The sequence below is a fragment of the Conger conger genome, chromosome 8 (genome assembly GCF_963514075.1).
Source record: "Conger conger chromosome 8, fConCon1.1, whole genome shotgun sequence".
NCBI classification, from domain to species: domain Eukaryota; kingdom Metazoa; phylum Chordata; class Actinopteri; order Anguilliformes; family Congridae; genus Conger; species Conger conger.
The window spans coordinates 19,960,444-20,032,532 of NC_083767.1; positions in this window are offsets into that span (position 1 = coordinate 19,960,444).

Sequence of the window (72,089 nt, forward strand, 5' to 3'; positions counted from 1 at the left end):
TAATGGATAAAATCTTGATGATCTCCAGCCCCACGTCAGTGGTGAGTCAGATTTTACCATTTGTAACAGGATGATGCCAAACTCCTTATAATCTCTTTATAATACAGGTGGGAATATGTAGAAACAGATTAGATAAGCATCCCAGGCTATAGTAGTGCATGGTAAAAAAGGCAAGGGGGCGTATCTTGCAAAGTCGGAGCCTATTGTCAAAGAGACAAGAAGGCGTCCATTTGTATTTTTCTTTCTCAATCATTATTTGAATGACCAGTAGCAGTGGGGAAAGCATTTGGTTGCTGCCACATGATAGGTTGATAATAGATTTGCATTTACCATTTGTCAGGTTTGGTGGACAGAGGAACCAAGTGCAGAAATAGCCAAAATAAAGCAACCCCCTAAAACTGGGTGAAGTCATAGGAAACGAGGCGGAGAGTATAATCTCTCGGCAGTGCCAAAATAAAGCAACCCACTAAAACTGGGCAAACTCATAGTAAACGAGGAGAAGAAAAGGCAAAGACCAAGCTAAAGACCTCCTTTCCCACCAACTAAGTGGAAACAGAGGGAGCTGAACTAAGGAACGCTTCCAGTACACACACTAAGGAGCTCAAAGGAAGCAAAAAATAACAAACGTAAAGGGGTTTGACAATAACCGCAAGGATATTGTCAGGAACACAATAGCGAGAAAGAATGCTGTAGCACCGACTTCAGGAAGTGGCAAAAAGACACTGAAGCGCTGAGCTACAGCCAGAGAGCGTATAAATAGCCCTCCCATTGCTGCTGCGAATGATGGTAACGAGTGGGAGGGATGTCAGGTACACGCCCACTAAGTAACTAAAAGGAAAATCGGAAAAAAGGACAATATCGTCCCCACGGCAGTAATAAAAACCTGACACAGGGTCTCAGGGGGGCACAGGGTGTCGGGGGAGCTCAGGGTCTCAGGGGAGCATGGGGTCTCAGGGGAGCATGGGGTCTCAGGGGAGCATGGGGTCTCAGGGGGGCACAGGGTCTCAGGGGAGCACAGGGTCTCAGGGGAGCATGGGGTCTCAGGGGAGCATGGGGTCTCAGGGGAGCATGGGGTCTCAGGGGAGCACAGGGTCTCAGGGGAGCTCAGGGTCTCAGGGGAGCTCAGGGTCTCAGGGGAGCATGGGGTCTCAGGGGAGCACAGGGTCTCAGGGGAGCTCAGGGTCTCAAGGGAGCTCAGGGTCTCAGGGGAGCACGGGGTCTCAGGGGAGCATGGGGTCTCAGGGGAGCACAGGGTCTCAGGGGAGCACAGGGTCTCAGGGGAGCTCAGGGTCTCAGGGGAGTTCAGGGTCTCAAGGGAGCTCAGGGTCTCAAGGGAGTACAGGGTCTCAGGGGAGCATGGGGTCTCAGGGGGGCAAGAAGGTCCTTTTTTTTGGACCTGGGCCTGGGGTCCAGGACAGTGTAAGGGCCAGGGCCAGAGCCTGAGAATGGGCCGGAGCCTTGAGTGTAGGCATAACATGGCCTGACTTGGTGCAGGGGCCAGACACAGGACCTGGAGCAGTGGTGGGACTGGAGACGGGTCCTCCAGGACCTGATGGTATATATGAATATAAGTCACTTTGGCTGTCCTTGAACTCTCAATCCTTCAAGGCAGCTTGGAAATCCCAACCCTCCTAATCACATTTGTATAGAGGCATCTCACTCACTGCCACAACAGAATGGTTTTTTTTTTTTATCTCTGTGATCAATTCTATCATATCATAAAGATAGAAAGTAGACTGCTGTCCTGCGCACCATGTTCACAGGAAAAACAATAGACAGACACATTTACAATGGGGATATTGGCTCAGACGATAAGAGCAGTCGTCTGGCAGTCAGAGGGTTGCCAGTTTGATCCAACCCTGGGTGTGTCGAAGTGTCCCTGAGCAAACACCTAACCCCCAAATTCTCCTGACGAGCTGGTTGGTGCCTTGCATGGCAGCCAACCACCGTTGGTGTATGAGTGTGTGTATGAATGGGTGAATAAGAAGCATCAATTGTACATTGCTTTGGATAAAGGCGCAATATAAATGCCAAAGATTTGCCATTTCTTTTTTATTGTATTTTATGGAAAGACGACAAATTTTAGAACAGAATTGGCATAGCTTTTATTTCCCAAAAATAAAAATAAAATATTTTTTCTGCAGCAGCAATGGGCTACTTTTTCTTACAGAACAAATAAGAGGTTATTGCCAAACATAAATTTGAAGTGACATATGAAGCTGTTGTATGTAGGATGCAGATGTCATATGCTGTAGTTGCTAGTGAGTGCTAGTATTCGTTGGAGTATGTAATATGAGTAAAGGAAAGTGTCAAGAAATGTATGAGCGAACATTCGGTTTTGTAGCCGTGTAAAAGTAAAAGTGGTTGAATAAATGAGGTGCATGATATTTCAATGAATTTGGGGATCCACACTCTACAAAAGAATGCAATGGTTTCCATGGCGACCAATCGGAGTAGGTACCATCGGAGATGATCACCACGTCCTCATAACAGTGTGAAGGGAACAATATCAATGATGACTATAGCGGTCTGCTCAATAATTATCCCAAAGTATGGAACAAAGGTTGTCAACAAAGGAGGGATGGTATTTAAACTAAATAGGAAATCATGTCTGCAGGACAAACAGTACAAAAGTTATGACTTTTCAAATTTGGACATATTCAAACGTGCTCTATAGCGCCACCACTAGGCAATTTGGTGCTATATTCTAATTGGTCACACATTCCTAACATGTCTACCAAGTCTCAAGAGTTTTCAACAGACCGTTTGGGAGATATAAACATTTAAACTGGAGAAAATAAAGCAAGGCAGTGCAACGCTACAGAAGGCCAATGAAGGCCAAACCAATGAAAGAGCTATAGGACACCCCCTAGTGCCCCATTGGTGCAGCCACGGGGCTGAAATTCTCACTTGAAATTCTCTCAATCAGCATTGCATGCAAATTTTCATACAAATATATGATTGGCTATCATTTCGCCATCTTTCAACTTGGAAACTTTTCCTTCATAATTTTGAAAGGCAGTTGGACAAAGTATTCTTGCATTCAAGACGATTTATGATTAGTGAGAAGATTTTTAAGTGTTATGTTATTTTCTCCAGGCTAACAATGTTAAATAAAATAAAAAAATCATTTTATATTATTCAACTTGTGTCTTGTTCAGAACATTTTTGCCTTTGGTGTAGAACATAATTCAAGGCTGAATGGGCCTTTCTCAAGGGCCGAACAGCTTTGCAGATCTTATTGTGGCTACACCGGGGATCGAACCCCCTACCATGCTTGTCCCAGTCATGTACCTTAACCACTACACGACAGGCCTACAGGCTAAATAATTGGCACATTTAATAATAGCAATCATCATCATAACACAAACTTTATATGCTTAGCCTAACTGCCTAGACTCTGAAAATTGCAAAAAAGCAACTATTTAATTGACACAATAAATGGTAAAACCATCTCAACCACATACAATACAAAAGCTATTTGTGAAATGGCAAAGTATCGTAGGGGAAAACCGGCACAGTTTTTCAGTTCTTACTCATGATGGAACAATAAATTTGATAAATAATTATTGTGCTTGCATTGAGATAAAGGCTCACTTCTCAATCTAATTTAAGTGGGTGGATAGAGGTTCAAGAGACCAGTGCTATTTAACTTTTATAAACCCACAGTTCTATCATAGATATTTAATTATTTCTGGAATGAACACACATAAATTGTTTTTGGTGAGTTTCCCTTGTTCACAAAGAGACAGTCATGACTCAGCCTTCCACCTCTGTGTTCCCAGATGGAATTTTTAAATTGTGTGTGAAACTATGCCAGACTGAGATAACCTGACATGGGAGTAATTAAATCCAATTACAGGGACAAATGAAATGCACTCATTTGTATTGAATTCATTTTATATCCAGTTTATATCCTTTCTTTTTTGCCAAATTTTGTGTCCTCTTTGTTTACTTTATGCTGCTTTAAAATGGTCCCTACGAGCTGTACCATGTCAGACATATCATATGGCTATTTTTAAAACCAACAAAGTAACACAAAGCAGTGCATCTTTGAAAGTTTCAAGGTATTGAACTTCACTTTTGAGAAAACAACCTGCAAGACTAAGACAGGTATTTTTATCTTGACGTTCACTAGTTTGAGCAAATGACAGCCATCAAACTGTCTTCTACAGTTTACTTTACTTTCAACTCTCTTTTGTAATCACTCCTATTTTCTCCTCTTGCTCGATGCCGTTTCTGATGCAGACACTTGCAAGGAAAGACACTGCATATGCTCTAATGCATAGCTAATCTTAGCTAATCTGAGTCTTGCTGTTTTTAGTGATTTACTGTTGTAGTGCATCCCCACTAGCTACCTCTTTCAACTGCCACTATTTTCTCATGCAACCAATTTCTACCAACGGAAACTCACCCACCCACCTCCTCATGGAGACGCAGGCACACAATATTGACCATACAGTAGGTAAAAAAAAATTAAAATGTGTGGGACCCTTAGTCATTGTCTTTACTGCATAAGGCCCCATGTAACACACAATAACGTAAGATCTGTACATGTGAGCACTCTGTTCCATACAGTAATATTTATTGTTTCAGCTGCACTCAATGCACTTGCTTAATAACCAGATCTTGACTACAGGAACTGAATACAGGAGTGATTTTTACACACTCCCAGTTACACAGGACTTATGAATATCTGAGATATGAGCCACGCAATTGTGGAAATGCGTGCAGAGATGCACTGAAAATAAGTAAATTAGTTTGTCCCAACCCACGCCCACAGGAAAATGTGACAATGTTTCCTCTATAAAAACCCATTATTCAGTGCTGCAAGGCATGGGTGACTTTAATTATTGGTGACTTTAAACATACATATTCAGCGATATGTATGTTTGAAGGGATTTTGTTTCTGTATTTCAGTCCCCAAATTAAAATGTGGTTTGTAAAAACAATGGCCCCAGGCACACACTTAAATATAGGTTTTACAAGCTCCATTTTCATTTGGGCATTTAAGACACAGAGACAAAAGTAAAATATGCAGCCTTCACTTGAGTTTGCTGCTTTGGTTTGTGTGGCTAAGCATGCAATTTACATGCAATGTCACATAGTGTTATCTTTTTAATGATTACATTGATTATGTTCAGCTTTGTTTATATGATTTCAAGAAAGAAAATGGTGATACATAAGACAAAAATATCACGTTTACTAATCCAGCAAATGTTTGGAGAAATTTCAGTCACCGTTACATTCATTGATATGACAGGTACTTTTAAAACTTTAGGTTTAACAACCCCAACTAAAATTATATATACAGTGGGCTCCAGAATTATTGGCATGCTTAATAAAAATGGAGAGAAAAGGCTGCATATGATAAACAACATTAATATTAATATTTAACACTTTACAGTGCACTACTCTAAGATTGTTCAAGATTCAAACCTCTCAATAAATTCACAATTTTCCCAGTAGTGAGCACATGTTGTTTGACATAGAGTAAGCATTATACATGGCTGTAACAGTTGTCAGAGATCTGTGCTGATACCTTGATGGAGAGCAGGCTGATGTTAACGTTAGGGCTGATCAATTTCACTTCCTGTGTTTTGAGGCTTTCAGCAAATGCAAACATTTCACTTACAACATAGTTCTTTGCGATTAATTTGCTTTGTTTAAAAACCAGGAGTTAATCGCTTTGGCCCAATTGTCAAATGACAATTAACATTCTCAAAACAATATGTGAAAACCTCCAAGCCATAACATCACTTGTTCCCAGTAGAACACCATTTCTCATTGCTGTCTACAAATTGTAAATGTGAAGCACGTTTATGCAACTGATGAAGTACAGTTGTCTACAATTGGCCCAATTAGCAATCGCATAAATCTTGCTGATCAGAATAGATCATGTTGTTTTCTGTTGAATAGTTTTACTCTCAAACACATCTGTGCAGCTAATCTTTGTGCATGTTATCATATGCAAAATGGTCCATCCAACCATCAAAATATGTCAAATACACTCCCTAAATTTTAGTGACATGGTATTGATGTAATGTCAGCTAAATTGATAACTTGCTTGCCAGGTGAATATTTTGGATTTTACTTACAAAGGGAAGTTTCACCCAGTCACAAATTACTGTCAAATTACCGTAGGGCAGAGGTGCAGTACAATTACAGTACTACACTTTCCGATCATGGAGGAACCTGCTCATGAACAGGGGCAAGGGCCTGCTCATCCAAGAGAAAGAGGAAGAGGAGGCAGGATGTGTCGAGGTATGGTTAGGAGAAGACCACAAAACAGAGGAAAAGGCAGAAGCGGACAAATGCACATTGTTGTCAATGATACAATGCCTGGTTGAAGAGTGCAACCTATTGTGGGCCAGTCCACGGTGTCAAATCATATAAACATTCCGAAGGGAAAACAGGTGCGTAATTGTACAATATTATAATTGGGGGCACAGTGTCTTTTTTTACCTTTTCTTATTATTATTCATCATCATCTGGCTAGGGTGTCTATGGCAGCCCTAGAAACCGCATGGTAAAACGTTTGAAATTAGGCACACTGATTAGGGACAGTCCCATGACTCCACCTCGAGCCCTCTAGCTCCACCAATGGGTCAGAGTATGCCCGATTTCAGAAATTAGGTACCGTTGGAAGTACAACTCGACACAATTATTTGCAGATGTGACCTGGCATAACACCACTCGATTACGCCACCTTGGGAATTACGCCAAAGGAAATAGTTTGTAAGAATCGAGGATTGTTGATCAATCCCCACATAGGTGTGTTCAACTAAATGAACAAGCAGAGACGTGGATTCAATAATAAAACAGAGTTTATTCATTACAATCCTAAAAACAACCCACACAAAAACCCACAGGATCCCCAAAATCATAAAATGAGCCAGTAGGTCTTCCCCGCCGATAGGGGCGCCACTGGGTGTGTGCGGGTACGGGTCCGTGGAGGGTGGAGGACTTACCAGAAGTGGAACCGAAGGGTCACTCACTCGTGAAGGTGCCAGCAGACATACGCACACACGCACTGTAAATCGGTGAGATACGGACACGGTGAATCATAAATATTCTACTTCTACACACACACACACACACACAAACTACAACATGCAGTGAAAAGAATGGCACCACTACCGATGGCGCCGTAGCGACCTCCACGCCAAACCAGATTCCAAACCACACACTGCAACGTAAACAGTATTTAGAAATATAACGCAATATTGTTGCGCATTTGAACAGCAACATTACCTCGGAAGCTAAATGCTTTCCTACTTATACCGTTAACAAGATAGATTAAAATAAATACCTCAATAGGCTATGCACGTGTAGAGTCTCAAGCTCCACCACCTCGTCTCTGGCAACCTACAATAAAAATTCTCATCAGGCCTACATGGAACATTACGTGGCTGCAAGTAACAAAGCAAACTGCAACATACCTTGAAGTCAAACAGGAACTTGCATACCGGAACAGGGAGGAACAGGAACCACCAACAGGTAAGGCATTTCCTTGTACCTTGTTACTACAGCCTATTTATAGGCCCCCAGAAATGATTGATATGCGCGTCAGTAAACCAGACACTGTAATGCACATTCACCTAGCCTATTCGTTAGTTAGGGTGTTTGAGTAATCAGTACTTGCAACCTGTTACACAGACATCAAAGTTAGCACGAACACTGTAGCATCCCAGGCGCACTTTCTAAGTAGAATGAAAACTCGAAGGTCCAGCAGCACGGCAATACAATTTATAGGTAAAGGCTTGAGGCCCGGGACTCAAAGTCAAAAGCAGAAGGGCGAACCCCTGGGGTTGTCTACCTAAAATACCTGGCTGAGTTTACCTTGCTCGGGAGTACACACCTTCATATCATTGCCACCGTTTGCCCTCAGGGGCGGGTCACACCCGGAAAGTATTTAGGAAAATACTCAACGAACTTCATCAGCTTAGGTAAATATCTATGTTTTTGAGATAGCTTGATATGCTTTGTCTCTTGATGTTCGTTATGATTTTTACGAGCTAACCATATGAATCATGACCACTTTAGTCTCAGGTTAATGTGAGCTGATTAAATAATTAGCATTGTGGGCTAACAAACACAGGAATGTGGTACTACAAGATAATCACAGGCACTGGACTCTCCGTTTTTCCTATCCACTTAGTATAAGAAACCGTCTTGTTAGTTATTTTCTGAATATGACTCAAACATACACATATTGGGAACACACACTAGTCAGTGGGTGCATTCAAGGGCTATAAAACAGCAAGGGGCTGTGTCTGTGGTTATGCTGCAGCTACAGTGGTGTGAAAAAGTGTTCCTGATTTCTTATTTTTTGCATATTTGTCACACTTAAATGTTTCAGATCATCAAACAAATTTAAATATTAGTCAAAGACAACACAAGTAAACACAAAATGCAGTTTTTAAATGAAGGTTTTTCATTATTATGGGAGAAAAAAAATCCAAACCTACATGGCCCTGTGTGAAAAAGTGATTGCCCCCCCTGTTAAAACATAACTTAACTGTGGTTTATCAAACCTGATTTCAATTTCTCTAGCCACACCCAGGCCTGATTACTGCCACACCTGTTCTCAATCAAGAAATCACTTAAATAGGACCTGCCTAACAACGTGAAGTAGACCAAATGATCCTCAGAAGCTAGACATCATGCTGAGATCTAAAGAAATTCAGGAACAAATGAGAAAGTAATTGAGATCCATCAGTCTGGAAAAGGTTATGAAGCCATTTCTAAAGCTTTGGGACTCCAGCGAACCACAGTGAGAGCCATTACCCACAAATGGCGAAAACATGGAACAGTGGTGAACCTTCCCAGGAGTGGCCGGCCGACCAAAATTACCCCAAGAGCACAGCGACGACTCATCCAAGAGGTCACAAAAGACCCCACAACAACATCCAAAGAACTGCAGGCCTCACTTGCCTCAGTTAAGGTCAGTGTTCATGACTCCACCATAAGAAAGAGACTGGGCAAAAATGGCCTGCATGGCAGAGTTCCAAGACGAAAACCACTGCTGAGCAAAAAGAACATTAAGGCTCATCTCAATTTTGCCAGAAAACATCTTGATGATCCCCATGACTTTTGGGAAAATACTCTGTGGTCTGACGAGACAAAAGTTGAACTTTTTGGAAGGTTAGTAACACCGCATTTCAGAAAAAGAACATCATACCAACAGTAAAATATGGTGGTGGTAGTGTGATGGTCTGGGGCTGTTTTGCTGCTTGAGGACCTGGAAGACTTGCTGTGATAAATGGAACCATGAATTCTGCTGTCTACCAAAAAATCCTGAAGGAGAATGTCCAGCCATCTGTTCGTGACCTCAAGCTGAAACGAACTTGGGTTCTGCAGCAGGACAATGATCCAAAACACATCAGCAAGTCCACCTCTGAATGACTAAAGAAAAACAAAATGAAGACTTTGGAGTGACCTAGTCAAAGTCCTGACCTGAATCCTATTGAGATGCTGTGGCATGACTTTAAAAAGGCGGTTCATGCTCGAAAACCTTCCAATGTGGCTGAATTACAACAATTCTGCAAAGATGAGTGGGCCAAAATTCCTCCACAGTGCTGTAAGAAACTCATTGCAAGTTCTCAAACGCTTGATTGCAGTTGTTGCTGCTAAGGGTGGCCCAACCAGTTATTAGGTTTAGGGGGCAATCACATTTTCACACAGGGCCATGTAGGTTTGGATTTATTTTCTCCCTTAATAATAAAAACTGCATCTTGTGTTGTCTGGCTAATATTTAAATTTGTTTGATCTGAAACATTTAAGTGTGACAAACATGCAAAAAAATAAGAAATCAGGGAGGGGCAAACACTTTTTCACACCACTGTATATAGAAGATGTTGCTAATACCCTGAGTGTCCTTTACAGCTTTCATCTTAGGGTTGGGGGTTAAAGGGTGAGGGGGCTGGAGATCCAGTTGGAGAAGTGGGAGTGCAGGGCTGTTAAAGAGATAACAGCGGTTTACTCAGAAATAAGACACTATGCAGGACAAGATGCAGGACAGGATGGGTGCTGCAATAAGCAAACAATACGTTTTGCCTCCATCACTTCCTAGAGTATGAAGTAACAAGCATGCTTTTGTCAACAATCAGCATGGGAAAAGCTAAATCACTGTCAATTCAGAAGGCACAGATGGTAATTGACCATCACAAGTTGGGTAAGAGGCACAAAATTTTAAACATACCAATTAGCACAGTAAGTGCAATAACCAAAAGGTGTAAAACATGTGGAATGGTTGCAAGCTTGCCAGGAAGAGGATGCAACAGTATATCATCCCCACGGAAGATGGCGAGGGAGGCGATAAGGAACCCGAGGATCGCAGTTTAAGAATTGCAGAGATTGGTTGTGTCTTGGGGTCACCAATTCTAAAATAAAAAACATACAATGGCACCTCCATCCAGCAAACTCTTTTGAAGGGTGGCAGGAAGACAGTCATTACTGAGCGCAATAAACAAAACTAAGCATCTGTAGTTTGCCAAACCTCATTGGAATTATGACTGGAATAGAGTGCTATGGTCACACTAACGACATGTTTGGTCGCAAAATGGAATGCATACAAGGAACACCTCATACCTGCTGTAAATGGTAAATGGTTGGCATTTATATAGCGCCTTTATCGAAAGCACGGTACAATTGATGCTTCTCATTCACCCAGTCATACACACACTCACACACCGACGACGATTGGCTGCCATGCAAGGCACCGACCAGCTCGTCAGGAGCATTTGGGGGTTAGGTGTCTTGCTCAGGGACACTTCGACACAGCCCGGGCGGGGGATCGAACTGACAACCCTCCGACTGCCAGACAACTGCCCTTACTGCCTGAGCCATGCCACCCACAGCCACTGTCAAATATAGCGGTGGGTCATTGCTGTTGTAAGAAAAACAGGAAAGTCTCGCAAACTTATGTTTATTTACAGGAACGGAAGTTATTAGAAATACAGAGTCAGACTTGAACCCAGAACCTTTGCAGTGTTGATGTTTTATCCCATTCCATGCCCTGATCAGGAATGTTCAGTACTCATAATAGGAAGCATGCAGTGAATCTGCGACACATATCAAGTAGGCTGAAGTGTATTCAATCGTGTGGTGATTGAATCAGCATGTCTGTTGACTTTAGTAGCTCCTGGTATCTCACTCTCTGCTGCTATTCTACGATTCTACCAACTGCTTATAATACTGATAAGATCCAGGGAATGTGTGGCCAGCAGACATATTGGCATCAGAGACAGATTTCTTACAATGTTCTGGAGATGTCTTGCTGCCAGTGGTCCAGGGGCACCATTTTAGATAAAAGGCACAATGAATTCAGCAAAGTACCAGGACATCTTGGCAGATCTGGTTGTCTCCACTGGGAAGCTGAGTCTTGGTTGTAGATAGATTGTCCAGCAGGACAATGATTCCAAGCATACACCAAAATCCACAGAAATGTTCAAGTAAAAATAACAACTTAATTCTGAAGTGGTCTGAACTTAAGAGAGGGATATCCAAATAATATCAATGATTCAGAAAAGTTCTGCATGGAGGAATGGTCAAAAATCCATCCAAATGTGTGCTCTTACCTGCCATCATTTCCAGGGGTGTATTAAACCAGGGGTGCCAATAATTGTGGAACCTAAACCTGGTAACTATAGTTGTAAATTACTTTAGCACACATTTTCCCCATAAGTTCCGAAAAATTAAATCAGACTCAAAGGTGTTGCCCTTTATGGCATTAAATACAAAATATGTACAAGCTTGTATCTAACTCCTATTTTCAGATTACATATCACAACCTTCCATCAGTGTATTCTACTCTGCCAAGATGGAGGCAAACAAACTGATTTAATTTCTGCGATTGCTTTATCATAATCATCACATATGTGGCTTCTGATGAGCTGAGATATACAAGGTATCTTTCTTTTTTCTAAGGTGCAATTAAGAGGAAATGTGTAAAATAATTGCCTGGCTGCCATGGGAAATATTTTTATTTATTTATTTACTTACTTTTACTTACTTACTTACTTACTTAACTTACTTAACTTACTTTACTTACTTACTTACTTACTTACTTACTTACTTACTGCAAGAATGCATAGCCTTGGAATTGCTACTGTCTGCTTGCACACACCACACCATGCAAACTCAAAACAATGAGGCTTTTTGTTCACAGTCATTTCAATAAATCACCATCTGAAATGCCTCTCTTGAAAACAAGATAATGAATAAGAATAATACAATAAGAGGTAAGGTTGCAATTCTCTCGCAGACAACGATCAATCTGTATAATTCAATTACCTTCGAACAAGGCTTTCTGGAACATTGGCACAGTCCTCTTGGCAGAGGTAAACAGACCAGAAACAACTCTGCTGTCAAAGCTGCAGGTCTGTATGCTTTATGTTAGTTGCAGAAAATGCGCTATCAAACCGGCATTGCAGATTAGCCAATATTTATCTTATCGGGATTCTTTCTGCTGTATCGAGTAACACAGAAACATTTTATTTTGCTTGTTGTAGGAAGAAACAGGCACCAAAAAGGCTGGGGTATTAAATAATGCAGAGGATTTACCGGTACTGAAGGAAAATAAAAATATTTATTGGCAGAGAGATTTCATTCTCCCTCTCTCACATCCTAATGCCATTACAACAGGAAAACCACAGCAAGAAACAAGAAACATGTATAAACACATACCAAAGTTACCTCAAACAAAATCACTGTGAAGGCCCATAACTTTGAAAGTCATGAAAATGTATTGGTGCAAAATTATCCACACTTGCTTTGAAGGCTATACATGACAGAATAACTTTTCACGGATTTGCTTTTTGATTATGAGATGTTTTCAAAGGAAGGGAAGACTGATTTACAGGTAATTGTTTTTAACACCACTCTCCCAAATAAATAAACAAATAAATAAATACATAGTGATTTTTAAATATAGAGCATGGCCCTCCGATATACTGGAAGCTGATTTTTCATTATGTGGCCAGATCGTTATCTCGAAGGGCTGTTCTGGTGGCTTTATTAATGTTGTGTCTACCTCTGAAAACTAGCCTAGCGCAATCAATACTGCAGGGTAACGCAATACTGTAGGCACCATCTCTACATGATATTGGAGACCACATCAATTTTTACAAGAAATAATATCTCTCTGAGGCTGGAGTGCCACGGCTCGGAGCCACAGAGCTTTTTGAAATATATACTTATTTTACATTTTTAAAAGAGTAATCATTTCTGTGAAGGTCTGAGGATCTCGGTGGCTTTTGGGAATTGGTGCATTTGGGCGATCGATGGAGTCGACCCCTGGCGTTATTAAATGAAATTATATTGACGTGTTGCGTGCCTTCGACAGGAAGGCAGCACCGTTCAAGCTCTCTCCAGCGTCTCTCTTTTCGGTCTGAATGGCAGCCACGTCTAATTTGTCCATTTGTCTCACTGATGCAACGGACATTTGTCACTGTTATCCAGATATCCAGTTATCCCCTTCAAAAATACTCAATTTTCAGGATAAATTTTGGGTTAATTCATTAGATTGGTTCATAGGAGCCTACTACGACTAGTAGTCTCAGAATGCCATTATCATCTATTCACATGGTTGATCAATGGTTCGAATACAATAAGACTCAAAGCAGATGTCTCAATCTAATATCAATGTAATGCTGTACTAATATTATAATTCCATTTCACCCATCCCGATCGAATGTTATCACTCAATTGAATGGGCGTTATACTGCATCTGGAGTCTACTTGTATTCGAACTGTTTATCAACCATGTGAATAGATGAGTATGTAGTAGGTATAGTAGACCCCTACAAACCAATATATAGGCAAGGGTGTCATTTTTGTTCAACGTTGGGGGGGACGCAGGGGAGAATGGAGCACCCTGACATGATTTTGTTTTTTTATTTGGGCGGGGATGTCAGCGAAGTCAATGTGCATACTGCGTAGCCGATGCAAGATGATGGATGGTGCATTTGACATGCAACAGTACTGTTGTGACTTATTCAAGATAACTTAATCCTTTGGGAAAAACAACTTACTAGGCCTATACAATGTGTAGCATAAGCTATAAATGACAGATTTCCCATTATATAGAATGAATAAAAAAATAGAATGAATAGGAAAATTCACCTGTCCCCATCTTGAATTTTGCTATTCTCAAAACAGTCAAAAGCAACAAGGGCCAATGGGCAGTCAATGTCCCTCAATCTAAGATACAATATCAACATACCAACCAATGAATAATCTCCATTGCTAACGTCATAACTTAGGCTAATGTTTGATGTCGATGTGCTGCTAGCTACATACAAATGTAACAGCAGGCTACAACCTATTTTAAATCCGTAGTTAGCAAATTTCAAGATAAAGAAAGGTTTTAATGCACACGCCCTACTTAGATTTGGAACTTCAAATGGAAACACATTTGTTGATAGCCTACAACACAGCGGCAGGTAACTCAAAATTCTAATGTTATCTCAATCTACTCACATTTGAAGGGCACCTGCTCTAAAACAGGTCCAGACTGGCAGCAGTTGAGCATAGAATTGTAGATATATCTGTCAAAAGACATCGCTGACAGCAGTAGCTGCCTGCTGTAGTGGTCACAGACATTTAGCAAATGGTCACAGACATTTTGCAATAGTTGTGATCGCTTTTAAAAAGCTATCCGTCTTTGACAACTTGGCTACCTTTTCTACCAGTTCGTTTTCTATGGAGACCGATCTTTGTGTTTCTAAGGCATGCTGCGCCAAATCTAGTTATCTTAACAGTTGGCTTCATCATTCTGCACATCACAAAAAATAGACAACATACAAAGGGAAGTGTCCCAGAAATCAGCATATTATCAGAAAAGAAGGCAAGCCTATTGCTTTCAGAGAAAGTAGGTTCCCAAAGATAGCTTCATTAGTGTTTGCAATGTCTAGCCAACATTCTCTGCACATGCTTGAAATGTTCAGAAGCTATTGTAAACACATTTTATCTTTCAAAAGTGAACAATCATTCAACATAGCTCATCTCTACAGGACATAGCTTGGATATTGAATTATTAGTTCTCTCACACATTGTTGACATTTTGTTGTGAAAGTCAAGAAGTAAAAGTTGTGCATTATGCTTTTTTTTATAGATTTGGGGAGAATATGCAGACGCTGCATATCTTGCCCAGTTTCAATGTAAGGGCCTAACATTGCGGTGACAGATAAGGTTCTCAGATATTAGGGGGGACCCCCGCGTAAATGACGTCTACGTATATGGGGCCGATAACCAAGGATAATGCCCATTCAATTGAGTGATAACATTCAAAATGGGTGGTTGCTAACCCCTGCTGGGATGGGAATAGGAGGGGAACCAAAATGAAATTAGAGAAACTAATGGATAGGCTACCCAGGGCAAATTGTGTGTTGAAAGCAAGCTGTGGATGGCCATAAATGTATAAAATAAACTCCACCAGTGAGAGGACATTAAAGGGGCTGCATGTGCAAAAGCCACTATTAATGTAGCAACAACTGTAACTGCTTCTAGCGCTATTAATTCATAAATGCATCCGTCAATTTGTCTAGAAATGCATTGAAATGTGTTTATTTTCATTATGCCACACCTTCAGAAATACATGATTTATGATTGACCCACATTTATTTATTTATGCATTTGATTGATTAGGTATTTATTCATTATTTAGTTCTGCACAGTATAATTTCCCCTCATCCTTTGCAACATTTCTACAGCACCAGGAGTGAGGCATCCCTTTCTTCTTGACATCTTGCAAAATGCTGTGAAGTCCCAAGATGCTTGGTGCCCTATGTTTGCATTAGCTCATGTCAAATCCATGGCATCTTTGGTGACAGTACCCTTGGGTTTTCCCTATTGTTGAAAGGCGTATAAAGACCTTGTCTAATTTTCCCCGCTCTCCCTTAATTGGCCTTTACAATGTGACTTTTTCTGAAATGCGACTATTCTGCTCTCACTAATTTACTGAGGAAATCTTGACTTCAGGATTCCATAAGTGGTAGTGATATATTAGTCACTAAAGAAAAAAAACTCCTTAATTGGTCCTTAATAGACCAGGCAATTACAGTATGGTGCCGATGGCACTGCTGCTTTATAAAGCAATTTTCAAATATATAAATTAACATTAAATTAATTTATTTATGTATTTCTGATTATTTGTTGTTCATGCACTCTCAGAAAAAAAAAAGGATTGCAAAAGGAACAATTTTATTCTATCTAGTTCAAGGGTTGTTTGTCAGACAAAATCACACATCTATGATGGGGGGTTTTGTCCAGGACCCGGCCCTAGGCCCCCCTGATGAGAGATTGACGTGGGATGGGTTAAGAAGGAATGCATTGATAACCCCTCGCACACGCCATCGAGGTGGTAGTAAGAACGGCCGTAAGAAGAAAAATATGTGGTACAAGATAAATGTACAACCGTATATGGATACTGAGGAGTCTGAAGTCAGAGGACTTAGATTCAGGGTTTTAGAGAGCAAGGCTAAAGGCCTGACTGAGGCCATGTGTAGAATGTGTTCTAGCATGACCATGGAAGATGCTGAACACGCAGAACGGGAAATTGGTGACCCAGGGAGTTTTGCATTCAAGGAGACGATAGATGTGATAACATACTTGACACGTGTGGGCTTGCTCCTACAGGGGAGGAGCACAAGGCCTGGTTAAAGCAACAGGATTAGAAAAACAATGAAGATAATTGGGAGATCAAAGAATATGAGGAGATGGAAAAATGTAGGAGAGATAAGGAAAATGGAAGGGATGTCAATACCGAAAGAATATTAAGAAGCTTCAAGGGCCTTCCTGATTATAGCACAAATAATTTATCGGATAGATTCAAAGGACTGACTGTAGAAGAAGTTGGGGGATGATTTACACTCAGCTATTGGCTGGATGTCCTTTGTAGATCCCTTAAGGCGCCACAAAAAGGGGCACCTGAAGAGTGTATTGAGATGGTGGCAGGCATTAACTTCTGGCTTGCATGAAATCAAAGTTTGGAGGAAGTCAAGGAGAGACTATGAAATTGAAACAGACACCAGTGATGAATAGGTTCCTTAAAAAAATACAAAAAAGCTAGTGTTTTTCCACTCGTATATTAAGATGGTGGAAATTCCCAAACCGGAGGGGCACATGAAATAAAATATTGGGGAAATTTCTTTTGAGGTATGAGAAAATGACAGTTGGAAAAACAGAAATAATGAATATGATCATTAAAAAACAAGTTACATAAGAGATAAATGTCTTCCCGCTTGAAATATTGGGGACATTTCTTATCAAAAAGGTACACTTTTGTATGCAAAAAAGATATATAAGGAATAAGCTTTTAGACCTTAGAGTAGGATCTTAGAATTTTGTCTCACAAGATATCTACGAGCTGTTGAAGAGAGAGCAACACAAGACAGCTGTAGTCAAGCTGGAGTGGCGCACTCCCTCTGCACGCCACTCCAGGATATGGATATGGAGAGAGGAGTGACGTACGCGGTGCGGACTCAGCTGAAGAAAGAGCCACGCAGAACAACTATAACCAAGCTGGAGTGGTAATTATAATCTATATTACTTGTAGAAGTAGGAAAAGTAATACATAGAAGTAATACATTATGAGTTTCCTTTTATTTTAATGTCTTTTATTTCTCATTAAGGTACTATATAAGGTAGAAAAATGTAGAGAAGTTATCATAGTTAGATAAATATAATATTCTAGGAATAGTTTCTTTTAAACATCCAGAAGGGGGAGCTATAGGATAAGGCCAAAGAGGATGGGTATTTGAGGGGTGTACCTTGACTTTTAAACATAGGTGGAAGGTAAATTAGAAAGAGCTAAAGGGGTATATGTAACTTGCATGTGATCAGCAAACTGCAAAAGATGATATGTACACTGTAATCTGTATAACTCTATTCTTTTGATTGATTATAATAAAGTATATCTTACTATAATCATATGTGATAAAGATTCTTTAGAGGAATACATTGAATACAGGACATCGAATACCAGATTTGCATCACACCCTTCACTTCGAGACTGGGCTGGAAGTTCAGTAGAACTTACCAGGGCTCCAGGACGTTCGGAGTACTTGAGTTCGTCCCCAAGACACCTCATGGTGAGGTACTGCTCTTGGAACGTGAGGTCTGAGCTCCGCAAGGGGTCCGTGGCTCACGACAGTTTCATAAAGAACTGAAAAGGGTTCCTCTATAGAGACAAGCCAAAGAACCCTTTTGTCTGAGAATGTCCAGTATGTCAGAGCAGATTCTTCTGACAATTCATGTATAATCCTATTATTTTTTTGGATTTTTATTTCAGTTGAAAATGCTTGGAGAAAAACTGGATTATTTAATCCCATACACTAGTGTCCATGGTATACAATAGTTAGTATTTAGTATAAAATGGAAGATACATAAAACAATATGTTCATGTCTGTCACCCTACATATGGATGTCTGAAGACGAGATTCCTGTTATTGATATTGTGCAAATTCTCAAATTTCCATTTTTTCCAATTTACAATGTTGAAAGTTTTCAACTGGCTTCAAGTACTGTCAGAGTTTCAAAACTTGGTTGAGCAAACCAAGTGATAAACCTGATGAAAATGGTAAGTGGAAAATATAAGCATTTTTATTGTTGTTGTTTGTTAGATTTGTTTGCTGTTCCTTTTTTTACAGACGATTCTGTGATTCCCAACTGGACGAATGATTTGAGATTATTTCAGCTCCACAAGAACACGATTAACCATATGGGAACATGATTTCACCTGTAAAACAGCAATGGCGTCTTCATTGACTTTTTCAAGATCTTTTTCAAATATGGTGTTCCCTCTTGGCACTATCAATTGAAAGGCAGTACATTAAAATCATGGTAAGAGCTTTGCATGCTTTATTTATTTGCATGTACTTTATACCATTAAGCGAGTGTATGCATTACTGAGTTAAATCCCTACAGAGTTAAACCAGGGTTTTCCCTCAGATATAAAATGAATTTATTATTGGAAGTGGAATAAACAATTCTATTAGGCTAAGGCATTTTAAGATATTAAGCTCTTGTAGGGCTTAAAAAATACCCAGTGCTTATTTTTTCCATTTCTCAATGACTCCCTAGGTAGAACCATCTGAGAGAGAAGGAAAATAACAAAACTAATAACGGGAAAAAAACAAAAAACAACAGAGAACTTGATTGAATTTCATTGATGCACCCTTCCAAATTGAATAATGTCTTCTGCCTGTCCCAGTGCCTTTCCAGATGCTGCGTTGCCAAGTTACTTGTAGTTCACTTTATTCTCGATAGATAGTCTATATCTATTTACACTGGAAGTTTGGAAGCGGTGTGGAGCAGTAGTTAGGAAACTGAGTAGCAAACAGATGATGGGTTCAGGTTTGTTCTGTATGCATAGTTACCCATGTGATGTTAATGCACAAAACCTGTCATCCTGTAAGACAGATGGGACCTCACAGCTAAGATGGACATGTGCATCAATGCCTCCATGGGTATTTAAGCCTGGCCATACGACCAGTGTGTTGAAGGTTGCTGTACTGCAAACGTGTTTTGTTTCAGTGATCTTCCTGCTGGACCGGTGTGAATAAGCCTGTACTTTTCTCTAGTGTTTGTTTATGTGAGTTCATGCATTGACTTGACTGATTCCACTGAAAGAAGCTCGGTCCTAACATAGATTTTGCAATATTGCATCCATGGTGGGGAACTACCATTTTGCCCTTCAAACAGGGACTGAGCACTAGCTGTGCAGTGAATTTTCAGTGAATTTTCAGTGATGCAAATGAACAGTAGGTGCCCTGTGCCCACCAAGGTGATCATTTGTGACTACTGACGGGCAGTTCACGAACAAAAAATATTTTCGAATTAGTCTTTCAAATTAACAGTCTTCTCCATCAAAGATTTGTTCGCTTGGCTGTCTCCCCAAGCACAAGAGAGCTACCCGCTCATCCTTTGTCTCCTTAGCCCCCTTAGCCCAAGAGAGTGATTTTAGTGAATTACACAGTGTCCAATAGCTACTTATCAGACCAGCATTTGTGTGAAGGCCAATAGGCTTTTCGAAATGCCAAACAACCGCAAATGAACAAAAAGTGACAAAAGAGCCATCAAAGTGGAGGGCTCATGCAATTTGTAACTTTGTTGTAACTACGTCTTTGTTTTGAATTCTTCAAAACCTTGTAGGCCAGTCCAGAAAATAACCTTAAATTGTATTGCCAGTCCATTTTAGGGAGATTCTAAAATAACTAAAAAAGGGAAAAAGCTTCCCTTACGCAAAGTTTGGATGTTTAAGCTCTTCAACTAGGAAGCCTCCATTAATCCATTGTAAAGCAAATTTGATTATGCATGCAAGCCATTACCATGCAGTATAATCCAAGCCATTACTGTATGTTTCCTTGTGTAATTCTTTAAGAATCCTTTTTAGGAACTCGGGATCTGCTAATAGCCTGTTCATATTTCTCTTACAAATTAGTTAAGTCTAGCTAACTATTGCCGCAGTACAACAGTCAATCATAAGCCTGCTAAATGAGCAAGAGACTACTTGAAAATACAACCTATACAGAAAATGTTTTGACAACAAAATCTTATTGTAACTAACTAACAGATCTACCAAGAAAATATTTTAAATCACCTTTATTCACAAAAATGACGGACCTCACTTTTCTTTCCTGTTTGGGAACTACAGGGTTTGTGATGTAATTGGGAGGAAGGAACAGGGAACTATGCTTCTATCTATTGGTCGGGAGTTGCAGTTTCAACCACACAACACTAAATCATCTAACCACGATTCTTCCTACAGAAATTGTGACCATAGTTGCACAACTATGCTTTTTGGAAACACACCCCTGACTATTTGTGACCCCATCCATGAATCCATCCATCCATTATCTAACTGTTACTCAGGGTCTTGGGGGGGGTGCAGAAGCCAATCCCAGCATTCTTTGGGTGTGAGACAGTTTGTCAAACAATCGCAGGGCACATACACAATTCACTCATGCACTCATACCTAGGGGTGATTTGGACATTCCAATTCATCTAACCTGCATGTCTTTGGAAGGAAGCGGGAGTGCCCAGAGGAAACCCAGGGGGCATGGGAAGAATATGCAAGCTAAAGGCAGAAAAGCCCAGTCCAGGATTTGAACCAATAAATTATTGTTGTGAGGCAATGGTGCTACTGCACCACTGCCATATAAATGACATTAAAATAATGTAGTGTCAGTCCTAGGCCCGCTTCATTTTTCTCTTTACACTCGTTCCCTTGGCCCTGTGATCACTGCACATGGGCTATCCTGCCACTGCTATGCGGACGATACCCAACTCTTCATCTCATTCCCACCATCTGATACACAGGTTGCTGCCCGTATCTCTGCTTGCCTGAGTGACATCCAGAGCTGGATGGACAACCACCATCTAAAGCTCAACCCAGGTAAGACTGAAATGATATTCATACCTCTCCCCATCTGGATCTCTCCATTTCCCTCGGGATACCACACTCACGCCATCACCCAGTGCAAGGAACCTCGGCGTGGTGATGGACAGCAGACTGTCCCTTTCCGGTGACCCGGTCATGCAGGTTCTTCCTATACAACATACGGAGAATCCGCCCCTTTCTCACCCCCTACTCGACCCAGCTCCTGGTCCAAGCGATGGTTCTGTCCCGCCTGGACTACTGCAATTCCCTCTTGGCTGGCCTCCCAGCGTCCGCCATCAGACCCCTCCAACTTATCCAGAATGCAGCAGCTCGTCTGGTCTTTAACCTTCCCAAATACTCACACGTCACCCCCCTGCTTACTTCCCTCCACTGGCTGCCTGTCATGGCTCGCATCAAATTCAAAACATTGGTGCTAGCCTTCCAAGCAGTTAAGGGGTCTTCCCCAGCTTACCTACAAAAAATCATCAGACCCTACACCCCTGCCAGACCTCTTCGTTCAGCCTCCACAGGCCGCTTAGCACCTCCCCCTCTCCGAACCGAACTCCCCGTTGAGGTCAGAACTGTAGAATCTCTCCCCACCTTCAAGCGCAAACTGAAGACGCACCTCTTCAAGCAGCACCTCTCCCCACCCCCCCTACCTCCCTGTGAACCTTAATTGTTGTCTTTGTGATTTACATTGTGTTTCGGTATTTTTAGTTGGCTAGGTAAGCAGTATTTGGATAGTTAAGTTTGGTCACTTTTGCTTTGTTGTTTGTTTGTTTATTTGTAGGAAGTTTGTAGGAAGGCCCTGGTCCTTTGTTGTACGGGTAGCAATTGAAATTGTACTTCCCTCTAGGGTCTTTCAGCGCACTTATCCCTGGTTATGGGTATGCACTTTGTTGTACATCGCTCTGGATAAGAGCGTCTGCCAAATGCCAATAATGTAATGTAACGTAATGTGTTTAAGATGCAGTTACACTAAATAAAAATATGTCAAAAATAAGGCAAAGAGCTCAGAATTAAGGCATTTGATGAAATTAGATACTTCTGCACTTAGTGTGCCCTTTGCAGTAGATCAGGCCCTTAAATCTGACACTGCTTATAAGCTAGGAATGGATAGCACAATTTACCGAGGCATTCATAAGAGGCATCGACAGGGTATTCAAGTTCACGATCGATTCAGGACTGAATGCTCCCTAGTTTTTTTGTTAAATGATATCTAATTATATACTTGTGAAGCTAAATAAATCAATAAATAAATAAATATTCCAATTTGTCAAAATTAAAGGATTAATTAAATGTCTTGACTGAAACCAATAGATACTTTTCATTCCATGACTGACATGCTAACATAAAAAAAGTTCCCTTTAGTCTTTAGTTCTTTCAACATTAATAGAAGAGATAAGTTTGTATTCTGGTTTGTGAACATGGTCGTCTGTCAGCCAGCAAGTCAAACTCTCATAAACCGGTAAAAAAAAGCTACATCTGTTTCTGCATTTCCTACCAACTACTCCTCATAATTATATGTTGACAAGTCCCTGAATGACTCCAGAAGACTGTCCTTCATCTTTATATGAAACATTTCTCTATGGTGTTACCTGTGAGTGACCTATGGTTGGTTTATACAGCTCATTGAGCCTGAGTAATTATTGGGAACACTTGCCTTCATACACTTGCCTTCGTTTAGAGGATGTTGATTTGATACTAGCTCACTAGACATCATGAGGGCATCATGTTCTTAGGAGAGCTATAGGTAGTGCACAGGCTGACACGTGCCGTGCCCCCACATTCTTGTTATTTCCCTGTTTTATTTTCCCTGAGTCCCACGTTCTGTGTCATATTTTCCTGTCATGTCCCGTGCCTCTTATCTCGTATCTTAATTCATTTCATTTCTCCATGTCTATGCAGTTTCTAGTCCGTGTTCCATTTCATGTTTTTACATTTGTAGTTTGTTTCTAGTCACGCCCCCAACACCTGTTACATGTTTCATAATGTGTTATCACACTCTGTGTCTTGTTACCTGTGCATATACACTCACCTAGCACTTTATTAGGCATTTATTAGATTTATGTTTCAGACTTCTACTGCTGCAGCCTATCCACTTATAGTTATGATGCGTTGTGTGTTCAGAGATGGTCTTCTACATACCACTGTTTTAATGTGTGGTTACTTGCATTACTGTCACCTTCCAGTCAGCTTTGATCAGTCTGGCCATTCTCCTCTGATGTCTCTCATTAACAAGAGAACTGCAGAACTGCTGCTTACTGGGGTTTTTTTTTTTTGCACCATTCTTTGCAAACTCTAGAGACTAGTGTGCATGAATGAATCCCAGGAGATCAGCAGTTTCTGAGATACTCAAAGGACCCTGTCTGCCACCAACAATCATTCCGCTTTCAAAGTCACTTAAATCACATTTTCTCCCCATTCTGACGGTTGAACTGAACTGAAGCTCCTGAACTGTATCTACATGATTGTATGCATTGCACCGCTGCCACACAATTAACTGCTTAGATAATTGCGTGAATAAGTAGGTGTAATAAAGTATGGATGTAAAGTAAAAATGATCCTAATAAAGTGCACTGTATAAATAAATAAATGTTTGCTTGTAGAAAGAAAATAATTACCTTTTTGTACAAGTTTGTACAACTTTGAACATGGTATGTTTTTTTACATACTTCTAGCTTCTAGTAGGCCTATGCCAAAATTTGATTATATCCCTATGTTAACAATGTATAATACATGTGGGTTGATTTTTCATCTAGTTTGTTATTTTGTTCCTGTAGGTCTTCTGTATATCTGTTTACCTTCACTGCATTAGCTTTCTTTAATGCAATTATGTTTTATGTATGTGTGTTAATGCAAATCACCTTGTTTGGATTGATACAGTGCTCCCTGGCTCTTCTGTATTAGCCCTGTTTGGCTTAACTTCAAAGTGAAATAGCTTAGAGATCACCATGGCGATTCATCTTCAAGACAGGGGCACAAGAAGAGAACAGACTAGAACTTTCAAAAATTAGCTTGTATAGTTTATTCTTTTGAGCATTAAACAGAATATGCATGTAGTGTCTGTGTGTGACATTCCATGAAGATACTAAAACAGACAGTTAGAGTGTGCAAGCGACTGTTGACCTGAATGCTGGACTGGGTGTGAAGAGAAAAAGACTGATATTTAACCCTGTATTTTAAAACAGATTAATTATAAAACATACAAATAAAACTATAATAGTTTTACACCAATATGAGTTATCCTTAAGCATCTTGAAAAGGTGAGTAAAGGATATCACTGGCAAACTTAGCTGAGCCAGCAGTAGATACTTGCTAAAGAATAATTTTTATGAACTGAATACATTGCACATAAACGTTTAACTTTCATTGACTGGGATGATGATGGAGCGGTTATATGAATGTGATAAGTTCCATAAATATTAATAAGTTAAATTAAATGGAGCTCTAAATATATTCATTCATGCAGAAAACTTTCAAAATAATAAGTTAATGAATGTGCTTGATAATGACACAGCCAGTTTCTGGCCCACTATTGACTATACGTGAGATGACTGGGGCAGTACAGGTATAAGTCAGATCTGCTGACCAGCCTCTGCAGTTAAAAACAGCATGGTGGTGTTGGAAAAGCAAAATATGTAAATAAATAGAAAAACTCTAAAACCCAATAATTTAATGAATGACAAGTGCACGCACACACAACATTTTAACTCACAGTGCTGTGAAATTAATTTATGATCTTTTGCTCCTGATCGATAATTTTTGACTCAGAAGTTCTGCTTTGTTACAGTTATAGCTTCCCAGAAATATAACCTTGAAGCTTTAATGGTTACCTAATTAATCAACAAGTCATTAAGCTGAGGAATTTAGTTGTTTAATGATTATTTTCACGAATATGAGTCTGGGTGGTCAGGAATGACCGAAGTATGGTTGGGTTTATTGGCTTTCCCCTCAATACCACACATCAGATGTCATACACAAAGTATGGCATTAATGTATCAGAGAGGTAGACATATAAACAAGGGGAGCAGTGTACTGGAGAGATGCATTTCATCATTATCTGAAAAGATGTATTAATTTTATTGTAATAACTAATGTGTCTACAGTGATATAATTACATTTTCACAAGAGATAACTTAAAACAGGATTTAATGGGCCTGACAGTGGATTTATGCAGTGAATAATTTGGAATGAATAGAACAGAAAAGTATATATGCAGTTCTACATACAGTAGTGTGCAAAAAGCTCATTTTACAATTAATATCTAAGATGAACAAAGGTCAAACCTGACCTCTAAATCGTATAATGTTTCTTCAAATTCTAAAGCAGGATTACTTTTTATTCAAACATTTTACAGTTCCAAAATAATTTTAAAAATTTGCACCCTGTGCAAAAGTTTTGGAACTCTGTCAGTTAATACTTTGTAACTCCAACTATAACAGCTTGTAAATGCTTCCAGTAGCCTTCTTTTAATTCTTGCTTTTGGAATTTTTCCCCATTCTCACTGGCAGAACACCTCTAGCTCAGAAATATTCTTTGGCCCCCTTGTATATACGGCATGTTCGAGATCTCTCCAGATTTTCAATAATATTCAAGTCTGGGGACAATTCCAAAACCTTCATCTGTCTTTCCTGGAGGTACTTCAAGGTTGATTTTGAGGTATACTTTGGATCATCGTCTTTCTGGGATACCCAACCACTCTTCAACTTCAATGTCTGGAATGGCCTTCGAACATTAGCCTCTGGAATTTCTTGATATTTGGTGGAATTTATTCTTCCTTCTACTCACACAATATTTCCTGTGCCCCCAGCTGCTGCACAACCCCAAAGCATAATCGATCCACCTCCATGCTTCACAGTTGGTAAGGTGTTCATCTCTACAAATACTCTTTGCATACTTCAAATGCTTAATTTTGTGTTGAGGTTGTTCTTTCTGGGAACTGCCATGTAGGTATTTGTTGTTTAAAGTATGTTGTATTGTTGTCCTGTGAACAGCTAGATCTGTGTTTACTACTCTTTTTTTGTGTGGGTTATTCTGAACATTTCTCACCAGGTCTCGGGCCATTCTACCTGAAATCTTTCTTGGTTTTCCAGACCTTGCCTTGTCTTCAACTGTTCCATTTATCTTCAATGTAATGTTTCCGACAGTGGAAATAGGTAATTTGAAACATTGAGAGAGTTTTTGTAGCCTTCTTGGTGGAATCTTCATTCTGAAATCTTGGACAACTGTTTTGAGGGACCCATGGTTGTTAACACTACACAGAACAGCCACTGCAGTTTGATACTTTTGGAGGCATGGAGTTCCTTCAGAATAAAAAGTTCAGCCCTGGAATTATACTGACTCATTGAAGCCCTAATGAGTAAATCCCCTGGGTCTAGGCCTTGGTAATCATCTTTTTAACAAGTAACAGAGAACAATCCAAAAGGGTTCCCAAAACGTTTTCACAGGGACCTTTTTTATATAAACAGCAAAATATGGAAATAAAAAGCAATCTTTACAAATCTTTAAAAAAATTACAGCACTTTAAGAGAAGGGCATTATTTACAGGAATTTACTGTACACTGTCCTGTAAACAGCTGAGCATATTGGGAGGGTGAAAGAAAAGTGTGGGATCTAAAATGTAAAAATGATGTAACAAGATTTTTTTTATGGCTAAATGTATTTCTTTATTCTTGTTGATTTCAACTTTGGAGCGCATCTGCTAGCCAGTCTCTGTCGCCACAAAGGCACGACCACACTAGAACCTGCTCAGCCTTTTGTCAGAGATATTGCATTCATAAGGCAACATCCATTAAGTAACATAAGTCAACCATTTTTATTCTGCCTTAAAGCATTAAAATGTTAGGGAATGGAATACCATTATCCTTGTCAAGGAAAGCAAATAAATAATTGTGAGGCTTTCTCCAGTTGAAGTTTCTACAATTTAGAACAGTGTTATGACAAAGCTGTTGAAACGCTTCATATTTTCTATGTTCTAGCTAGCCAAATTTAGCACATGTCAGCATTTTGTCTGTTTACATAAACATTAAAACAACTCTGTTGCTTTTGCTGGAAGATAATTGAACTATTCCATCTAATGTTGTGAGGTAGTAAGTCTAATCTCGTGCTTTGTATTTTCCACGTTGGCAAAAAGAGCCAAGAGAAGCTTCATATTTGCAATGTTCTAGTTAACTAAAATAAGCGCATGTCAGCATTTTGTCTCAGTTTAGCCTACATTAACATTAAAACAACAATGCTGCCTTTGCTGGCAGAGAATATAACTATATTAATGTAATGAGGTTGTAAGTCTTCTTTAGTGCTTTGTGTTTTCTACATTGGCAAAAAGAGCCAGACCTTTTTTTCTTAGACCTTTCTATAAACTTGCTCTAAATTCATTGTTTTTTTGTTTGTGCCAAACTGTTGCAGAGTTAGCTCATGTGAATTTTATAATACACTAGGTTACAGTTGTCACCAAGTCAGGTTTCTCAGCCACAAAATTTATTTCCTGAAGAAGAAAGAAAATAATACTACTTATTATTGAATGTATATTATTTTAATCATGGTTTTGACTGTTATATATCCTATAGTCTTATAGTACAACTGTTGTATTCTTATTGAAACAATACAATACATATATTATTGTAATATAGACAGGTTTGCAAAATGGAAAGGCTGCCATTTTGAATAAAAACTTTCTTTTTATCCTCTCAAAGTATATAACATTTTTTCTATGGTTAAATATGACAAGAAGCAAGAAGAGCGGGAAGATGGTCAAAAAGAAGGCAACATCAGTGAATCCGCATCAAGTGGGACTTTGTCTGATCTTTCTCACACACACATACACACACACACATGCATTCACTTATTCACTCACTCAATCAGTGACTAAAGCCCCAGTGTTTTTTTTATTCAAACTGTTGGAACCCAAGTTTTAAGTTGTTGTACAGTTACATAATTGTTTTGTGTTCACGTTAGTGTAATACACTTATGCAAATTAGACTGCTGCTCTTCTGCAGCAGGTTAATTAGAAACAGTTTGTTTGATGTTCCTTTCTCACAAAAACAAAGTTGTCACAGTGAGTTACCGAATATTCAAATAAACAATTGTCAAACTTCTGAAAGAATGAATCAAAGAAAAGAAAACAGGCAGGGAGTTAAGGTTTATCCAAGTCTAGCCTTGTTGTACTGGTGATGTGTTTTTATTTTAATAAATATTTGAAAAGGAAGTCCATTATGACAATTGTCCCTTTATTATTATTTTTATTATTATTATTATTAGTAGTAGTAGTAGTAGTAGTAGTACAGTAACATTCTTGAATTATCATACCATAGATTCAAATACAATTTACATGCTGTAAATATATAGTAATTTACTGGCAATTTTGACAGTTAGTGAAGCTCACTTGAAGCTCCTGGTTTTCCTCCATGGCTTTAAATTTGAGATCTGACTCCGGCTCAAACATGTACGGTGTATCATATACACTCACCGAGCACTTTATTAGGAACATTTTTACTTTATTACACCTACTTATTAATGCAATTATCTAATCAGCCAATTGTGTGGCAGCAGCGTAATGCATATAATCGTGTAGATACGGATCAGGAGCTTCAGTTAATGTTCACATCACCCATCAGAATTGGGAAAAAAAAATGTGGAATGACCGTGGAATGATGACAGACAGAGTGGTTTCAGTATCTCAGAAAACTGTTGATTTCCTGGGATTTTCACACACACTAGTATCTAGAGTTTGCAAACAATGGTGCAAAAAACAAAACAAAAAAATCCAGTGAGCAGCAGTTCTGCAGACAGAAACAGCTTGTTAATGAGAATATATAGTATATATACATACACACACATACTCAGTGAGCATTTTGTTCAGTAGATCTGTACACTAGCTTGTTAATGCAAATATTTAATCAGCCAATCATTTGGTAGCAAATAAATGTGTGAAAGCATGCAGACATAATCAAGAGGTTCAGCTGTTTTTCAGACCAAATATCAGAATGGGGAAGAAATGTGATCTAAGTGACTTTGACCGTGGAATGATTGTTGGTGCCAGAAAGGATGCTGATCTCCTGGGATTTTTACATGCAACACAGCTGGCAGAGAATAGTGCAAAAAAATAAAAAACATCCAGTGAGCAGCAGTTTTGTGGGCAAAAACACGTTGTTAATGAGAAAGGTCAGACTGGTCGAAGCAAATAGAAGACAAGTAATGGCAAATAACCTTGCATTACAACAGTGGTATGTAGAAGAGCAGTAGAAGACCAAAAAAGTCTCATAAATGTTCACTGAGTATAAATATATATACGTAAGTATTATCAGACATGGGACCCTTAATCACAGTTTAGGATCAATACTGTTGCATGCACATTCCCTTTGTTCCTAAAGGGCTAAGGTTCCTCTAATTTTCAGACTGAGCCAAATTCATCTTCTCAAAGAGGAGCTTTCAGGATTAGACACCCAGTATTTTCTTCATCATGGCATATATTTTGCTTTGAAGTTTCAAGAAGTAATTGAGATATTTTTCTTAGCATCATTATAATGTGACCCTGAGGAAAATTGGAGTTCTTATTTATTTTATTCAACATTTTTGTAAAAAGGTAGCTTTCCATGAGGGATACAGATGACAAGACCAGAGATAAATAACGGCTAAACAGCAATAGGTGCAACAGATGAAGGTCTGAACAGGATTTAATGAGGCTTTGCTAAAAAAAGGGGTCTGTTTAGCTTCAAGCATGTTCTTGTCCATAATTTGTCTGATAATAATCTAGGTCTGTGCATCTAGGCCATACAAAGTTAAGAGTGAAGTGCCAAATATGGATAGCTCATGAGAGGAAAGTAGTACACCGCCTTTGTGTCATTCATCAGTTATTATTACAGATGTTGATGCCAGATGACAAACGCTTGACACATCATCTACATTATACGGTGAACAACAGAGTATATTCACCCAAATATCACGTACGGAATATGTTCATGATATTTTATAGTTTATGCTAGATGTGTTGGCATGTAATGTAGAGCCTCTTTAAAGCAAGATGTTGAGAAATCTAATGAGGTAAGAAATGAGAATGCCTTTCCTACAAGCACATCTGGTTAATGGAAATTCTCAAAAGAGAAAAGGCTGAGAGATGTGAGATAGAGACTTAATCAAGGCCAACAGAATATTAATCGTCTAAATGCAGAAAAGAGCACACTTCAATGCTTTCTTTACTAATAAAAAGATGGATGCTTTTTTAAGTAAGCAATGACAGCCTTGGGTCTCAGGCGATCAATGGAGTGATTAAATTTTAATGGAAAAAATATTGAAAGACATTCTTAAATTATGGCATATTTTCAGTGTTTTCTATTCCTTATGGATTTGTGAGTGCAATATAATGTCCTAGAGTATTTGTTGACTTTGTTGACAGAGTGGCCGCACAAAACATTCTGCAAACTTATTGACTTTTTTTCTCTTTGTGTGAATCAAAAAAACTCAGCTTGTGAATTCTTGCCTATTTGAGATGTAATAGTGACTATTACATCTCGAATAGTGACAATTCATTGGAATCGTTGACCATTCTCCCAAGTTAACTTTGACCATTTTTCCAAAGTCACAGTTATATTCAGGCATTGCTCATCACAACACATGACAACACATTGTCTTTACTAATCTTATTATTGTTATGTATTCACTACCATCAATACATGATTCATTACTTTGTCACCCTATTCTCTCCCAGATCTGTTAAAAAAGTTAAGCTAGTATGTAGCTTATTTCCTTGTAGTAGGTTTTGTCTGCATAATCCACGCTAACACTAGGGGTGACATTGGCTCAGGCGGTAAGAGCAGTGGTCGGGCAGTCAGAGTATTACTGGTTTAATCCCACCTGGGGTGTGTCGCAGTGTCCCTGAGCAAGACACCTGACCCCTAAATGCTCCTGGTGAGTTGGTTGGTGCCTTGCATGGCAGGCAATCGCCGGTGGTGTGGAAGTGTGTGTATGAATGAGTGAATGAGAAGCAACAATTGTACAGCGCTTTGGATAAAGGCGCAATATAAATGCCAACCATTTACCATTTACACACCTGAAACACTACCTTTGTAGGGAAACCATCTTTATTTGATTTAATTTGATTTAATTCAAATCTTCAAGAATGCTGCTTGGAAGGTGCAATCCATGCAAGTTTTTTGTCATTTGACAATTTGACAAAATATAATATAGAGAATAAGACTTAATTACACTCCATGATACTGAAGTTGTGAATGTTTTTTGCAGGTGTAAATGTTTAGATATGAAGCAGCTATGATCAGTTTTGATATTTAAGGGCTGTGCAAAGCATCCTTGTGACCTAACATGCCTCAGATCTGTTCATTTGTCTGGCTTGAACACAAAGTTTGTCAGAACTTTTTGGCCATGGCTTTTGGTACTGTACTGATTTCTGGGTGCTGAGGTGGGGTTGGCTGGCAGTGAATAAAACAAGAGAGACAATAGGGTTTTGTAGGGAAGGGGAAAATTACAGTGCATATCGAGTAGCCTATTTGTATTTAAATTCAATTATGAAAATGGAGATTAAATTGTGCTGATTGGATACATTCGACTATTAATTACACAAATTTTTAAAAGCGCTAAAGAAAATGGGCAATTTCTTAATTCAAATGAATCAGTGGAGATTCTTATTACACAGTATGTATAATTAAATTATATGGTTGACTGATGAATTTAAGCCACGTTAAACGGACTGCCTAATACGATTGGCCAAATTCAGTTGCCTTATTGATCAAGTGCTTAATGGTCTTGCAGGATTACACTGTGACCTCCATTTAATTTCCATACCCTTAGAATTGCAAGAAACATTTAGCCTGGTTAGAAGCTCAAATTGTACACATAAAATCAGCCTCGCTCTCTCAGGATTCAGTCAATGACTGTCTATGGAATAATATAAGGTAATCTTACTTTTATGATCACTTTTAAGTACCGCAAACTGCAGTACAGTTGTATGCTAAGGGTCTTAGCACTGTATCATGTTGATAGCCTATCAGTATATTATGTGCTTGTTATTTTCTGTCCTTTTAAATTGGTCTCCTTCTTCACTTCTTCTGCTGCCATCTCTATAGGTAATTCCTGAAGGAATTTGCTCTGTTCAAGAATTCTGATAAAATTGGGAAAATGGAATGTGTTTTTGAACATGGGCTATGAGATGCAATACAATGTCAAATCTGGAAGTAACAAAACAGATCATTCATTCATTCATTCATTCATTATCCTAACCCGCTTATCCTGAACAGGGTCGCAGGGGGCTGGAGCCTTTCCCAGCATTGGGCGAAAGGCAGGAATACATCCTGGACAGGTCGCCAGTCCATCACAGGGCACACACACCATTCACTCACACACTCATACCTATGGGCAATTTAGACTCTCCAATCAGCCTAACCTGCATGTCTTTGGACTGTGGGAGGAAACCGGTGTACCCGGAGGAAACCCACGCAGACAGGGGGAGAACATGCAAACTCCGCACAGAGAGGCCCTGGCCGATGGGGATTCGAACCCAGGACCTCCTTGTTGTGAGGCAGCAGTGCTACCCAGGGTCCAGGGTGTATTCCTGCCTTTCACCCAATGTATGCTGGGATAGGCTCCAGCCCCCCAGCGACCCTGTTCAGGATAAGCGGGTTAGGATAATGAATGAAGGATATTTATTGTGCCCCCAGCTGCCACACAACCCCAAACATAATGGATCCACCTCAATGTTTTCTTTTGCATACTTTTGCATAATTTTATGTTGAGGTCATTCTTTCTGGCAACTCTGCCATGTAGGTCTTTGTTGTTTAAAGTAATCCAAAATGGTTCCCAAACTTTTGCACGGGGCAAAATCTTGCTTTAAAATTTGCAGAAAGGGCTTGTGTTTACAGGTACAATAGGTAATTTCTGACTCCTAACAGTGAAGAGAGGAATTGCAGCAACAAACTCCTTTAAACCACAAAACTATTTATCCCTTCCCCTTCTCTGTGAACACGCTGATGTTGAAACTCCATTGGCAGTGCAATTATAACCAATTTTCAACCAATGAGCTTGAATTATTGTACAGCTATACAATGTTTTGGTCCATCAACTGTATATTTTTAAACCAAAATGTAAATATTATAAACACAGGCAGTGGGTGAATCAACATGTCAGTGCGCTTTGCAATGATAGGAAGGGATTTACAGTGGTCTTCTAACAATGTTTAAACACATATCTTACCTGTTGTACCTTTAACGCTGTACCATTTACAGGTCAGGTTTGCTGTTACGGATTCATTGTAACAGACATTTAGACCAGGGGTGCCCAAATCTTTGCACCCCAATGTATAGGGAATGGAGACTGAGGAATTTTTTTCTGACAGGAGAGGAGCACATCAGATCTATCATCTTTATTTACTAAAATTGTGGAGAGAGGTAAAATTGTGTTGGGCACTGCTCAATTTTTTATTTTCTTTGACACTGGATTTAACCAAGGGCTACTGGCAGATTCCCTTGTCTCCAGAGTCCAAGGAAAAATCTTCTTTCTTCACTTCATTCGGTTTAAACCAATTCCGCTCCCGTTCGGTTTGTATGGGGCTCCGTACAATCATCTGATGGACAGGCTGTCAAGACCACATGAGGCATATGCCACTGCCGAACTGTATGACATTATTCGTATATCAATGTATATAAATGCTGACCGTTTACCATTATTATCATCCACGGTAATGACTGGCAGAGACATAAGCAGCATTTGTGAGCCATCCTGGAGACTGCAAATGGTGGGGCTCACTGCAAACCCAGGGACGTGTGCAATTGGATGGAGAGTTGTACAGTAGAGTAGTACTGTAAAATACATTTCCACAGCACTGTACCACCCAGATTGCAGTCCTGTACATAGGTAGATACCTTTGGCAGTTGGTGTGGTCTCAGTCCTTTGGTAGATAAGATAGCAGCCATTTTGACTTTCCCCAAGTCCAAAAAGAAAGTATTTTTCTAGTCTCGCTAGTCTCTTGACTGACCTCCCTCAAAAGGGAGCCTCAGATTCAGTCCAGAGGATGTCGCAGTGTCAGGTGGGGCTTCTGAAAATAAAGTGCGCTAGTGTAACAGTGCTCTTTTGATTAGTCCACTTTTCTAAACATTTTCTCCTGCAGACTGGTGTCAGTCCAGGAATGAGAAGGTGTGCTTCTTACTGCAGTAGTTGGCTGAGTTCTGAGAACAAGCAGGAGAGGAGAGAGAGCCGAGATGCAAGAAAGCTGAAAAGCTACTTGAGACACAAGCCAGCTGAAAAGCTACGCATGTCAGGTTATTTTCTTTACATTTGTTATTTTCGTTTATTATTTTAGCCTGAGGTGAGGTACGCCTGGGAAAAATTCCAGGAAATGGAATTCTTGCAGTTTATATTTAAGGTTTCAGGTCATAAACCCAGGCTATCTGTGTGTGTGCCTGTGCATTGGAGTAGACTTTTTTTGACATGCTTTGGAACATGCTGCAAATAATTCCTCCTGCCTCGACTTTCTGGAAGCCAAAATTATCCCCCTTTGTATTGATTTGGCTAGAAATGCTTGTCACATATGGACAAGAAAAATCTCCATCAGTCCATCAGAAATCAACGTTCATATAGCCGACTCTTGGAAGATTAATGTTCCATTAAGGGATCTTAATAAGGGATATGGAGAATGGCCTTTAATGTGCTGTAGCCTGCCTTGGGGAGATGAATGTCATTGTAGTTAGCACCTGTTTTCATTTCTTGTTTTATTATTTCGCTGATGTTCAAGGAGACATTGTGTGATGACATATCAGCATTCCATATCCATGTTCTCAAAATCCAATTTCCCTGGAACACAGTAAAATGTATTATTTGAACAAATGCATTTTAAAAAGCACATTAAGGGGATTCATGCATGATGCAGTACCGTCATGACCATAAGTTTCCAATTGTTTCCTTGTCTATTCTGCTGATTTGATACAAATAGCCCAGGTACACTGATCACTGATCCTAAAAGAAAACAAAAATACTTTCAGACATAAGGAAGACAACATGACATTCTACTTCTTTTCCTTTGATATACATAATATTATTTATTTTCTCTGCTGATTTAATGGCGGTTCCATACTTACAATATCAGCATGCCAGCACAACACAGAAAGTCATTAATTTGCCATATACGTATTTTCCAGGATATAGAGAGAACATGGGCCATATCTTACTGTGCTCGGGCAACCGCAGAGATGTGAGACCCCAGTGGTATTATACGAGTGCAACAAACCATTGTAGTGCCAGCTTAAATTATGTTATATATCATTTAAACAGTCTCGAAAGGAACACTCCACAGCCAATACCTTGAGTCCCAGTTACTGTACTGAACATAACAGTGAACTGGCATCATCTCTCTACTTGAATTATGAACTGATTTGACTGAGAGCTGTATGTGATTTCTGACCAGGAGTAATTCTGACCAGAGCATTACTTACAACTCAGCATGGCTGGAGGTTCCAAACTACATCTACAATGACAGCTACCTTATTAGTGTCAGAGAAAGCTGTAAAATAAGCATTGATTAAAAAAATAAATCTATTTGTCATGCCTGTCAAGTCTACGTGCAAGGCATGTTTCATAGTGACAAAAATAAACACCTGCAACAATAACTAAAAGGCTTAGACATTCAGGCAATATAATTTGATTATTAATTTGGCACTCCATGTGCTGTAAAGGTTAAATTCACATGACATTGTACCTTAAAGTCTTCACACTAACTTAATTAACAAAGAAATGAACAATACAAAAGTGCTAGCTCTAAATTGACTGTGACTTGACTATAACTAGGGAGCTTTCACCACAAACTATTGTCACAACAATGTCTGACTGTAGACATTTTGCTCTGTTAAACTGAATAATTTGAAGGTTCATTTTATTTATTTAGTTGCATGCTTTTGATTTTACTTGTTTTTTCATGCTTATGATCACCATAAAGATCATCAAACATAACATCCAAGTTCAAACAATTCCACTATTTTTCTTTTTCTTACCAGCCGAGTAGAGGCAAAGGAAATATTTACCTATATTACCTTGTTCTTGCTCTGGTAAGTCCCAGAAGCCTTTTCTAAATGAATCATGTACTGGACAATGCACAGTCTCTCCAAAGAATTGCTCAATGTAAAATAGCATCATTGCCTGTGTGCGGTAATATAACCTGTTGTGTTTACTCAGTTTTGCACATTAACGCTCATAGAGGAAGCCAAACTGCAGTGATGCACTGTGCATTGACCTTTAAGAGGTGGATTAGGCATGATTAATGGATTCATTGACAGCAGTGTTTCTCCTGCTGTTCTGTGGCACTGGCAGGGTTCCAGCTTCAAGAAACTTAACTGTGGTCAGGCCGCAGATCCTACTGGCATTTCCGAAATGAGGAAAAGAAGGAGAAAAAAAGTCCCCAAACAACTCAAAATCCTGAGATATTTTGACAGTTATTTTCACTGTCTTCTATGCAAAATTGAGCTCAACAGTTCAGACGATGAGGTCAGTACTAATGAGGTCTTTACTATATCTTATGATTTGGAAACTAGATAGAAAACAGCTGAAAACCACTTAATTGTTTTTTCTTCCCAAACTAATATACGTATTTATTTACATGACTACCAAATATTCATGGATTACAGTAAATACATAAAATGAGAAATTCTGCCAGTCAAAATAAATGCATTCTCATTTGCACACTATTGCATTATGATGGAGCACTGCATACCCATAGCCTTCACTCATTTCCAGGCAAGATTATCAGTGATGTCCTTGTTTGACAGCTGCCACCCCAGTGCATTGTCGAGGCCAAGGATCTGTGGACAGTTTGACAGGATGTAGTTTTGAAACCTCTGTGCAGCCACCTCAATGTGACAGCAGCCTCGGAATTGTCCAGAGCAAGGATGTCCAATCTTACCATTAAAGGGCTTGTGTGATCAAGGTCTTGACTGAAGACCAGAATTTGTTAATTGGTCGATTCGGGTATTGCTTTTCTCGGCTAAAACAAAAATCTGCACCCACACTGGCCCTTTTTAGATAAGTTTGCACACTCTTGGTCCAGAAGTTTGGGTTTGGGTCATTTCTTCGAGTTGCTTCTTGTGAATAAAGGGCAGCAGTTCCAGTGTTGTAATGTGCTTTCAGTGTAAATATGAAAATAAAGAAATAAATAAATTGCGTTGGCAGGTTTACCGTCTGCCAAGTTACTTATTGGAGGGCTGTACACCATGTACTCCATACAGAACCATGAGTTTGGTTTTCTTTCCCATATTCCAGGATTTTACTGAATTTCTCGAACTGACATTTCTCCCCCTGACAGAAACATGTATTAATTAACAGCGCTAGAGGCAGTTGAACTGGGTCGAGCTTGTCAGAAGCCGCCTTCTTGTCCTCACACTGCTGCTCACCTCTTGGTGTCCCCCCCACTGTCTTTTACGACGTGACAAGAACCATCCTCGGATTGCTTTCAACTTACAGCTCACAATTTTTATCCTTTCAGTGTTTCTTTTGGTTAGTAGGTTCCTCTGTAATCAACGCACACACTGTGATGTTTTTGTTCTTTAGAATTCTTGAATACTGTTCTATTTTTTTTCATTATTATTTTGTTTGCAGTTGTCAACTATAGACAGGCTAGTGCTATTCTGTGTCTTATTATGCGGTGTTATTCTGAAATCTAACTTTGAAAAATCAGATCCTGCATATGGCTTGCTTGTTATTAACTTTAAACAATTCATAGTCCTAAACATACTATACGAAGCATACGTGCATCTTACCTAAGCACATTAATCTTGTTAAATTGTTCTGCATCTCCAACTTTCTCCTTTGTTGTGCAGGCAAAGCCTAGACAACCTTCCCTTCCATTCCTTGAGACTCCCCTACTTCAGCTTTTCCAAGTGACAGCTGGGGATCAGTGAATCCCAGAAATCGCACTGCTACACCGACCGATATAAATAGGGAGGGTTGCTACAACCACATGATTAAAAAACACCGGGAGAAACTTGGGTCATCAGTGGAGCTAATTGGAGAAAGTGAAAGAACAGGAAAAAGAAGAAGGTGTCAAAGAGACAGACTGTGCGTTGACTGCTTCTGTATTGAGTATGCCTGATGATCTAGTATACAAAAATAATCATATATCGTTGAAATGTAAGCTATGTTGTGTTTAGATTATGGCCTTAGAGAGAGGAACAGGGTAATTGGATGGGGCAATATTATGCTTATATGTAATAATATATTGCTTCTAAGAATGCTGATGTCTTCTGACATCAAAGCCCCATAGATACCCCTGCAATCTATGGGCCTGACCTCTTCAAGAGTTTGTCAATGAAGAGAAACCAGGGCCCTGCCAGAATTTCCTTTTCCCCCACTTTAAGTTTGGATGCAATCTGTAATATTCAATTGAAATCATTCATTGAGTGTCCATATAGATAATGATTGTTGAAGCTGGACAGTTGAAATCTACACTATTGAATCCATTAGTGTAACAGTTCTAGTTTCAAGCGGAAACCAACTTGGTGCGATTTGGCTTTATTATATGGAAGATGGAGATTGTGGCTTCCCAGCTTGAACAATTATTTGTCTACAAATATGACCTCTGTTGATGGAAGCAGAAGTAAAAAAGTATTTTTTTAGAGGTTAAGCAGGATTACCTCCTTCATATTTAGTGTCATTAAAAAGTGAGTGGAATTAATCTTTTCATAATAATATAATGGTGCTTAGCCCTGCTTTCAACAATATAAGGGCAAATTAATTCCAAAAAGTACATTGTCCACTGAGATGGGATAATTCTGGCCATAAATTACTTCCTTCTACACCCTAACTCGGCATCACCCAATCAGGGGCAACCATTCATGGGTAGCCTGGCTAAGGTATTTAAGATGACCGCAGGAGTAAGCTTGTGTGCTAGAATTTGGATTTTTGGAAAAGTAGGATTATTTTGTGGTGGTTCCTTGGCTCTGAGTTCCATTTTATTTACCTTGTTCCCAAGGCATTGAAAGTGGAAGGGGGTAATACTCTGACAAGGTCTGGCTTATCGGTTTCCGCTCTATATTCTGGTATTTGCAATTTAATGTCTCCATTTTTGTAAATTAGAAGTTTTTATAATGAATCATTTTTGTTTAGAATTAATCATTCTGCTTCTTAATGAATTAATTTAATCTTAGGATCTGATATAGTTTGTTTTGACTTATTTGACAGTTAACTGTAGGCTGATCTATCTAAGAATTCAGAGATTTAATTCATAATTATTATTCTCAATAATTGTTAAATTATTATTCTCAATAATTGTATAATTATTATTCTCAATAATAATTATACAATTAAATCACGTACGGTATATTTTATATGTAGGTTAAGTGAGGGGTTCTAGCAAGAAATACCACTTGTGTTCAGCATTCAGAGTGCTGAACATCTTAACAGGGATATTGTTTGTTGGAACCGCTGGATTCAGAACATAAACTTATTATACTTCTTCCTCACTTCCCTGACAGAAACGAGCTTCAGATGGGGGGATAATCTTACAATATTTATCAACGATTGTCCATAATTTAGATTTACAAATGAAACATGCATATTTGTCCAATATATGGCAGGCCTGTGTTCTCCAGACCTGGATGAAATATGTCATTATTATGGATTCAAATGTTTTACTGAGCTTGTCAAGTGTATTGAAACCTATGCAGTACTCTCAAAAAGTGCAAACCCTGCCTTCTTGTTTGGCTCAATTGCACCAGGCTAGAACAATTGAGCACAAAAATGATGTATTATGTATATGTATTTGAATCATAAAGAATTACACATTTGGTTTGGTGTTCTCCCTCTCTACTGGCCCGTCAAACTGCACAGCTTTGATGTTACAGTTGTCTTTTTAGCTTAAAAATAGTGTGCCTTCAAATTTTCATCCTGAGTGGAACACAAAAAGCTTCTGGACATGTCCAAAGCAATCAATGGCATCATCTTTACTTGCTTCTGCACCAGCTATCACCAAATTCAATATGTTATCTCGGCAAAGAATACTCAAAACTTTGGCTTTTTTGTATTTGCAGTAGCCTCACTAGGATACTTTGTTTCCCTATTCATGTCAGCACCAATATCCCACTCTGCAATTGACCTCTGCAGTTGTCAAAAGGGATATTCATTCCTACGCCCTTAAAATGACACAAGGCCAACTGTTTTTTAAAGCACACCTAATATTAAAATTTAAAGTGGCAATCTACGATTTCCTGGATTTTTGTGGATTATAATGCCTACCCATGGTGACTGGTGGTCATAACAGGTCTATTCTACACTTCAATTCCCATAGGTCCCCACGACATACAGCCTTTTCACGTGTTTTCCTTCTTCTGGTTTTGTTTTTTTGATCACTTTACTACTTGTACTTTCATCCATTGTTGTAAAGTTAATGTGCACAAACTCCTCCTTTTGTGTTTATGCTGTTCAAACTCCTACATTAATTGCGGAAATACGTGCCATGTAAACTACGCATCTCCGCATTAGTAACACTTGTTTCTTCCATAGGCTTCCATGGTCTCCTTGCGTACATTCTAGGTGGGAGTGGCAGGCCCTCCACTAACTTAAATTAAACAATGCAAATCGTGTCAATGGTCATTGCTAGAGAATTTCCAGTGGGAATATGTCTCAAATCATCGATTGTCACTTTAACTCCCCCCAATTTTTTTTAAACACGAGGCACGCCACCGGCAACACATGCAATATTGTGTTCTATAATTGGGGCAGACTTTGGAAGGTTTTCAACCTTTACAGGAAGTGACATGGGTCTGAATTGTGCATTGTGTCTGAGGAGCCCATGAGAGTAACACACTGTGTAGCCGCCCAACAGTCATCCCAGAACATTCTGCCCCCCCCCCCCCATTCAGCCACAAGAATGGAGCGTTCAATTTGATCAATGGCTTTCCCAGATTTTAAGGTACATTTTGTGCTCTCCTTGTAAAACAGTGTTCTGTATATGCTCAGTGCTGACAACGTTTCGAGTGATGTAACTCAGAAATTCCTGTGCTCATCAATTTATATCCCTCTGAGGAAAACAATGGGTGATGGAAACAATGAATGGCAAAAAAAGAATGTGAACTGTGATGAAGTCCAAAGGCAAAATAAAAAAATATTTTGGGTAATGATTTATTTTACAGACCATTCATTATCTAGTATTTACTGGGTGCCAGGTACTTGGTGTAATTAGGTAACTATTTTGATTGCAGAGGTAAGTACAATGAAACACAGTCAGTAATTACCATGAAACAAACTTGTTAAGTACTATAAAAATAAATTTTCCTGCACATTTCATTGTACTTACCTCTGAAATCAAAATAAGTTACCTAAGAATTACTCATAAGTATCTGGTATTTAGTAAATACTAGGTCATTAATTGCCTATTGAATTAAACTGTCACATGCCATGACAGAGCCAAGCTGGACACATGAAGACTGGGGAATTTCAGATTTCACTGGCTTTTTATTTATTTTGATTGCCCACTGGGAGGGAAAAAGCTAGAGAGCAAGGCAATGTTAAACAAAAGGCTTCTCCCTTCGCCCTCACAGGATCAGGGTAAAAATAACAAACTAAAATAGTAAGGGCAAAGTAAACCGAAGCTTTTATGCTTTGCTTGCAGCTCTCATGAACACAGCCCTCACAGCGGTTCCCTGGTCTCCACTGCCTGCTGTGGAAAGAAGCACACATTTTAAAAGCCTGGACTGATTCACAACGTAGTCCAGGTGTAGTCCCTGGATTGCCCTGTTTCCTTCCTGCAAAGTGGGCCCTTGCCACAAAAGCGTTACCACATTTTGCCTCATACCGAAATGCTTCTGCCACAAATGCTTTTTACATTTTAAGACAACTTACTCCTTTATCATTCCTCTGCAGCAGACTTCAATGTGAGGATTTCAGCTTGCTGGAATGACTCTGGCTCATCGCACAGCAGCGACCCCTGCTGATTGACCTGATGCTTGTGGTTGACCTGCTGCACTGTCTCCGGTGTGTCTTCCCCAGACTCAGGTCTGTGGAGGTGCGACTCATTGAGCAGTGTGCAAAGAGCCCACAGTGGAGGTGACATTGTGAGAGAGCGCACACTTGTCTGCTCTCTCTTCAACCGACTGCGGAGGTTCCATGAATCTGCAGTGTGACCGCAATTGGGCATTTCAAACTGGGGAGAGGAAAGGGGAAAATCTAAAAAGAAAGGTGGAATTAGGTTTCCGTCAGGAGTATGACCAAATCTGCAATGCAGCCCACCCCTTACTACATCCTAAATTTAACACCAGACATTTAAATATGCTTCTTAGAGTTAAGAAGAAAGTATTGCGTGGGTTATATTGAACTCTGAGAGATTGTTACTCTTGTCACATTCCACTTTCAACAAAGAAAAAAGTAAATGATCCACTGTTTTGTTCTCCTTGTTTTCCATGCAAGCTGCCATTGTTATTCATGTATTCTTTTTGTTGTTTTTGCAATCATAAACCCAATCGTTTATTGATATGCTTTTCAGTAGAATGTTTCCCACATTGAAATGCACACATTACCTGTCTCTTTACAGTGTATTCTCTGCTCACTGCAGCAATTTCATGGTTGTAGGAGGCAGCAGCAACAAGTAAGCTGTTTGAAGCCAGAGAAAATAGCTTTTGCCAAGCAATTTGGGGGCTGTTTAACTTTCTTTAAATTTTAAGTGTTTCCATTCCAAACTACTCCATTTCCGCGAGTCCTCCTACTCGCATACACTCAGGACTATTATTATATTTAGATAGGTGTTTAGCATATCTGTAAGTGGCTCATTTAAAAGTTAGATTTGTAAATTTGTTTCAGTCACTCTATGTATGCATGCTCTAGGAAAATAAAGGACCAGGATTTAACATGTTAAAGCTTTGCCGTCAGTTTTATTAATTGAACATTTAAGACAGCCCCTGATATGCTTGAGCAAATAGGGCAGGTGAATTACCTCATTAGTGAGAGAGATGACTGGGATCAAGTGATTTTGACAGTCAAGCCCACTGTAAATCAAGAAAAAGTAAGAAAAATGGGAATGCAGAATTGAACCAATGTGCCCCACCTCTTTGTAAAAATAATACATTTCTCTCAACTTTTTTCATCCCAATTTGAACTGTCATGTTCTTTCTGTTGCCACTTCTTTTATGAACCCAGTCGACCAACTGAGACTTCATTTTGTAAACTGTGCGGTCACTGCATGTGAAGCCGGAGCGTGCAGACTGCAGACAACCAATCAGCAGGAGGCCTTAAGCGGCTTCTGCACGATCAGTGTCAAAACACATGTCAAGCCATTAAATTCCTATGGAGGGTGCGCTGATGCCCGACTTGGCAGCAACGCTAAGCCTGGCGTAGCGTTCAGCTCCAAGTTGAGAGCCATTGGGGTTCAAATCATTTAAACTTTGACCTTGTTTGAAGCTGACCTTTCCTAGCATGTCCAATCACATCACAGCTTTGTATGAAGCAGGCAGATGTAGCCTATGCTACTAGCAATACAGTCCAGGCAGAGCAGTTTTGCATATGCTACATGGCTTACTTTGTTAGCCTGGTTAGTTTCCTGCTGTTTTGGGATACACAATTTAGCCTTTTATAACCACAGATAACCTGCTGCTATCACATGTTGAGGCGGCTTGTTTAACAAACCAACAGCTTCCTGGATGGATGACGACAAGTTTCAACAACTGGCAGCGCTCGATACATCCCATGTGTAATCACTGCCTTAATTGGTGTCGAATGCAGCAGTTGATTCTCCTCATGTGAAAGCAGCTTTACTCTTGCATGATGAGACTAGGACTAAAAGTGCCCCCTCGCTGGCCAGTCCGTGATTGAAACACAGCAGTTTATATTCCACCTTAGTACTGTTTGAGGCTTGACCATAAACAGCTCTTTTTAATTTTTTTTGTTTTATAGTGTGAATAGTGTGAGGCATTTAGCAAGTAGCTATACCCACCCATTGAATGTTCATTTCCTGGGTAGAATGGGACACAAGTTATGTTGTTCCTAGAAGCAGTAACAATTAAACTGTCAGAACACTTTGGTTCTGCTCAGATCTGTTTCTGCATAGCTTGTGCCAGGATCTACACATTCTGTACTTGTCCTGAATTACACATTTCCACTCACAAAATGGCTGCTCTTAATTCACAACATACAGTAGGAATTAGGCCACTGTCCTTTCTGTTTGGAGGAAAATAGGTTAACACAGCCTTTTATCAGAAGTCAGGACACAATAATAAGAGTGAGAGGGAATGTAAACTGCACTGACGGAGCTGTTGGAATTGATTTCTGCCACACCGTAAAGGTCTGCTGGCCTCAGGTAAGAGCAGTGTCCGGTCGGCATCCCGGACAAACCGCGAACACAGTTTCATCTTCATTAGCATTAGCTCGATGCTCTGTGCCATTAATCGTGTTGGAGGCGAAAAGGGCCCCAGTTAAAATGAGGGACCGACACACCTCGACGGGTCTCGGCTAGCGTGCGGTTTCCCTCCAGCGCCACGGAAAGGGAGACACGAAATTGTGGGGAAAAGGTTAATCACCCGAGTCCACCAAATGGCAAGGCAGGCTCTCTGCATTACATGAATCAGGCCTTAAAGCGTTTAGAGCAATGCCTCCCCCCTTTCTGCTTTTTTTCAAATAAAAAAGACAGCAGCCACATTCTCACATGGTAGGTCTTGACATTATAGTTCACATAATATGGGGGAAGACACATGGTTCATGTGTCATTACGTTAAGTCTTACATGAAAGAAGAGGATATTGGATGTAGTGGTAGAAGGGGGCAGAGAGCAGCCTTGATGGGTCACTGGCCAAAACAAGTTGAACACATATGCTACCCACCCCAACCAATCCTGGGCTGTCATAACAGTTAGCGGACCATGTTCAATTCACACAGACATTCTAGCTGGCAGTCTAATTGAACATGGAGAGAGGGGAGCCCGCAGGAGGAAGCCGGCCTTTTAAACCTTCCCGCTTGGAGGCTGGAACCAATCAGCTCCCTGGAATAATCTACACACACAGTCAATAATTCACTCAGTCAATCAGCCAGGCTCACCTGCAACCCATCACACACAGGCAGCACCACAACAGAGAGAGAGAGAGGGGGAGAGATCCACCACAATACACAGGAGGTTAAAGCACAAACAATACATAGAAAATGTGCATACGACCTCAGGGTTGTAACATCAGTGAGCACTTTTAGGCATTTATTAGACTTAATTTTCTTACTTCTATTGATGTAGCCTATCCACCTTAGTTATGATTTGTTGTGTGTTCAGAGATTATCTTCTGCATACCACTGTTGTAATGTGTGGTTATCCTATCCTTCTAAAAATAGCACAACTCACTAGTGAGCTGCATCTAAAATTTAATTTTATTCTGTTGCTATTTTTTTTTAATCACACTTGCATTTATATAGATTTAAAAATGACAATATCTTAAAAATATGTTTATTATACATGAAGTTTAGATAAGTTTAGGTGAACTCTGACCTACTCTAGTTCAAAGGTCAGTATTGTGCGTGTGACAAAACAAACTGGTAGCCCTTAGTATGACTCAGTACCCATGAAGTAGCTCTGTTTCAAAAAGGTTGGTGACCCCTGCTCTAGAGAGTAGTAGGTGTAGAAATCCCAGGAGACCAGCAGTTTCTGAGATACTCAAACCACCCTGTCTGCCACCAACAATCATTCCACAGTCAAAGTCACTTGGATCACATTTTCTCCCCATTCTGATGGTTGATGCGAACATTAACTGAAGCTCCTGACTCGTATCTACATGATTGCATGTAGATACGCATGATAATCGTGTAACCTGGCATAACTAGGAACTAGTTTGTAAGAATCGAGGATTGGTGATCAATCCCCACATAGGTGTGTTCAACTAAATGAACAAGCAGAGACGTGTATTCAATAATAACAGAGTTTATTCATTACAACCCTAAAAACAACCCACACAAAAACCCCCAGGATCCCCAAAATCATAAAATGAGCCAGTAGGTCTTCCCCGCCGATAGGGGCGCCACTGGGTGCGTGCGGGTACGGGTCCGTGGAGGGTGGAGGACTTACCAGAAGTGGAACCGAAAGGTTACTCACTCGTGAAGGTGCCAGCAGACATACGCACATACACACTGTAAATCAGTGAGATACGGACACGGTGAATCAAATATTCAATTTCTACACACACACACACACAGTATAACATGGATGAAAGAACGGCCCCACTTCCGACGGCGCCGTAGCAATCTCCACGCCAACCCAGATCCCAAACCACGCACTGCAACGTAAACAGTAAGCCGCCCCAAAGCCCCAACTCGATCAACAGTTGGTTTGTCAATAGAACCAGTATTAAAACTAGAAATAAATATGGAATCCCAGGGAAAAGGCAGATACAACAGTTTAAAAACACAAACGCTCCACGTAGCCAGTTGCCGGCATATTAATAGAACTGGCGCCCAGCTATCCACGTCCTCTTTAATGAGCCTACGCGATCAACACAAATTTCTAATGTCGGCAAAACAGCAGCTAGCAATGTCCTATAATGGCAGAAAAACATCTATGAGTGCAATGTGGCGTTCTTGTAAACGCGACATTGTCACGCATTTTAACGATGACATTACCTCGGAAGCTAAATGATTAAAAGATTTAAATAAATAACTCAATAGGCTATGCGCGTACAGAGCCTCAAGCTCCACCACTTCGTCTATGGCGACCTACAATAACATTTCCTTGTACCCAGTTGTTGCAGGCTATTTATAGGCCCCCAGAAATGGCGTGCGTCAGCAAACCAGATACCGGAATGCACATTAACATAGCCTATTTGCTAGTTAGGGTGTTTAGTAATCCGTAACTGGTAACCTGTTACAATCGCATGAATAAGTAGATGTAATAATCTAAAAATGTTCCTAATAAAGTGCTCGGTGAGTCTATGAATGTCTTTAAAAGACATAGAATTTGAAATGATGTGTACTTAGACATGTTTTTATATTTGCTATATATATATATATACATATATATATACTTTTTTAAATATATATATATAATTTGGTTTGCATATTTCCCACACAATTTACCCGGGAGCCAGGCATAGCAAAACAGATTGAAAGAGATTGCATTTTGGTCCTGCAGCTTTTTCTGTGCTGTGGTCCAGTCTCTGTTGAAGCACCTCTGCCCCCAAGCAAAATGTTTGTATTGTTTGGCGGTCGACCCATAGCAGGAGCCTTCAAAATGGACTTTGCCTCAGCTGTACCTAAGAGAGATAAGAGAGTGCTAAAGAGAGATGATTTTGCCATGACGACATGATGCAGGAATTATGTGGATCCCAGAGGTGCCACAATCGATCCAGGGAAAGGTTGGGGTATGGCGCAATGTGATTGCACTAAAAGAGACCAGTAAATAGATTCATTCTTTCCCTCATTGTACTGTGACTGCTGAAATAAAAATGTCAACCAGTGCACACAAAAGGGTCTGGAGGTCCCTTATCCTTCCCACTGTCAGAATCCCAGTGGACATAACCTATCAGTCTACCTTACAGCAATCACGATATTTAATTATTACTGCATGTTATAGGTGGCTTTTACTGTAAAATGAAATAGTGAGGATGATCTCCACTATCTGACCCTATCTATTTGCTATCTATCTATCTATCTATCTATCATTATTATTATTATTTCATTCAATATCTGGCTCAAAACATTTAGAATTTTCTGTTTAGTAACACTCAAAGAAGTATATTTTCAGTAGTTTCTGTTTATTAACACATGAAGAAGTATATCTTCTTGCCATCTGCCAATGGATACATATTATCTAGAAATGTACAGTACTCGCAAGTGCCATAAGAAATCCTTAGCTTCTCTTTCATCTGCAGCCTGCTCTATCCTGCACTCGCAGCTAAAGCCGCAGAGTGACCTTGGCACACACAAAGACGGCGTGGAGAACGGCGGGGGTTTTTTGGAAAACTCGGGCCTGAGTGACATACGGCAGATGCCCGACAGCCTGCTCCACCGCTAATAACTTTTAAAATTTGCGGATGAATAAGCCGAACTCGGGCTGCTCCGGCGTTTATAGAAACAGTAAAAATATGCCTCTGATCAAGCGGTACATGATCCAAAAATCCATAAAATCATCTTCTTTTGGCTTTTTTTTTTTTTTCCAAGTTGAAAGAAATTGGCAATAAGGAATGAGTCATAAATTCAGTTATTTCAAGCATCTGACAGGTGTCCCAGCTTTGCCTCGGGCTGGGTTTGGGCACTGGGGAAGTGGCACTAATGCTCCCTGGCACCGGGAGGTTCGGGGACAATGCTGGAGCCAAAGCCTGAGTGGGTAACAAACCGGTCTGGCCCAGTTCCAGCGGGATCTCAGCCGGTTAAGGCACGGGGAGCCGCGTCGAGCACTGGGCTTCCCTTACATTAAATAATTGATTCGGAGCCCACAGACCTTGGAAAGGGAAAGGTCTCTGATCGTGTTTCCATCTGCTGAGATCAATTATCTCTTATGGATATATGATAGTGCTCGTCTGCGATATGAATGCGTGCGGTCGGGGGGGGGCGAGCCTCCGGTCTCAATCAAGTTCGAGCCCCATTTGTCCGGGGAACGCCTCGTCGTTAGGTGAGAGTGACATGCGGACATTAGTCAAACCGGCAGACCACTTTTTCCTCTCGCTTCTTCGAGTATATATCACTCCAGCGGCATAAGTGTGCTGGAGGGAGACAGGAAGGCATTTCTATACCAAAATTCTGCTGAAACTCAGCGTTGGTGCTTTTTTTTGTTGTTGCATGTTGTTTCTGAGGATTTCCTTGTTATGTGTCGTATGTGTTGCCGTGCCCCTCTTGATTGTATCGGCAGTCTTCTCGACGTGAAGCAGTAGCAGATGCGGTTGCTCATCCAGTTGTTTTCCGCACCCCACCAGCCAAACGCAGGAGCGAGGGTCACCTCCATAGCAACGCAAGCTTAGCAACCGGTGCCCAATGAATGGGATAAAAACAATTGCAGGTTCCTGTTTGAATAAACAATAGTGCAGCGATTGCTCAGCTATTTTGGAAGGAAATATATATATTAAAAAAAACATTACAAAATACAAGAATGAAATGTGAATAGGAGCTTCTGGAAACAGATGGTGTGTATTTTTTCATTGCTTTCATATTAATTTTTTTTCCCCTTCACAAAGACATCATTTATGTAATTTTGTTCTTTACTGAAAAATTCATCATATGGTTCAGACCATACATAAAGATTTTACTGCTTTGTTGTTGCTCGCTCTTTATCTGTAACATGGCTGTCCCTATAGCACTGAAAGAATGAGTCAATGAGCTTGTTATGTTAAGCATTGCACGGCCAGTTTCACAGACACAGATTAAGCCTAGTCCTAGAATGGATTCAATTTCGAATGGAGATTATCCATACAAAACTCAGTTTAGTCCAGGACTAAGCTTAATCTGTGTCTGTAACTGGGCCATAATGTTTTTGCTTAAAATGACATATTTTATTCAATATGTGATTGTTGTGCCACATTTAATTGTGTGTGTGTGTGTGTGTGTGTGTGTGTGTGTGTGTGTGTGTGTGTGTGTGTGTGCGTGTGTGTGTGTGATACATATTTATGCACAATCTGTATTTTATCACTTAATCAATCATCGTCTGCCACAATGTGATTGTCACCAAACCTTTTAAATAATTCAATATGGAAAAGCAATTGACAATGAATAAATACATTATCAAAATTCTGCAGCCTTTTGGTTTGCAAGAACATGGACATAACGTACAGTGAACAGGGTAAGAAACTGAACAGAAAGGATATAGGCCTATCGGTTAAACACCCATTTATTAAACCACTTTCCAGACTCTTATCGCAAATCAGCCACAGCTGTCAACAGAAATTCAGACATTTAGAAGGTTATGTCTTTTTAACAGGAGAAGGAGTGGGAAGATAACAGGCTGAAGTCTGTGAGTAACTGATCCTTTGGCCTTAGAGGACTTTGCAAGCAGCACTGCTAATACAGAGACAGTGCCATCTAGTGGAACAAACATATAACAAACAAATGACAGTGGAAATGACAAAGCCTGGCTGCTTACATGTGTATGTTTGAGAGATAAACATCAGGTGAGGCAATCACAGCTAGATCTCGGCTAGCTTGTTTCAATGATATTGCACAATGGTCAGGGTGCCCAAGTTAGGTCTGCTCCAACAAAGTTGTGCTTCACAGTATAAGCACTTGTAAAACAAACAACGAACAGTTTTGCACTGGAGATACATTAATACCAAAGACAATAAACACATTTGCTGGGCATGTATTTTTGTATGTGGGTCGGTAATATTGCATCATACTCATACACTGCATTCATAAATAGGCGTTGTAGCCTTTTTGGGATGCACAGACTGGAGGTCCAAAAATGAAAAAAAATTAAAATCTGGCTCTCTCCTGCATGGATTCAAATTGATGGGAGCCATTGGGAGAAGGATATGTGGCTGTAGGCCATGCAACTGCCGATCAATTTAATGTGCTTAGCATTTAGCATCTCTGAAGGCACTGAGGAGGGGCTGCTGCTAATGAGAATTAATGTGGTGACCAATGCTGCAGTCCTGGAGGCAAATCATCCTTAAGGATGGGTCAGCTGCTGTACTTCACAGCATTCCCAAGATGGAGGACATTTTGTTTTGTTTTGTTTTTTCATTGTATCACCTTTTTTCATGTACCCTTGAATATCATTCAGCCCCTTGGTCATATGCGTAATTGTTTTGCATTCCAGTACTTTTCTACACTTTATTGAGCTTGTCCTGTGTATAGGAACCTATGATATACTCTCAAAAAGTGAAAACCCAGCCTTCTGGTCCTCTTGGTTGGCTCAATTGCACCAGGCAAGATCGATTGAGCACAGATAGTATTTAAAGTATTTGAAACCAAAACAACGACTTCATTGACCCAGGTCTGCCGTGTCCGACGGGTGTTTCTCTCATAGGTTGGTTACCATGCTGGAGGGTGGGCCGGGGTGGGTGATGTCGCTGACAAATAAGTGAATACAAATCCTCCAAAACTGTAACTTCATTGCAAATCCAAAGTCTAACCACAACAGGTTGTCACATTCCCCTCTGAGAGACTAACCAAAGAAAGTGTCTTCTCATCGTTGAATCCTCGCTTCTTTCATGACTCTCGGGAAGCCAAAAGTATTATAGCGTAGGCTGAAAATAAAAACACCTAGAACTTCTATCTCAGAGCTTAAACAGGCATCGGTTATGCCGAACAGAGGCCCCTGGTGATGGAAACTGCTGGAGAAACGATACGAGTAACTTGGAAAACCATCACGCCATCGCGTTTGGTAACAGTGCCTTTGTAGATCAGGCAGAGCGGGGGTGGGATAAAATGACCTACGTACCTGCACTGCGCAGTGTCCTCCGGCCCCAAACAGCCAGAGAAAAACCCCACCGATTTACCGCGCAGTGACTGACTGCTGAGTGAAAACCTGTGAGTAGGTGTTCAACATGTTTCCCTCCATTTTGTCAAACAAAAAACACTGAAGGCTGCCCTAACTCTTAGGAGATACTTTTTTTATTTGCCTTTGAAAATAATATAAAGTGAAACAGCCAGGTATTGGAATCCCCCATACAAACTGGCCTTGTTTTGGGGGAGCAAGTTTCACAGAGAAACTCGATACTCAGCACCCAGTTCCACACAAACCAATAATCTGGCCTAGCACACTCAGTACAATAACATATAAGGATGTTTACAATCACGTTACCCCAATATGTCATAGTGGTACATCAAAAGGTTGTATGAAAAACCAGGGATCAAGGTAAATAAACGCAGATAATAAACAGGAAAACTCAAGGTGTGAAAATGATATGAATCAAGGAAGAAATATGTGAGTTCAAGCCTTGGGCTGAAAATGATACAATTTAATAATGAGAGTGACTACAAGTTATAGAGTTTGAAAAATAAATGCAGAAAGGTGTCAGATTCACAGGTAAATGTATATAATTTACACCCCAGGCTATAAATAATATTGTTTCAAAGCCATGTGGTATTGGAACAAGCCTCTGTGTCTAATAGCAAAATGTCCCTCTTCCAGTGTCCCCCTCTTCCACTCACACCACACACACACACACACACAGACACAGACCCACTTACTAACCCCAACGCCCACCCGCCCACCAACACATACACGCGCGCCTCTAACTGCAATATCAATATGAGGCCAATTCCAGCACCCCCTAAGCTTGCTGCAGCTTATAACATTGCATGCTGGGACTGAGTGAGGTAACAGGTCTGTGCCATTAGCGGCCGGCCATTCCCATTACCAGGAAACGCATGCAAACCGCCGCTCCTTTTCGCACCGGTTTCCCACACGAGAACATCCCGATTGGGCTCCGCAGACCGCAGAGGCGCAAATGAGGTAATGTCGCCACGTGGAGGAGGCCGCGCCGACCCGAACCGGTGCCGAAACGGAGAGCCGTCGCGCCTCCCCCAAAATCATTTGCCGTGACTGCTGGGGCGATAAATACTACTTTAAATATTCCCAGTCTCCCAGAGTAACCCTAGGCTGCTCTTATACATATAAACATACAGAGTTTTATTACGCTTACCCCATTAATCATAGGAGCAGAGGCGACTCGGTGGTGATGGATGAGTCCCTTGTGGGAGATCCGTTTGAACGAATCATAAATCCTAGCCCTGGTGCAGGTCCAGCACCAAGATATTTACACTAATTAATTTTTTTTTTTTTAAGAAAAGAAAAACACTGTCATGCCAAGTCTTAAATCTCCTTGCCAATCTAGGTGCAACATGTTGAATTTTTACAGGTGTAACTTTTCACCCTGTCTAATTATGGTAAGGACAATCCTCATTGCTAATATGTGCAGTCCCTACGTCAATCAACACAAACTGATATCAAATGTAAAGAATTTCATTAAAAAGTGTGTTTAAATTAAAAAGAGTGACCGCTTATGCCGTAACTGCCACGTGCTGCAAGTTTTTTAAGGTCTGAGTGAATTCCTTAAATTTATTTAATTATTGCGTTATATGGTCATGAATAGGCACCAGTTTATAAAGGGCAGTTTATTTCTTGCAATTCATTCATCGTTCATCTCTCAGCAAGTGGTTGATATTAAATATCAGTCACGTATCACGTATCACAATGTGTCATCAGGAGTCTACATTAACTTCCACTAATTACAGTAAGCACAGACAATTATTGACAGCAATGTCATGGGTGACATTAGCTCAGGAGTTAATAGTTGTCGTCTGGTAGTCGGAAGGTTGTGTCGAAGTGTTCCTGAGCAAGACAGCTAACGAGCTGGCAGCCTATCGCCGTTGGTGTGTGAGTGTGTGTGTGTGTGTGTGCGTGTGAATGGGTGAATGAGAGGTATTCATTGTAAAGTGCTTTGGATAAAAGTGCTATATGAATGCAATCCATTTACCATTACCATTTCCCCATACTACATCATTCTTTTGAGGTACTTACTGTCCAGAGTAGTTTGTTGGAATCGCATTGCCTTCTGCACAACATTTTTTTCATCTCTGTTCCAGAACTCCACGAATGAGAAGCACCGTGCAGTGCAACTTCCCATTTTGACATTGCTTTATAATCTTTTTGACTGCTCTGATTAATACCCTTTTTTGAAATTAGATTAAATGCTACCTCTGAGTGCTACAAGGTGAGCATTGCTAGTTAAGTAAACCATGTATGGCATCAAGCTTTTGAGCATTTCAACATGAACTTTATATTACCTGGGACAAATACACTTTCATTGTGAAAATTAATCTCAAAATTCAATTGCCATTGTTTGACAATAGTTTGAGCTATAATACAGGGCATGAAAAAACATTTAAATCTGCTATATTTGGTTTTCCTTGCAGAATATTTGTTGAATTATCTGTGACCACAGATGCTGTCAGTTGATTTGACCAGCTTCATAATTTCTTGCATGTGGTATGCAAAAATTCAGGATTTTACAAGTGGAGTACAGTACACAAATGCTGTTTATCTGTATATGCAGGTCTGTTGTTGTTTTTGTGCCGGTATGGATTTCTTGCAAACATGAATTGACTCTGTGGGTGTCCAGTGTACTGGATGTTCCATCCATGTGACATTCCTGACAAATTACACTTTTTTTTTCATAGCTTCAGACTACTGCAAGAGCATGTATAAATTCTCCATGTTTTAGAGAATTTAAAGGTATTCAACTACAAAATGAAGTTCCATACATACTAGAGTCTTTCCATTCAGTAATTTGCAAGTAGCCCAGCTGGCAAGATTTCAAATAACTTGCATAAAGTGACTTTTAAATTGCAAGTGGAGCTGTGCAATAACTCATATCTCCCAATGCATTTCAAAAGTCTCCTAAAAGTAGTTTGAGCCTCAAATACGAATACGGTTAACTTTATTAAAATTCTGTCCATAGCAATGTGATTCTCAAACAAGGGCTTCATAATTCCTGCATTATAAATATTTAATATACCATATTTTTGATGGTTTGAGTGATTTCAACCGTAGCATGATTCTTGCTGCCAGGCGGGCTGGTTTGCGTAGGCTATTTCTGTAACTTCTCATCTCCTGGGATTTTCACGCACAACAGTCTCTAGAATTTACTCAGAAAAACTAAAAACATCCAGTGAGTGGCAGTTCTGTGGACAGAAATGCCTTGTTGATAAGAAGGGTCAACGGAAAATAGCCAGACTGGTTTGGGCTGACAGAAAGACTACAGTAACTCAGATAACCACTCTGTACAATTGTGGTGAGCAGGAAAGCATCTCAGAATGCACAACACGTCAAACCTTGAGGCGGATGGGCAGCAGAAGACCACGTCAGGTTCCACTTCTGTCAGCCAAGAACAGAAAGCTGAGGCTGCATTAGGCACAGGTTCGCCAAAACTAGACAGTTGAAGACTGGAAAAATGTAGCCTGGCCTGATGAATCTCGATTTCTGCTTACAGAGGCATACAGATAATAGGGTCAGAATCCTGTGTTGCTTCAACAGTCCAGACTGGTGGCAATGGTGTAGGGAATGTTTTCACAGCACACTTTGGCCCGGTTAATACCAATCAATCATCGCCTGAATGCAACTGCCTATTTGAGTATTGCTGCTGAACATGTGCATCCCTTCATGGCCACAATGTACCCATATTCTAATGGCTACTTCCAGCATTATAATTCACCACAAAGCAAAAGTAATCAAACGGGTTTCATGAACGTGACAATGAGTTCAGTGTTCTTCAGTGGCCTTCCCAGTCACCGGATCTGAATCCAATAGAACACCTTTGGGATGTGGTAAAATGGGAGATTTGCAGCATGAATGTGTGGCTGAGAAATCTGCAGAAATTGCATGAAGCAATGGTGTCAACATGGAACAGAAACTCATAGGAATGTTTTCAACATTTTGTGGAATCCATGACACAAATAATTGAGGCTGTTTTGAGAGCAAAAGGAGGCCCTACCCAGTATTAGTATTCCTAATAAAGTGCTCAGTGAGTGCACATGGGATGTCAACACACTGACACATAGAGTTCACTGCACATGGAAGATATATTTACCTGCCATTGCCATAGCAACAAAATGTGGAAACCAATAACTTCAGCACAGACTACTGAATGCATACAAAGCAAGTAGTCCACTACAGATATACCATTGTATTGAAACACACCATATGTTCAATGCATATCAATATAACTATATCACACAAAAGTAATTGTTTCACAACTTCATACACATGCATGTCATCTGGCAATACACAACACAATAAAGACAACAACATTCAACCGAAAGGATTGATTCGTGCAATACATTTTGCCGTGTTTTTCTTTTGTTTTGATTTCACATTTGAAACTACATTTCTGTTTTGTGAGTAAGTGGTATGAAAATGTGGTCCTGTGGTGGGCTCTTTTGTGTATAAACTGTTGCTTGTTCAGGGGACTAGCTGGGAAATGAGAGCCACAGCAGATCTGGCAGTGGGGCTCCGATGTTTCTGCATAATAAGCAGTGTGAGTCAGACGCAGTGGTGAGGGCCACGGCCCGGACTAATCTGAGCTCACAAACGAATCATGCAGACACCCTGACCAAACCGTTCTGGGGACCCGGAATGATAGCCAGCTGTAGAAAATATTTTTCTTTCTTTCTTTCTCTTTCTTTCTTTCCTTCTTTCTTCCCCCCCCCTCCCATTTCATTTTGTCCTGAAACAACACCCTCAGCGTCGGTCTGTATCTAATTTCAAAAAACGAGCTAGGTAAGAATGTCCAATTTTACAGTAAAATAGCTTGCTTTCATGATTTCACTCTGCGTTGGCATGGTATATTCAGTGTGTATATACATAGAAAGGATCCTACAGGGTCTTTTTTATGTAGCTTTTTAGTTTGATATTTCACTTCCAAATATTGGCAAGTGTTTCTTTGTTTTGATCATGCTGCATTGCATTAATTTGTTTCCAACCACTAAGCACATTGTAAATAATAAAAAAGTAACACTAAATTAATGAAATACACCTCCCCCATCTTTCTCTTCCTATTGCCCTAAGGTACTTTGCACTGACTAAGATCGGAAAAATAACACAGATAATTACTGTGTTATTCTCATTAGATTTCCATGTCTTAAATAATCATGTTTGTTAGATGTATGATTAATCCAATATAGAGCCTCATTCCCGAGTTTAACAATGTGGGCCTGGAGGAGGGGTATAAATCTTTAAATATGTTAGAGCCCAGTAATTATGAGCCGTATAAATGCTGTTGGAAATGTGCTTTGTCCACACTTTTTCAATGCGTTCAAGCACTTTTTCCTTTTTGTTTCTAATAGTATTATAGTATTTGATTGTTTGATCTGGGGCTGGACATAAAATGCTGTGTTGATAAAGAGAAAGGAAATCATGCCTGGGTTCTAAATTAAAGGTGGAGCGCTGTGTTGCCTACTTGAAGAGACAGACTGATATAAAAACCCTCATTATACTCGCTCTGAACCGGAACAGGGGATATAGTGCCTAGAATATTGTTTTATATGGCGAAGGGAAAATTGCAGCTAGGAAATGATGATGCAATCTGGATACCATCTATGTTAGCACCTATAGGACTGTGAAACAAGAATGGTGGCAGCAAGGACACAGTGGCACTGGCCATACATGGCATGGCTTGGGTACATTTTGGTTGGTGTATGTTCACATCGAAAAAACTGGAAATGATGTCAAGAAATTAATAGTAATTAAATTCAACCTTTCTTTTCTTCTGTTTTTAAACATGTGTTGTGTTGAAACATAGCATTTTTAAACAGTAGTTAGCATTCAGTTGAATAATTGTAATTAATTTTAATATCCACAGGGTCAATCTTGATTACTCTTCGTAATTCTCTGACAGTCACTATCTCATTGTGGGGAAGAGGTGACACTTTCCCTCGGAGTTAATCTAGACGCATCACCTGCCAGTCTCTTAGTTATCTCTCTCCGTATGTATATTTATTAGCTATATTGCTGCCACATCGCCTCAGTCACTTATTTCAGTGGCATGATTAATATCTTTGCTCTATTCATCCTGACTTCCAAGCGTGATTTACATCCCAACCGCATCTCATCCGGCCAAAGGGATGCAAACTGTGCGAGCTCAGCTGCAATAAAAGCCGTACAGCACAGGTTGCATCGTGCATACTGAACGCTGGAAAACGCATGCATGTCATTCCAGTCCCATTGAAGTACCTCCTCGGCATTCAAATAGTCGGATAGAGAAATATTTTGCGGGTGACAATCGTTTGGAGAAAGCTCCGCATTTTTCATTTGCTGTTGTATAACTAAGGAATCGAGAGAGAGGGCTACAGATCAGCTACTGTATTTCTCCTGATTCCAAATAGTCAGCTGACCATATGGTTTGTTCCAAAGGTTCCATTCTCAGTGGTAATGATTGGACAGCAGGCTAGGAAGGAGTTACATTTCTGTCTCATTTGGATTCCAAACTAATTGAGAAGCCAAGTTAATGGTGAACTGCAACAAATGTTTATCATGATTGCCATATCCCACTAGTGTAAATTGCATTTATTTGATTAGGCTATGGTAAATGCTGGTGCTGGTGATAACGTGAAGACTGACATCTATTCAGCCCAACATAATTCATGTCCTAACATTGAGTACCAAATCTATACAAGCAATACTGAACATTTTGTTAGTTTGGTATTTCTTGACTACTGGAGGTTGCATCAGAAGTGGATGAATTTTATGAAAAGTGCACTACTAAGAAAGTCAGCTCATGAAATAGTCACAATTTCACAAAATAGTCACTTCCAGACTATACATAACTGCTTTGGATTCAAATACTTTTCTGTGCTTGATTAATCTTGCTGGTGGAATTCAGACAACCAATAGGACCAGAAGGCAGGACTTCAAACTCTGAAAAAAGGGTTATTTGGCTTGTCTCACTAGAGCAGGGGTGTCAACATCCGGTCCTGGAGGGCCGCAGTGTCTGTAGGTATTTGTGGTTTCCTTTCCAGCAGCCAATTAAGGCCTTTAGAACAATGTTCCCAGGTCTTCTCAGATGTGCATCTTCTACAGTCCTGTCCGAAAGTATTGGAACAGCAAGGTCAATTCCTTTGTTTTTACTATACACTTAAGACAATTGAGTTTCAGGTCAAAAGATGTACATGAGATGACAGATCCGAATGTCAGCTGTTATTTATCAAGATTTATTAAACAACTTCGAACATATCACCTTTTGTAGCAGACCATTTTTTAGGTGAGCAAAAGTATTAGAACATGTGACTGACAGGTGTTTCTTCTTACCCAGATGTGTCCTGTTAGATTGATTGTTTAAACAATAGATAGTTCTGAATGTCTACTCTTGGTTAACTTAGCCTTGGGTTGTGCCTATGAAGACTGTATTTGTGTTAGAAAAGATGAAGCAACATGAAAACTTGAAAGCTGTCTTTGGGAGAAAATCAAGCCATTTTGAAACTTATAAAAGAGGGGGGGAAATCAGAGCATTGGGAATAGCTTTTACAACAACTTGGAATGTCTTGAAAAAGAAAGAAACCACTGGTGTACTGAGCAACACACATCGGACCAATCTATTGGTTTCATCAGTGGATCCAGGAAAACAACAGCAGTTGATGAATGAAACATTGTGAGAGCTGTGAAGAAACACCCCAAAACATTAGTCAGTGACATCACAAACTATCTCCACAGGGGTGAAGGTATCTCAATCAATCGTTCGAAGAAGACTTAGTGAGCTGTAATATAGCGGCTATACCACAAGATGCCAACCACAAATCAGTAGTAAGAATGAGAAGGCGAGATTACAATGAGCCAAGTTCTCAAACAAAGTTTCATGGACTGATGAGACCAAGATTAACCTCTACCAAAGTGATGTAAAGGTCAAAGTGTGGAGAAAGAAGGGATCTGCTCATGATTCAAAACATACAAGCTCATCTGTGAAGCACGGTGGAGGAAGTGTCATAGCTTGGGCTTGCATGGCTGCTTCTGGAGTGGGCTCACTAATCTTTATTGACGATGGTAGCAGCAAAATTTTCTGTCTGCCAACTTATGGAGAAATGTGTCCAAACGAATTGGGAGGAAATGCATCATGCAGCAAAACAATGACCAAAATCACATTGCAAACACAACAAAGGACTTCATTACGGAGAACAAGTGGAAGGTTTTAGACTGGCCAAGTCAATCACCACACCAATTGTGCATGCATTGCACCTCCTGAACAGAAAATTGAAGGGAAAAACCCCCACAAAACTAAAAGAGCTAAACAACAACTAAAAGTGGCTGCAGTAAAATCCTGGAAAAGCATCACAAAAGAAGAAAGCAACAGTTTGGTGATGTCAGTCGGTCGCAGGCTTAATGCAGTTATTGCAAGCAAGGGATATGCTACCAAATATTAAGTATTATTTACTTTCATTTACTTACATAGTCTCTGTTCCAATCATTTTGCTCACCTAAACATTGGGTGGCCTGATACCAAAGGTGCTATGTTCTCAGGAACATTTACATCTAGTTGTAAATACCAGGAAATAAAAGCTGAAATTCTTAACTCTTGTCTCATGTTCATGTTTTAATCTCAACCCTAAATGTATTCAGTGTATTGCAAAAACAATTGCTGTTCCAATACTTTTGGAGGGTGACTTTTGGAGGGAGCTTGTACAAGAGGTTTTTTGATAATAACCAGCAGCCATTGGGTGTTTGTCTTATCATAAACTGGACTGTTAACCCCATAAGTATCGCCACTTTTCTTGACACAAGCTTAAAAATTACATACCCAAAATAAAATAGTTAATATTCTGGAGCCCTTTTGACTACAGGCATAATACTGGTCTCTTCTGAAAGGTTACCCTTTGGGGTTTGTTTTCCAAGAATTACTCCAAATATTACTGAAACAAAGTTACAAAAGCTCAAACACAGAAAAAGTGGAACAGATTCCGCATGCAAATTGAAAATGCTTCTTTTATGCAAGCCTGATAAATTAGAGATTGTGGAAAATGTAATGTCATTAGCTAAATTAGCTGTTTTATTCAAGTAATAACTTGTCTGTAGCCGGTTCTTTGATGAGCTGAAGTTATACAGAATTTTCTTTCACATGTATGGGGTAACACATTTTCTCTGCAACTAAATTAGAAATACTGTTCAAAGACAGTTGTACTTGGGCTCATCGTGTTCGAGAGAGCCTATACAACAGTATAGCCTTGTACTTCTATGTACAAATATGTTTGTCAATGTATACAACCGCAAAACAGACAACAATGATAATACTTCCAGAGAAATGATTAGTAAACAACAGATATTCTATCAAGATTTCTCAGAGTCAGCACATAGAATGAGATGCTATTATGCATTTGGTCCGCTGGGCACTTGTCATGAAAAGGACACTGACATTACCTTATTTCTTGTAGTATGTGGATTTCCAAAACGCAGAGGAGGTGATAAACTCAGAAAGCACTGTGAGTTTTAACACTTTCAAACGGTATATCCTGTTACCATAGTGATTGAAAAATGCTGAAAAAAGGAATGAATGCAAAAAAAATCCTCACTGGTCCAGACCTGGGTTAAGGGGTTAATATGTCAGTTCCATTTTATTGTGTAGTTCATGATTGTACTTCTCACAGATAGCATACAATGATGGGGCAATGACAAATGAAGACAGTGATTTCTCACAAAAATAGGGGCCAAAACAGAAGCACAAAGAAGGTGTCAGCATAACATTGCCAAATTTGCCCATTGTTTTTTTTCCCCACAAAGCTCATTCCAAATGATTAAATCCCATTGCTGTAAAGCAATCAGCCACTGTGAGCTCCTCCAACTGATAATTCTCCATGAGGCTTGTGTTCAATTTACCAAGCCCTATTGTAAAGTGCTGACTCTGGCTCACTACCAGGAGAATGCTAAAATTAAAATCCCTGGTTGCAGTCCTGCACACACACAGAGACACACAGAGCTCAGTCAATTGCTATCATGTCAAACATGTTAGTGTTTCTACACATTCAGAAAATTCAACTGCCATTGCACACAACTGGAAAGTCGTTGAATAGAGTTTAAATGTATAACCACAGTGTTTCTATAGTCTGGCACTTATCTAAATCACACACAGTATGTCAAGCACTGTACCCAAAATGGAAGTTTCCTTTTGACTTGAAAAGCAAGACATTCAGATCTGTAGCATGATACAGTGATGCTATCTGCTTGACATTTCTAATGGAAGACAACAACCAACACAAGCTAGTGGTTGGGTGATTACTGGAAATATCAGCTCTCCACACCAGTGTTAATTAACTATAGGATGGTAGGGGGTGTCCCAAGCCCCGATTCTCCAATAATTCACTTGCAAAATGCATTTTTTATTCGTACAAGGTTGACGGGTAAGATAATAACTTTTGAAGTGTTTTATTTGTGCTGTCAGGGGAAACTTAAACATATTTCTGCAAGTTTTACCTGAGAAAACTTCTCAGTTATGCATCTCTGGAGCCAAAATATATACAGAATCAATACAGTTTGCAACTTTCTTATTTATTTATTTATGCCTGAAACTGAGCCATTTACTGCACAATTAATGCTGTCTTATACTGGAAAAAATCTCAACTCCGGAAGGCTATAATCCAGCCACAGAGGTAAAACTACCTGCCTGAAACACATACTGTATGAAAAAGGGCAAATCAATCTTTTCTTTGAAAAAAAAAAAAGTTTGCTGAATTACAATTCAGAGGAAAAAGGTGTTTATATGTAAATGTGAGAGCCTGTTTATTGTTTTGTTTATTGTAATGTGCCTGCTAGTTTGAAAGCGTACCAGGCAGTTTTTAAAGTTTCAAAGCTGAAAGGTTCTGATCACATTCCTGTACCAAGTGTATCAAATGCAATGCACAGTGATTGCAATGAATACTGCCTTGACCGCATTTAATTTCTTTAGAGATCATTTCCCTTTAATTGATTTCACATGTTACTTCCACCTAGAGACCGGAATATCCACAAGCGAAATGCTAGACACACACCTGTGCATGCGGAAATGTAGCCAAGGGAAACTGAATTGGGAGTATTTATTCGCCGGTTTGTTTGTTTATATTTATAGAAATTGTGAGTGTTTACTCTTCAGCCTCATGCAGGACTCTCAGCTTATTCCACTCAGGGAATAATTTCCGGGTGGGGGGTTGTAGTGGTCACTCCGTTATTAATTTGGCTGGCTTGTAGTTACAATTTGCTTGCCAATAGGGAGTGAATAGAGACAGAGCCTTGATGTCAAAGTTTGCATTTTATTCATCTCAATAAAATCTTTGCTTTTCAATCTCAAGTTGTCTGAATGAAATGGATTTGTTTCTGCTTTGGCTATTTTACAAGTTTACAAGTTTAGTCTGTTGGTTATTTTATTGCACTTTCTATGACAGTTACTGTAAATTCAATTGAGGTTATTGGTTTATTATGACTCCACATAAACTGAACTCGCCTCACAGCAAGGAGGTCCTGGGTTCGAATCCCCGTCGGCCAGGGCCTCTCTGTGCGGAGTTTGCATGTTCTCCCCGTGTCTGCGTGGGTTTCCTCTGGGTACTCCGGTTTCCTCCCACAGTCCAAAGACATGCACATTAGGCTGATTGGAGAGTCTAAATTGCCCGTAGGTATGAGTGTGTGAGTGAATAGGTATGAGTGTGCCCTGCGATAAACTGGCGACCTGTCCAGGGTGTATTCCTGCCTTTCGCCCAATGTATGCTGGGATAGGCTCCAGCCCCCCTGCGACCCTGATCAGGATAAGCGGGTTCAGATAATGGATGGATGGATGGATAAACTGAACTGAAATAAATATTTAATTTCCTACAATTTCAACGTCACTTTCAGAGTTTAGAAAATCTCTGTGTTCCAGATGACCTTTATTCCGATCCTGAACGATCTTCATGTGTTTGGTTCTCTGTACGTATTCCATGACCATCTTAAAGTAAACTGCAGATCTGCTTTAATGGAACAGCCAAGTGTAATGGTTGCAGAGTCAGAATACTCCTTACTGTTAGTCTTCGCACTCAACATGAAAATGAATGGGTAGACCGTGCCTAGCAGAACGAAACCATAAAATCACCCAGGCTCAGACAGCCACGAGAGGCAGCAAAGAGAGAGAGGGAGGGTCAGAGGCAGGGAGAACAAGAGAGACTGAAGGAGAGAAATAATGAAGGGAAGGCACAATCACACATCAGCACACAATGTGCACGCTTAGGTCACCAGCCTTATGCGCACTTGTCATCCGTTTTAATTCTGCTCGCCTTGCCGAGTGGATTCCAGCCAGCGGAGAGAACCACTCATGAGGCGAACACACTATAATCATCCGCATTAATTTACTGAACAAGTGAACCTCCAAAAGGACTGAGTGGCAGAGCTTTAAACGGACATAAAAAAACCCCACTGCATTCCTCTTTTTAAATAAATATGTGACCATGCCTTCACATACCTGCCTTGATTAATGATACATTGCATAATTTCTGCATTTCATCTTCATATTGGGTTTCTCAGTGCTTCCGTCACACACCGTGATTACTGGACAAAATTTAAGCCACGAATACTTTTATGTGGTATGCTGTGTGATTAGTAGTGTGGAAAATCAAGTATGCATGGAGAAGTGCAGCGCTTCTTATGTAGAAGTGGAAGATGTATTGGCAATGTGAAAGCTGATTATATTTGATAAATATGTACCAAAATAGGACACAAAAAAACAAACACATAGTGTTTAGCCACTCATGGAAAAGTGACCGAGCCCATCACAAATTTGGTTGAAAGAAATGAGCAATAAGATTGTGCTGCTTTTGCAGCCCTTGAAGATGGAGTGGAGTTCTCTCCTGTCTACCAGACTGAAATAAAATAAGTAAGTGTTTCGAAAGGAAACATGGCGAAAAATGTCTCTTGAGACTTTCGTATCAACTACTAAATTTTCCCATGTTGAAACTTTACTTTTTTTCTTCCTCCCAAAGTGAAGGCAGAAGTGTTTTACAGATTCTTCCCTCTCCTCACCACTTCCTGCCTGCAGGGCATCTTCAGATTAAGAACTAATGTGAGTCATTTCAATCTCACAAGAAATAAATGCAGGGTGTGCACCCAGCATCCACGGGTGAACATATTCGTTTCAAGGAGGAAATGTAGATTTGTGTTAATTGGGGGCCAAGCAGTGAAGCTGCATAGGCACACGGTGTTTCTACCTTTTCTTATTTTTCATCATCATCATCTTTTTCTTCTGGCTAGGGTGTCTATGGCAGCCTCTAAAACGGTATAGTAAAACGTTTTTACATTTGGCACAGTCGCATAATTTTTTTCACCCAGATTCATGTCACCACCTTGAGCGCTCTAGCACCACCAACAGGTCAAAGTTGGGGGTATGTTTATATGTATGTTTTATGTATGTTTTGAGCCGTGTGACCGGGCCCTTGGGTCGGTGGAACAAACTCCCCGTGGAGGTCAGAACAGCAGAGTCTCTGACCACCTTCAAGTACAGACTGAAGACACACCTCTTCAAGCTGCACCTGTCTCCATCCTTCCCTACCTCAACCTAAACTGATTGGACGTTGTTGTTGTTTTTTTCAGTTCTCAATAGTGTGTCATTACACAAAATAATGTGTTATGACTTGGATGATATTTTTGCTAGTTTTATTTGGCTATGTAAGCTGTTTATTGTTCATATGGAAGTGTGTATCAATCTATTGTGTCGTGCTGTATAAAAACAGTTTAGATATAAATATAATCCATGAATCAGATTAATCAAATAGACCTTATCTCTGTTGTACTCTTAGCACTTGAAATCGTACGTCCCTCTAGGGTCTTTCAGCGCACTTGTCCCTGATTATGGGTGCGCACTTTGCACTTTGTTGTCTGTCTGGATAAGAGCGTCTGCCAAATGGCAATAATGTAATGTGATGTACACTCACCAAGCACTTTATTAGGAACATTTTTACTTTATTGCACCTACATATTCATGTGATTATCTAATCAGCCAATTGTGTGGCAGCAGTGCAATGCATGGTTTGACCATGAAATGATTGTTGGTGGCAGACAGTGTGGTTTCAGTATCTCAGAAACTACTGATCTCCTGGGAGTTTCACACACACTAGTCTCTAGAGTTTGCAAAGAATGGTGCAAAAAAACAAAAAAGCCAGTGAACAACAGTTCTGGAGATAGAAACGCCTTGTTAATGAAAGACGTATGGCCAGACTGGTCAAAGCTGACAGGAAGGTGACAGTGACACAAATAACCACACATTACAACTGTGGTATGGAGAAGAGCATCTCTGAACACACAACACTTCATAACTTTAAGTGGAAAAGCTACAGTAGTAGAAGTCTAAAAAATAAGTCTAATAAATACCTTATAAGTGCTAAGTGCTCACTGAGTATATATGGACACAGGACTCCTCCCTGACGATGTGGGAAATTGTGGCGTCATTTGACCACTGGGGGTCACTGCAATAAGCAAAAACAACTTTTTGCCTCATTAGTGTTGATGTGTTTCAAAAGTGATTATTGAGTCATGTGATACTTGAAGAGATCCCAAAGATTGGATTTGGCTGAGATGATCTTCGGACCAAGCTTCCTGAAAGTTATCAGATGGATTTTTGATTTTAGAAAGCTTTCATCGACTACAGTCCATCAAAATCGGTGGCAAATCTGCCAAACAGGATATGAGGTCATATTTCAGCAAGGCTTTGATGTATTGACATTAAACTTGGTTGATACACTATTTGGCCAAAAGTATGTAGACACCTGACCATCACACTTATATGAGCTTATTGGACATCCCATTCCAAAACCATGGATGTTAATATGCAGTTGGCTCCCCCTTTGTGGCTATACTAACTGCCACTCTTCTGGGAAGGCTTTCCATAAGATTTTGTAGTGTGTCTGCTGCTGTGGGAATTTGTGCCCATTCGCCAAAAGAGCATTTGTGAGGTCAGGCACTGATGTTTGACGAGAAGGCCTGACAATTAAAGTTTGACAATTTCAAAAAATGGCACACACACTTCGGACCCGGTTCGGACAACATGCAAAATAAATCTTATCTTTTTTTGTCCATGCGACACTGCTATAAGCAAAAAAGGGTTGCCTCTCTGGTAATAACGGTTCATGTATTTTGCTTAAAAAACTGATTTGTATGTATGTCGAAAACCTCAGTAAATCCCAAAGCTGAGACATAACCTGTTATCTGAAATTAATTGATGTGGCTGCCATATTGATGGCAGGTTTAATTCCTTATTGAGCCAGGACGTTTGTTAGATCTGCCTTGTGTTTTTATTGCTAAGGCAGTATTTGGGTTTGTCTACTTCATGCCATTAGTATCTATGCCTTCTATTTCAAAAGAAGGTAAAAAAAATGAAAGAAAAAGTTTAGGGCTACTTCCTTTTACTGTGGTCTCCAGTGTACTTTGTAGTTTTATCGCCCTACGGCTATCTACGGCTATGACTTTTAAGGCGCGTTGAAAGAAAAAAACAAGAACATTTTTGAATACTGACCTTTCTTTTCTACTTCTTTTAATGAGTGCAGTATGTATGCAGGATTTCAACATGTCTTTTTTCCTCCATATTTATAGGTTTGGCTTCAGAGCAGAATACAAATAAGTAGTCACCAAAAGATCTGACAGTGCTGTACACATGCTTGCCACATATGGGGTGTAAAATCTTGTAATCTGTAATCTTGCTCAATTGCAATTGCTTTTCCAAGAGTTGTGTTTTTCATTAATGCATTATTTAAAAATATATATTATACAGTATAGAAAGATTAATGTTATATGTAATGGTAATATAAATGTAAATTTTAAATGTGAATGTAAATAATTGATGCAAATATAAATGTTAAATGTAAACAAATGTTAATGTGGAAACTAAATGTTTGGAATGTATGCTAATTGGCCATGCCCCATATGTATAGTTTTATTTTTTTGCATGGAGGATGGTGGTCTCAAAACACACCCATTTAAACACTACAAGCAGCAGCTGAATTGGCTGCCTCAAAATGGCTGATAGTCTAGTTAAATTAGCTGAAATCAATGAAGGAGTGTTTGCAGCTCGAGTAAGAGCTGCAGGAATAAAATATTTTAAAACCATGTTTGTCTTGTGTCCCTGTAATAATTTGTCATGATAGTTTCATGTCAACTGTTTGTCTTCTTGCAAACAGCACCCCATAGCCACAAGATCTCAAAATAGACACAGAGAAAAATGTTGTGTGAAATAATTATGTGTGATTCTTTAATCGCACATATTTAGCACATTCATGGTTGAGGTAAGTTCCTGCTGTATAGCACCTCCCCAGAAGTGTCTGTATTTGTCCTTTGTTTCACTAACTTGTTACAAAAAGCTTTTTTTTTTTTTTCTTCCACTGGTGCGGCACGGATGGTGCAGTGGGTAGCACTGCTGCCTCACAGCAAGGAGGTCCTGGGTTCAAATCCTGGTTGGAGTTGGAAATTGGAGTGGAGTTTACATGTTCTCCCTGTGTTCGTGTGGGTTTCCTCCCACAGTCCAAAGACATGCAGGTTAGGCTGATTGAAGAGTCTAAATTGCCCATGGGTATGAGTGTGTGAGAGAATGGTGTGTGTGCCCTGTGATGGACTGGGGACCTGTCCAGCGTGTATTCCTGCTGTTCACCCAATGTATGCTGGGATAGGCTCCAGCGACCCTATGACCCTTTTCAGGATAAGTGCGTTCAGATAATGGATGGATGGATGGATGGTGCAATGTTCCACTGGACATGCCAGCTCAATATTGATTTATTAAAACTGACTGATCTGTTAAAAAATACACGCCATATACACTTTTATGTGCACTTTTTTGCAATGTATTTGGTAGACCTGTTTGTTAATGCAAATATTTAATCAGCCCATCATGTGGCAGCAACTAAATGCATACAAGCATGCAGACATGGTCAAGTGGTTCAGCTGTTGTTCGGACCAAATGTCAGAATGGAAAGAAATGTGATCTAAGTGACTTTGATCGTGGAATGATTGTTGGTGCCAAACAGGGTGGTTTGAGTATCTCAGAAACTGCTGATCTCCTACGATTTTCAAGCAAAACAGTCTCTAGAGTTCGCAGAGAATGGTGAAAAAAACAAAAAACATCCAGTGAGTGGCAGTTTTGTGGGAAAAAACATGCTGTTACCGAAAGAGGTCAGTGATCAATGGCCAAACTGGTCAAAGCTGACATGGTGACAGTAATGAAAATTACCACACATTACAAAAGTGGTATGCAGAAGAGCATCTCTGAAGACACTATGCATCAAACCTTTAAGTGGATAGACAGCACACCAATAAGTAAAAAATAGCCCTAATAAATACCTAATAAAACACTGAGTGTATAGTGATACCCTGAGTATATTGTTTCAAACAATTCACATGTGCTTAAAGTGCATATTCGGTATCTAGTCTTCATTCTAGGCTTTTGGTTGTGGTATTTGTCAACATGAGGACCACAGGTGTGCCAATGAAAATCAAAGAAGCCATTATACGGGTGAGAAATAAAACAAGCAGAAGCTGAAGACGGTTGCAGTACAGGCTTGGCAGAGCATCATCAGAGAAGATACCCAACACCTGGTGATGTCTATTGGTCACAGACGTCAAGCAGTCTTTACAGTTCATGCAACGAATAAGCAACAAAGTACTAAACTTGACTATTTCCTTTTAGATAACATTAATATGTCCCAAACATTATGGTGCCCTGAAATGGGGGACCATGTATGAAAAGTGTTGTCATTTCTACATGCTCCACATCTTGTTCTCAATATACAGGTTCTGAAATCTATGAGTGCCATGCAGCACTTGTCTGTGAGAATGCAAGGGAGGTTTCACCCTTGAAAAAGAACTGACAGAAGAGAGACTTATTGCTTCTTCCCTGTGCTCTGAGAAAAGTGTGGATTGGTGGTGTCGTCACAAGCTCTCACTTACCAAAGCACGCACATCCCACAGACATCCCTTTTGTCTCTGTGGGCTTTGCGAGCGTTCTGGGGATGCAGACTTGAGGCCTGTAGAGTGGCAGCCAATCAGTCGGCCTCTCCCGAGGCCTGCCATGTGGAGAGGCAGTCCGACAGCAGCACCCCTCACTGCCAATGCATGTGTTACTGTCTCCTCCCCACATCTTTAGCTCTCCCCTTCATATTCCTCTCAGCTGTACACTACCTGCAAAACCCTTTCACACCAACAACGCTGGTAAAATATAAGCATAATACTGGCATGGCTGTTTATGGCCCATTTGTGCAAATGACAATGGTAAATATTTCACCAAAAGGCTTGAACTTTTTTATATACCCCAAGCGACAAGTGAATGTTAGCATCATGGTAGCATCAAGTTTTGTTTTTGCTCAGCTCGGTTTGCTAATGATAATGGTTTTTGGAATCATCTTTCAATGTTTCAAACAATCTGAAAAATGTCATAAGCGATGCATGTGTTATAATAATAATAATTATCATCATCATCATCATCATCATATTAGTATTAGTACCATTGGTATCATTATTATGAGTGATATATATTACAACTGCTGATAATACTTGCAATGCCTATAAAAATTACTCCTAGTAACACAGGACATACTGTCGTGAAGAAGGTGCATCTAAGGAGCCTATGTTGATATCAATCAATACTTCATGGTACTAAGTTATCTTGTTGAAGCATGCATTACCAATCATCCAATGGTTTGATAAGCAAAATATTCCATGTGCTAAGACTTCCCCAGTCACCAGATCTGAACCCAACTGAACATTTATGGGATACTCTGGAACACCAGAGACAGCTATTTCCACTTCTATCAATGTGAGTTCATTGAACTTCTGGTGGAAGACTGGTGTTGAATCCCTGAGGAATTCCAGATTCTGGTAAATGTCATGCTATGGTGCATCCAGGTAGTGCCCTCCCCACATGGTCATACACCCAATTTTGTGGCTAAGGTACACACTTTTGGCTTCTATTACATTTATTCTGCTTTTTATGACGCTTTATCCAAATGACTTGCAATTGATTCGACTAAACAGGGGACAATCCCCCTGGAGCAATGTTACAGCTTTGCAGCAAACGTACAGGTGTTCTGTGCATGAGAATGTCTTATTCTAGCATACCTATTTGTTTCTTTTTCCTGGGGCACCTGCCCCTTGCCCCCCACTTAGCTCATGGACCACTCCAACCGGGTCCAACTGAGGTCGTGGACTGCTGAAACATCCTGGAGCTACAGATTCACCCCCCACCCCCAACCCGCTGAACTACCCCCCTATAGCCGGGTTCCTCCCAAGATTTCTTCCCATCGGGGAGTTATTTCTCCCCACAGTATGAGGGTTTTTCTCCCAACTAGGGAGTTGTATACCTCATATGTTATGTGGGGGCTTAGAGCTGGTATTTCTTATTCCCTTTTGTTTAAAGAATCTTTGGGACAGCCTTCTGTGAAAAGTGCGATACATATAAAATTTTATTGAATTGTTAAGGGCCTTGCTCAAGGGCCCACAGCTGCACGGACCTTATTATGGTTACCAGGGCTTGAACCACCAGGTCCCAGTCATGCACTTTAGCCACTAGGCTACATGCTTGTATTTAAAGGTACAATAGGTAAGATTGTTACAAGACCATTGGAAATCCCTTCCTATCATTGAAAAGGCTCATTGACATGTTGACTCACCCTCTGCCTGTGTTTATAGTCCTTAAATTCGGGTTTCAAAATATACAGTTGATGGCCTGACACTGTACCAAAACATTGTATAACTGTACAATAATGCAAGCTCATTGGTTGAAAATTGGTTCTAATTGCCACAGCCAATGGCGTTTCAACATCAGCGTGTTTACAGAGAAGGGGGAGGGATAAACAGTGCTGTGGTTTGAAAGTGTTTGTTGCTGCTATTCGTCTCTTGGCCTTTACAAGTCTGAAACGACCTATTATACCTTTACGGGTATTTTATACACCTTGGATGCAAATATGGATACAGATAGCCTCAAATTAAATGTGACAGTGTGCACTTTAAGTTCATATTCATTGTTTCATTTCAAATCCAATGTACTGGAGTACAGAGCCACAGATTTTTTACAGAACAAAAAAATGTGCCACTGTCCAAATACTTATGGACTCGTGGATACTTATCTCTGGCTAGCAACACCGCCACTCTATCGCTGCAACTGCTGGGTCATCCCACTAATAAATTAGCGCATAAATGTATGGATCAGAGCTGCTTGTTTGAGGTTTCTTCCTTATGAAAAAGAAATGTGTGACCTGACATATTCTCAGATTTACTCCATAAATAGTATCTTATTTTCGGATGAACAGCTGGCTTGCTGAATGAATACATGTAACACATCTGTAAAGTACTTTAAGGTCAGTCAGCCTTAACTTCT